The 60,948-nt window shown below is 42.1% G+C and overlaps 2 protein-coding genes across 8 annotated transcripts; one reads left to right on the top strand and one right to left on the bottom strand.

Annotated features, from left to right (window-relative positions):
* Positions 1-328: 328 nt before the first annotated feature.
* Positions 329-35,918, top strand: LOC139376036 (ATP-dependent 6-phosphofructokinase, platelet type-like). Of its 7 annotated transcripts, none has more exons than XM_071118128.1 (23): positions 363-618; positions 9,378-9,451; positions 11,305-11,382; positions 12,120-12,309; positions 12,531-12,696; positions 12,857-12,901; positions 13,161-13,269; positions 13,803-13,898; positions 14,951-15,043; positions 15,384-15,509; positions 15,819-15,883; positions 16,124-16,193; positions 17,995-18,018; positions 20,636-20,782; positions 23,834-23,904; positions 24,036-24,123; positions 24,845-24,997; positions 32,379-32,543; positions 33,881-33,942; positions 34,249-34,360; positions 34,534-34,633; positions 34,842-34,947; positions 35,138-35,918. In XM_071118128.1, the coding sequence occupies exons 1-23, from the start codon at positions 525-527 to the stop codon at positions 35,277-35,279; spliced, it is 2,376 nt and encodes a 791-aa protein (XP_070974229.1). In that variant the 5' UTR covers positions 363-524; the 3' UTR covers positions 35,280-35,918. The 7 variants fall into 7 exon arrangements, with proteins under 7 accessions (XP_070974230.1, XP_070974229.1, XP_070974228.1 ...); XM_071118127.1 differs by lacking the exons at positions 13,803-13,898; positions 24,845-24,997 and adding exons at positions 13,454-13,549; positions 31,373-31,525; XM_071118126.1 differs by lacking the exon at positions 13,803-13,898 and adding an exon at positions 13,454-13,549.
* A 158-nt stretch (positions 35,919-36,076) lies between these two features.
* LOC139376035 (presequence protease, mitochondrial-like) lies at positions 36,077-54,670 on the bottom strand. The gene is made up of 27 exons (XM_071118124.1): positions 54,432-54,670; positions 51,265-51,370; positions 50,993-51,099; positions 50,622-50,773; positions 50,420-50,534; positions 50,237-50,333; positions 49,924-50,084; positions 49,561-49,687; positions 49,176-49,264; positions 48,854-48,982; positions 48,536-48,649; positions 48,356-48,452; positions 47,096-47,230; positions 46,710-46,848; positions 43,963-44,079; positions 42,577-42,706; positions 42,133-42,253; positions 39,872-39,948; positions 39,537-39,702; positions 39,285-39,385; positions 39,059-39,179; positions 38,782-38,838; positions 38,398-38,510; positions 37,898-38,020; positions 37,384-37,529; positions 36,867-36,969; positions 36,077-36,679 (listed from the first exon to the last, which is right to left on the bottom strand). The coding sequence occupies exons 1-27, from the start codon at positions 54,476-54,478 to the stop codon at positions 36,586-36,588; spliced, it is 3,084 nt and encodes a 1,027-aa protein (XP_070974225.1). The 5' UTR covers positions 54,479-54,670; the 3' UTR covers positions 36,077-36,585.
* Positions 54,671-60,948: the final 6,278 nt, after the last annotated feature.

Below are 60,948 nucleotides of genomic sequence, written 5' to 3'. Positions count from 1 at the left end.
CCTTATCGTTGTCGCGCTAGTAATTTCTACCGGCCCAATTGGTCAGAATAGTTGGAGGAATATACGTGATGCAGCATTCTATTGGATGACACCACTGTCAATTAATTACAGGATGATTGCTTTATAGGCTCTCCGCTGGGTTTTGACTAGATGGGATACAGTTTATATCATAATTTAACAGATTTTGTTTAAGCAGCACGTTAAGATAATTAACTTATCAGGTTATGATAATTAGATTAAGGTTATGAAAAGGTTTAGGGTTAGCTACCCCACCCCCCCAAAAAAAATATACTTTAGACGTTAATTTGACACAAACTGTATCCCATCTAGCCGTGACCTCACTGTTGCCATCGGTGACTGTCAGAAGCGAGTCAGCGAAGCAGGGAAAGGAAGGGGGCGTCAACCACTGCATTAATTTACAGTCGGTCTCTCAAATACCGACACCTATTTATTTTCAAAACCTACATACCAACAAAAAATAAGACTTTTCGTATATAATCTTGTGAAGGGTAGAAGAGGGAGCCATGGCGAAGCGGCAGGACACCAAGAAATTATTTGAGAATCTTTCCGGTGCTGGAAAATCCATCGGCGTTCTGACAAGCGGAGGAGATGCTCAAGGTATCAGTTACTGTTAGGCTACAAGTGGATTAGAGTGATACTGTAATAAACGCTGGAATTGTGTAATCATTACGATACTAAAAGGGAAACAAAGTGTCGAGTTAATATCAGTATTACAAGTGCTGTCATTGTGTTTAGCCTAAAGGAACTTAGTATTTTGTTCTCATATGTTTGACTTAATTATTCAAAAGATAATGTAGGCTAGTTGAGTATTGACCAAAAAAAGCTGTTCAACATTAAATAAAATTCATAATAACATTATTTGTGGAGTATGTAGGCATGTGGTAGGCTATTTTTGGTTAGAATTGTCACACCATTGGAAAAGGGAGATGATGCATTATTGCAATCAACAAAAACACGGAGCAAAAAAGTGTATCATACTGAAGGGTCGGTGCTATCCGGCAAGGGATATTTATGGTTAAGGTTAGAGTTAGGGTAAGAGTGTGGACGTCCCAAGAATCCCGGATAGCACTATCCGACACTGAAGCCTGCATTGCGGAATTCCATTCGTTGATAACCTATGGCGCAGATATGTCATCACGTCTGCAGGCGCACGCCCTGGATGTTAAACTCAACATGCCAATTGCAGAGAGCTAAGCATATGTGCATAGTAGCAGTTGCGATTTTAGCATGTAAATCTTGGTGGGGCAAACTCAACAAAAACAAAAAATTGGGATCCATGCCAGCAAAGCCACTACACAACACAATACATTAGTTGCATTATAACCGTGACAAACAGTGCCCACAAACTGTTAGGGCCTACATAAAGCTGTCCCAAGAGCAGAGCTTTCTTTTCAGCACCATGGAGTGAATTCTTACCACTGCTACACCTGGCTATCAGAGGAGCCTTGTCTGGCAGCTAAACAGTTAATTCAGCCTCATTTACTGCCTTAAAAAAACAGCTGATATAGCTGACTTGCTTAAACAAATGTGGTTTCTACTAACAATTGAGATGTACAAACTATAGCATAAGGGGACGACAATCGGATAAGAGGCTATTTGTCATTTTGATTAAGACATTAATGAGCGAGCTTAGACGGACGTAGACGGACGTAGTCAACTATTTGTTCAGCACTTTTGAAATGTGCATTAATAGAATTAAGTTAATGGGCCATTCTTACAGTATTTTCCCTGTACACCAAGATAGAACCGTGGGATAAATGAAGGGGGCATATAAGCAGACAATGAAAGCTCTTAAAATATTAAATGATTACATTTCTCTCAAACAGGCAATAGGCTACATGTGCACCACCAAGTAAGAACAGTAGGCTAGGTTATGAGGGGGAAAGGGACCAAATTTAATAGGGTGCGCCACATGGGCTACTAATAGCTTATTACACAACATACACTTAGTATTGCTTTCTTAGCTACAGTATACATATCTCCCTGGCATATTACAGAATTTATGCAGTAGCATACAATATATTTTATGCTGTGCTTACTTGAACAGGAAGGTGGCACGGCGGTCCTTCTTGTGGGCAAATTTAGTCATCAAAGTCTGGCATTTTCTGGATTTATGGTGCTTTCAAGACAACTGGGAACTCAGAAAAAAACAAGGCCGATTCATGACGTCAGTGATCTTCAGGTCGGAGCTCTAGAAAGAAGCCCAAGTTCCCGACATCCGAGTTGGATAATCGTTCAAAATGTATTTTCCAAGTCCGAGCTAGTTTTTGTCAGCGTTCCCATTTCTCTTGAACTCACTGAAGTCTGTTGCATGTGAATTTGTATTCTTTTAAGCTTGGAAAAGAGACCCTTAATCCCAGACTTGGACAACACACCCACTCCACTGAATAGCAGGCTAGTGATTGCTTAGCAATGCTTGCAGTTAGCCACTGATTCCTTCGAAGCTTCTCATTGTTGAATTTCCATCTTGTTGTGTAATGTTTATGTTCAATGGCCGATGAGCACCGATACGTTTTATCTATAATTTATCTTCATATGAAAAGGATTTGCCAGTAGATTGTCGACTTGATTCATGAGGATGACTGCTTGTCTAGCTTGCTAGCTAAAATTTTGAAAGTTTGAGGTTGACATGATCAGTCCAACCTAAGCTACAGTAGATATATGTGATTTGATGTCATTTTATCTGTGGTCAATGACCTTGAGCCTTTGATGGGCACTTCTAATGTAACTGTATGTCAGCACCAAAGGGCCTAGAATTTTCGAGTTCTCTCCGTAGATTTTGCGATGACGTAGTGTCCCCGTGAGTGACAGAACACTTAGCCAATCACGGCGCAACAAGAGAACATTACCAACCGCTACGCTCCGTATTTTCCACTGGCTGCCCCACCACCACAGAAAGCACTGAGCTAGGCTGAAACACCTTAATTTTAGAGCTGCCTTACTCAAGAAAGCAAAAAACAGACCATGTTTGTGTGCGGCTTTATTAACTCAATGATATTTAATTTTTTACATTGTTTGCAAACTGATATTAGCACGTGTTAATGCAAAACAGGCACTTTTTTCAGCTCTGCCTCACCTGTCCTGAATGATGGGTTGTCACTGCATACGAGCCTATCAATATTGTAATGTATTTAATTTTATATCAGCCTATTTCAATGTGACTATCATTATAAAGTTCCCTGTGCATTAAAACATCTGAGGATTAACATTTGTGCCAGCCTGGCAGGAAGTGGCAGGGGGCTGTATCCCAAATTACCAATTCAGCGTACTACTTTTGACCAGGTGTACTTTACAGGGAATATGGTGCCATTTGGGACACAACCACAGTGCACCTTATCATGGGACACAGAGGTGGCTGCCAATTAAAACACATCTTGACTATTGTAGCGCGCATGGCATTACTAATGGGCAGACAAGCACTTAAAGAGGAGGATGGGGATGAGAATAGGGTAGACCTACGTGAGGCGCTGCAAGTAGTGGAGTTGTCCCCTGGGTTTCTCAACTCCGAAATGTAGCCTACCTCTCACAGAGTTTAGAAATTTGGCTACCTCTATGCGTCACTATAATGTGGAAACACAACTGACATCTCAGTAAAGGACTGTGGTAGTAATAAGTGTGACTCAGCCATTCATTGTTCCATGCCTGGCCCTGGCTGTCATTCACTAATAATATTGTACTCTCTTTACATGGACTATCTTATTGGCAGACTACAGCAGGCTGAGATTTCTACTGAATTTATGATACTGTAGTACATTTGCAACAATAGTCTACTGTATCTGTCATTAAAGTGTGACATAGTGGGGAGTAGAGTAGTAGGCTACTCCCTTTCTCATCAGAGTACTAGTTCTAAAAAGCCTACACGTGTAACCATGTAATGACGCTTTATCTCTTCACAGCTTTAAAGATTGTTACTGGCATGGCCCAAATATTGTCACCTTGCTCAAAGCCTTCAAACACAATGTTGTGTCGCTTTGTTTCATTGGCCTGCTGTTCTTTACTTTGCTTGATCCTATCTTGAAGGGTCAGTAGTGCTGGAAGGAAGAGGTTGTATGCATATGTCTGTGTTGAGAAATACACTGCATCCTGTTACTATAGAGCAGGGATCATCAACTAGATTCAGCCGCGTCCAAATACATTTTTTTGAGTGGCTGGTCAGTGGGCCGGAACATAATAACACTTTTTTTTTTTTTACTGCAAATTGACCACAAGAAGACCATAATATTTGACTAAAACATAATTTCAAACCTTGCTTACAGTTGTATACAATATCTCTATTATGTGTGGGAATACATGGGAACAGATGACCAAAATTAAAATCACTAGGGCCGATTTCCTGGTGTTGTTATTGTCTTCTATGTCCAACAATGAAAATGCATAAAAAGAAACTTGGGTGGGCCAAATAAACTACCAGTTGGGGAACCCTGCTGTCAGTTGAGTGAGTGGGTAAAATCACTGGAGAAGCCAAGCACCCCCCCCCCCCAGCAACCTCCTGGCGCACCTAGGGCTGTGGCGGTCACGACAATAACTGTCGTCTCACGGTAATTGGCCGTTAATTAACATAAACACATTTACCATCTTCTGGCTTTCACTGATGCTGACCTTCTGAACATCTACATTTTAAAAAGTCTAATAAATACATGTAATATAGCCTACACAATAAAGAACAGAATAGCATACTCTGAGTTGTCCTTATGTTAGGTCCTGATCTGGCTAAGCCAAATGGCTGTGGGCTACAAAAGTGAATTTAGCAGACAAGATTTGCTTAGAATTCCATGGCATTATTTTATAGTATGAAGAATACAACTGAACAAAGCTGAATAAAATAGAAACTATCAGGAATCAAGGTAAGACCCAAGTGCAGACTGTGTGAAGTAACAATGTTTATTGTAACAACAGGGGCAGGCAAACGACAGGTCAAGACAGGCAGGGGGCGATAATCCAGAGTAGGAGCAAAGGTACAATACGGCAGGCAGCCTCGGGGTCAGGGACAGGCAGAGTTCAGCAATCCAGAGGTGGAGCAAAGGCACAGGACGGCAGGCAGGCTCAGGGACAGGCAGAGTGATCAGGGGGGTGGGTACTTGGTCAGGACAGGCAAGGGTCAAAAACCAGGAGGACGAGAAAAAGAGAGACTAGGGAAAAACAGGAGCTGAGACAAAACGTTGGTAGGCTTGAACAAACAAGACGAACTGGCAACAGACAAACAGAGAACACAGGTATAAATACACAGGGGATAAGGGGGAAGATGGACGACACCTGGAGGGGGGTGGAGACAATCACAAAGACAGGTGAAACAAATCAGGGTGTGACAGAAATAATATTTTCTCCAAACGATTTGAGGGAGTGCGCACATGCAGCTATTCTGTGTTATGCGGTTAACAAAGAAATAGGTATTATTATATGCTTAATTTAGAGTTATTAATGTAACTTTAGTTGTTCTACAAATGTACGTTCATCTCTAGGAGACAGAACGCGTATCCTTCCTGAGCGGTATGACGGATGTTTTGATTTTTAAATTTTTAAGGCTGCATGATGCGACTCTAATGATGATTTGAAAAAAGTTGCTTGAAAGGCATGATCTCTGCTTTGTTTTTTGCCTAGGCTGTACACACTACATCAATCACTCATTCACAATTTGACAAGCACTTGAACATGTCTAGAATTTTATGGCGGCATCCCCTTTGTGTGGCCGTAATGCACCCTAAAAGAATCCATGCCTTTTGTGGCCAGTGAGTGCTGCACACTCAATCATGTGATCAGGTCTTTCTCACAGGCTACAAGTGAAGACAGACAAATCAGGGACACAACTGCGCACGTCTTTATCCAATTCCGAGGTGAACTTTGAAGATATTGGAAGAACTGTCCACATTTACTTTTGTCAGCCAACAAGATGAGTAGGTTGAAGTCGGAAGTTTACATACACCTTAGAAAAATGCATTTAAACTCAGTTTTTCACAATTCCTGACATTTAATCCTAGTAAAAATTCCCTGTCTTAGGTCAGTTAGGATCACCACTTTATTTTAGGAATGTGTAATGTCAGAATAATAGTAGAGAGAATGATTTATTTCAGCTTTTATTTATTTTCTCACATTCTCAGTGGGTCAAAAGTTTACATACAATTAGTATTTGGTAGCATTGCCTTTTAAATTGTTTAACTTGGGTCAAACGTTTCAGGTAGCCTTCCACAAGCTTCCCACAATAAGTTGGGTGAATTTTGGCCCATTCCTCCTGACAGAGCTGGTGTAACTGAGTCAGGTTTGTAGGCCTCCTTGCTCACACACACTTTTTCAGTTCCGTCTTCTATAAGATTGAGGTCAGGGCTTTGTGATGACCACTCCAATACCTTGACTTTGTTGTCCTTAAGCCATTTTGCCATAACTTTGGAAGTATGCTTGGGGTCATTGTCCATTTGGAAGACCCATTTGCGACCAAGCTTTAACTTCCTGACTGATGTTTTGAGATGTTGCTTCAATATATCCACATCATTTTGCTCACTCATGATGCCATCTATTTTGTGAAGTGCACCAGTCCCTCCTGCAGCAAAGCACCCCCACAACATGATGCTGCCACCCCCGTTCTTGGGATGGTGTACTTCGGCTTGCAAGCCTCCCCCTTTTTCCTCCAAACATAACAATGGTCATTATGGCCAAACAGTTCTATTTTTGTTTCATCAGACCAGAGGACATTTCTCCAAAAAGTACGATCTCTGTCCCCATGTGCAGTCGCAAACCGTAGTCTGGCTTTTTCATGGCAGTTTTGGAGCAGTGGCTTCTTCCTTGCTGAGCGGCCTTTCAGGTTATGTCGATATAGGACTCGTTTTTACTGTGGCTATAGATACTTTTGTACCTGTTTCCTCCAGCATATTCACAAGGCCCTTTGCTGCTGTTCTGGGACTGATTTGCACTTTCGCACCAAAGTATGTTCATCTCTAGGAGACAGAACATGTATCCTTCCTGAGCGGTATGAAGGATGCATGGTCCCATGGTGTTTATACTTGCGTACTATTGTTTGTACAGATGAACGTGGTACCTTCAGGCGTTTGGAAATTGCTCCCAAGGATGAACCAGACATGTGGAGGTCTACAATTAGTTTTTTTTTATGTCTTTGCTGATTTCTTTAGATTTTCCCATGATGTCAAGCAAAGAGGCACTGAGTTTGAAGGTAGGCCTTGAAATACATCCACAGATACACCTCAAATTGACTCAAATGATGTCAGAAGCTTCTATCAGAAGCTTCTAAAGCCATGACATAATTTTCTGGAATTTTCCAAGCTGTTTAAAGGCACAGTTATCTTAGTGTATGTAAACTTCTGACCTACTGGATTGTGATACAGTGAATTATAATTGAAATAATCTGTCTGTAAACAATTGTTGGAAAAAATACTTGTGTCATGCACAAAGTAGATCCTAACTGACTTGCCAAAACTATATTTTGTTAACAAGAAACTTGTTGAGTGGTTGAAAAATGAGTTTTCTTGACTCCAACCTAAGTGTATGTAAACTTCCGACTTCAACTGTAGATGGTTGTCACGTAGAGACAGAGGAGCACTGTTTTGATCACTCGGATGCTTTCTCCTGTGAGAAAATTATGAAACAGAGAGATGAAAGATACATTATTTTATGTGTTTTTATTTTTTTCTTGATACGTTTTTGGGGGAAGCCTGGTTTCCCTTGGTATTCATGAATACACACCACTACCTGCTGTAGAGAAATCAAACATAACTAAACATACCTAATCCATCATCTCTACGAACACTACTTGGCCGTCGTAAAGATACATTTGTCCCTCGCTATCAAATAAACACCCGAATCAAACTTTTGTCACATTCACACTACATTCCTGCTGTGTCAACAGTGGGCTACCATTAGACCAAGCACTTTGTACGAGACTACCTACCATGAAATCTACCATTGTCTACACAGCAGGAATATAGTGCAAAAGTCCCGTCAGAATCCAGCTGTGGTCGAAGCTAGAAAGCATCCTGTAGCCTACCCTGAAGACTAGAACATTCACATGATGTAAGTAAAAACCACTAAGACTTCTGGCAGTCTTATCTGCCAGAAAATATCAGTTGGTTCTGTATATAGGGTGATTCCTAAAATTAATTACAGAACCATTGGCCATGCTTCAGGAAATCTTCCAGTGGGATTCAGTGTTTATCATTGTTAACCTACATTGGCTAATATATGCACAATTTTCTGTGTACACACAGGTCTCCTTTATCTTATATTGTTACTGGTCTCCTAGCAACAGTGACTGGCACCAGCCAACCCACAGTACCAGAATCAGTGCTCGTTAGCATCGACCCAGACAACAGACCCTTAATATCTGTGCCAGACCAACCATGCACTCTGGTCTCGCTACTGTCTGTTTACTGTGAAGACATGCTGATTCTGAAATGAAACCCTATATCATATATAGTGTACCCTATGTGGGCCCTGGTCAAAGTAAGTGCACTATATAAGGAATAGGGGTAAAAACTAGTGCACTATAGGGAATAGGGTCCCATTTCAGATACACGTGAGTTCATTGTTGTGGGCCTAAGAAGCTCTTGGAGGCTGACACTAACAATAATGACATCCAAGGCAGCGCCTGCTCCCGCCCACACTCAGAGTGCTCTGGGAAGCCAGTGAATAGCAGCCTTGTTGTGTGGTGTGGGAGAAGTGGAAGGACATCAGCATAGAGCAGTCTTGGCACCACAGGGCTGCCCTACTGTTCTTGGCTGCGTGTACAGACTAATGAGAATGTAGCTGTAAGCAGTAAGTGCTACACTCTTAGAAAAAAAGGATTCTAAAAGGGTTCTTTGGCTGTCCCCATAGGATAACCCTTTTTGGTTCCAGGTAGAACCCCTTTGGGTTCTATGTAGAGCCCTCTGTGGAAGGGGAATTAAAAAGGAACCAAAAGGGTTCTTACCTGGAACCAAAAATGGTTCCTTAAAGGGTTCTCCTATGGGGACAGCCAGATAACCCTTTTACTGTAGGTACTAGATTAGAGTGTATTGTCTTGTCCGTAATAAGTTAACCAAAGATACCGCATTCAAAATTATTCCCACACTTGTATAACAATATTAACGTAGTTTTGGTGCAACTAAGATGCAAGTCTTTGTAATCATTATGACCAATTTCCACACTGTCAATGGAAAATGTACTAGATACTGAATCAAGGTCAATGCCTATGCAAGTATCTTTCTCTGCTGGACGGAGCACACCATGTTAACTTGATTTACATGATTCATCCCATCTCCCTGATTTGTATTTTCAGCCTGTAGCCTACCAAATATAACATGCATTGTCATATAATGAATGTATTTTTCATTCTCTCTGACTCTCTCTGCCTCTGTGTTGTTGTTGTTGTGCAGGTATGAATGCTGCTGTACGGGCTGTGGTCCGCATGGGTATTTATGTGGGAGCTAAAGTCTACTTCGTCCATGAGGTGAGATCATGATAGACACTCCCGCGGGCTTGTACTGTTCTACCACTGACACTGAGACAAATCAACACCGACAAGCTCTGTGCTCATAGGGCAAAGCTTTTTCTTTGAGCAGTAGTGGTTTGGATAAACAAAATGTTACAGAATGAAATAGAACACTAAATTAAATTGGTGATTAAAAGGATCTCTATGCAGAATGTGTAATGTTTAAATAAAACAGAGGAGGAGCGATTCTTCGGCATAAATGTTCAACGAGATGACTTTTATTTTATTTAAGGGTCATGGAAATGAGAAGTATTTGAATTGGAAACTTGTGAACTCATGGTGTTGGTAGCGGGAGCAGTTTCCCATACATAAGCAGCTAATTAATTTGCTGAGGAAATCATACTCTGGAGGTTATCTAATAATGTTCCTGTCCACTGGGGTCAAATCAAATTGTATTTGTCACATGCTTCATAAACAGGTGTAGACTAGAGTGAAATGCTTGCTTACAGGCCCTTCCCAACAATGGGGTCAAATAAAATAATTTCAGGGCTTAAGAATGAACTTAGGTGTGATTCTGTCTCTACAGATTCTGTCTCTACTTTCACTTAATGCTTTTATAAGGATGACGTAACGCCTGGTCATAAGAGGTCATGATGGAATACTGTATGAGAATATCAAATCAAACTGTATTTGTTACATGCTTCGTAAACAACAGGTGTGGACTAACAGTGAAATGCTTACTTACGGGTGCTTCCCAACAACGCAGAGAAATAATCGAAAAATAATAACACAAGGAATAAATACACGAGTAATGATAACTTTGCTACTGTATATACACGGGGTACCGGCATACATAGACAACTCGAGGTAAGATCAATTTGGCCCAAACATGAAAATTAGATGAACCATCCCTTTAACACTAGCACAAATGATGCCCACTTATTAAAGGTACACTGATGTATCTCACAGCATGCTGTTGTTTATTCAGACTCATGGCGATGGCACTACAGGGACGTCTGAAGCTTCCTGTAATCCAATTATTTAGACATTGACACCAGAGCTCTTATCCTCCCGTCTCCATTGAGTCAGACAGAGTAGATAACAACATGTTACAGTTAGCCTCTTGCAGAGCGTATGTCCCAAATTCCAACCTATTCCGTATAGTGCACTACTTTTGGTGTGCATAGGGCTCTGGTAAAAAGCTGTGCACTATATAAGGACTAGTGTGCCATTTGAGACACAGACAGTGAGTGTGCTGTGAGCCTGCTCAATGGAATACCTTTCATCAGTCATCAAACACTGGAGTCTCTAACAATAGACGACACTTAAGCAAAGACTCCAGCCACCCAAGTCAAAGGGTTCTCTCTACTAGCACACAGCAAGCACTACCGATGCAAGTATGGAACCAACAGGACCACGAACAGCTTCGACCCCCAAGCCATAAGACTGCTAAATAAATAGTTAAAATAGTTAACTAATTAGCTACCTGCATTGGCCCTTTTTGCACTAACTCTTTTGTCTCATCACAAACTGCTGTTACTGTTTATCATCTATCCTGTAGCCTAGTGACTTCATCCCTACCTATATGTAAATATCTACCTCAATTACCCCTGCACATCGACTTGGTACTGAGAGACAGCATCCATGATAATCTGTTGTTTACTTTTGCTACAGGTAGCAGTTAGCATGATTTAGCATTGTCCTCTCAAAATGAATGTAAGTCAATATCCCTGATGTTATCAAAGATGCGTTGCAGAGTCAACGACTGTTACTATGTAACAACATTGTAATTCATGAATATGTTCATATTACTATTAGGAAATATAGGCCTATGCTGTGAGATAATGTTAATATGTATTTTATATATGCAGGGTTACCAGGGTATGGTAGATGGTGGGGATAACATTGAAGAGGCATCATGGGAAAGTGTCTCCAGCATGCTGCAAGTGGTAAGTAGTGCAATGAATGCCTTTAGGCAAAATACTATGGATTTGTTTAACATTATCATCACAGTCACAGGCTATATATATAGTATACATAGTGGTTAATTAATATTTTGTCCAGAGGCTACAGTATACTATACAGTATATGGTGGTTAATGGTTTGAATATATCAGTGGTCCCAGAATTTACAAATTGCATGTGACAGATGAGCGCAGCTGCATTTCTGGCCGATGCTAAACAGAGTGGAAGGTGGATTCTGCATGAACCTGATAGTTAATGACAACAAAACACACCACACAACACAACACTAAAACAATATGTGAGATGTTGAATTAATGACACCTATCAATGCAGCAGTGCTCAATTGTGTCAGATAATATCATCCATTGGTTTGCTCTAGAGCTGTTTTGTTTCATTCATCCTACCTTCATCCATCCATCCATCCATCCATCCATCCATCCATCCATCCATCCACATTCATCCGTCTATCCTTCTAACATTAATTAATTCAGTCATCCATCCATCCCTCCATCTATCCTTCACCCATCCATCCAATCTTCATTCATCTATCCACCAACCTCAACCTATCCATCCATCAATTCAGTTGTCATCCATTCATAAATTCAGTTGTCATCCATCAATTCAGTTGTCATCCATCCATCAATTCAGTTGTCATCCATCCATCAATCCATCTTTCCAACTGTCATTCATCTGAATTCTTGACTGTTGTGTTTTCCTGTCAGGGTGGCACGGTCATTGGCAGTGCCCGCTGCAAGGAGTTCCGCAGCCACGAGGGGCGTCTGAAGGCTGCCCACCACCTGGTGCAGCGTGACATCACCAACCTGTGTGTGATCGGAGGGGACGGCAGCCTCACTGGGGCCAACCTCTTCAGAGAGGAGTGGAGCGGACTACTGGAGGAACTGGTCCAGCAGGGTATCTCAATGTTATAGTCAATGGAGTGGACCAAATGTTCACAGTAATCTACTCCATCATTCATTTCTACACAAATGTTTTTATTTATATGCCTGACATGTTGTAGTAAAACATGTATTACTATGTATTACCAAAGCCTGTATACAGCCATTCCATCTATGAGTGTACACTACTCAGTAGTGAAGCCAGTGGGTTCATGTTGCGTTGCATTGTGAATAAAGGTCTGATTGATGAGAAGGCTGCCCAGAACAATTCAGAGCTGCACATCGTGGGAATGGTGGGCTCCATCGACAACGACTTCTGTGGCACTGACATGACAATCGGGACAGACTCTGCCCTACACAGAATCATAGAGGTGGTGGACGCAATCATGACTACAGCCCAGAGGTACTGACATAGAGGATTGTTGTTGAATGGTACATTTCTTAACTTTTAGATGAGCCAACATTTACACAGACAGAGGTACTGACAGATACAGTGCCATATTTAGCTCAGTGGTGTTGTTTGTACACATACAACATTTACAGACTTATCTCCTTTCTCTCAGCCACCAGAGGACGTTTGTGCTGGAGGTCATGGGAAGACATTGTGGGTATGGAATGGCATTTCATTTCTGCTTTCATTTCCTGCTTTATTCTTGTACTTGCTACAATTTAGCAATGGACTCTCAGCAGTCCTGCTTTGAAAATGTTTGTACATAATACATACAAATGGGTTTGTATTGCATGTATTTATATTTTATTGTATACTAAATGTAGTGTGTGTGTGTGTGTGTGTGTGTGTGTGTGTGTGTGTGTGTGTGTGTGTGTGTGTGTGTGTGTGTGTGTGTGTGTGTGTGTGTGTGTGTGTAGGTACCTGGCCCTAGTAAGTGCTCTGGCCTGCGGGGCTGACTGGGTGCTGATCCCTGAGATGCCCCCTGAGGACGGGTGGGAGGAACAGATGTGTCAGAAACTGTCTGAGGTAACCACACACACACACACACACACACAAAGGTAACATCCGACATCTGCAGATCTAACAAATACATTTCAATCTATACCTCACATTGAATAGAATTTACTGCTTAGTGATAACACTGTAGTGTATTGTATTTCCTTCAACCATAGCAAAAGCAGCAGTGTTCATTGTGTTTCTTAATGTCCAGAGCCGATCCAGGGGTTCAAGGCTGAATATAATCATTGTCGCTGAAGGAGCCATTGACAGACAAGGAAAGGCTATTACTGTTAATAATGTCAAGGATGTGAGTACCTGAATATGCAACGTAGGGGGAACCAAAAGGAGGTCCTACAGATGTGTGAACAGCTCCATGCTTTACAGATGAAAGGACTCTGTTAAGTGAGAGATGGACAGAGGTAGTAGGCAGATCTGTTCTTTCTCTCTCTCTGGTAGGCATGCAGCTGTTTCAGCATAAACCGGGTCCAGCTTTTGAAAAGCCAAATGCAAAAATGTTCTGTCATGTACTGTATATTTGTGCTTTGTTTGTATTCTTATAGAATCGTGCAGATAAGAAACGGCTCAATATCATTATTGTAGCAGAGGGGGCGATAGATTCTCACAACAAGCCTATCACTACAGACCATATTAAGGAAGTAAGTACTCAGCTGTCCTGTACTGGTGGAGTACTCCTCTACAGACCTGGGTTCAAATCCTATTTGAAATCTTTTTGCGACTTTTCTATTGGTTTAATTGCGCCAGACAAGCTCAATCAAGCCCACATTAAGTATTTGAAATGATTTCATATTGTATTTGAACCCAGATCTGGTACAGTACTTCTGTGTGCCGTGGTTACTTCTGGCTGCACATCGTCATCTCTCCATCTCTCTGTCCCATTAACAACATGCTGTCCATGTTTTAACTCTTCATATAAGTATTTTATTGGATCTTTCTTAGTGATGTGAACTTCTGTGAATTATTCTTCGTCCTGTTTGTGCCTTTGCAACCTTGTTCTTCATCAGCGTACCTAACCTGGTCAGCATAGAAATCCATATAGAACTTATAGGATCTTTGTTCTGGTAAGAGTCTTATACAGTACAGTTTACCTGGCAGAACAAAATAACAAGGTCTGAGTCCAAAATGGCACCCTATTCTCTATAATATACTGTACTAGTTTTGACCAGCTCTGGTTTAAAGTAGTGCACTATATAGGGAATAGGGTGCCATTTGGAACACACAGGTGTAAGTGTTGGAGACTCACTTACAGTGTACATGACAGGAACTGTTTTGCATGGGTGTACAGTGCTTGTGCTTTCCCCTACTGTCTTTCTTCCTAAGGTATAGCATGCCATTGTCATTCTCTTTCTACCATACAATACAAATAGACAATTGTTGCATTCCAAATGGCAACCTATTCTCTATATCATGGTCCTGGGGACCCAAAAGGGTGCACATTTTGTTTTTTGCCTTAGCACTACACAGCTGATTCAGCTCATCATCAAATCTTTGATTAGTGGAATCAGATGTGCACTCCTTTGGGTCCCCAGGACCAGGATTAAGAAACACTGATCTATATAATGCATTACTTTTGTAGTAGTGCACTATATAGGGAATAGGGTGCCATTTGGGACGTAAGTGTTATTTGATTACTCTGCTAATTTGAGGAAACGTACATTGCTCAATACCTGGCCTTCCTCTCCTACTATAGTTGGTTGTTAGCTGTCTGGGCTTTGACACCCGAGTCACCATCCTGGGTCACGTCCAGAGAGGAGGAACCCCCTCTGCCTTTGACCGGATCCTGGTGAGTGTTACCCACATACTCACATACAATGGAAAGGCCCTTATAGACTGGGTTGCTCCTATTCCCTATAAATGCACTACTTTTCAGTTAGAGGCACAGCCATTTGTGCTGCCGTCTGTCTAATAGCTGAATAATATCCCTGGTTTGTTTGTTTTGGTTAGTAACCATGAGGAAGTTTCAGTATGGTAATCATCATTTAAAGAGCATGCCATTTCATACTGTTATGCAATTTCTAACTTGAACTTGAAGTTATTTTCCCAGTGTCCCAAATCACCATGAATTCTAAGTTGACCCCAGTTTAAATATTATTTGACCTTTTCCCTCCACCCTGTCTGTCCAGGCCAGTCGTATGGGAGTGGAGGCGGTCCTGGCCCTGTTGGAGGCGTCAGCCAGCACACCGGCCTGCGTAGTGTCTCTGTGTGGGAACCAGGCTGTCCGTCTGCCCCTCATGGAGTGTGTTCAGATGGTACACTTACACTGTGTGTTCACATGCTATACAGGCCCTGCTGGGACCCTGGATTAGTATTCTGTACAGGGTACAGATGGGGATGGCCGCCAGCCAAGATAGTGGGTGTGAGATTGCTTTACTCAACAGTAATGAACACGTATGAAGTAATAGCCTACCCCTTTGTGATGTTTTCAGGTTCTACACCATTCACAGAATGCATCAAGTACTTCTACCTACTGTATACATTATATATCTATTATGAATAAAGACGATTGATAGGCTGTTGATTCCAGACACATTAACCACTCGTATTTATGTTCTCAATAGACACAAGACGTCCAGAAAGCCATGGACGAGAAGAATTTTGAGGAAGCTGTGAGACTGCGTGGCAGGTACATTATCTGACTCTTTTACCAATTCTACATTCTTTGATAAAATAAAGTGATATCTCTGTATTTCTAAGATGCATATCTTTATTTGGCCAGCAGTCTAGTCTAGCAGGACCATTACCGCGTTACAGGATTCAGATTCATTTTCCTCTTGCCTTTAAAAGTTTATGCAACTTAGTAATGGAGGTTTCTGGACAAAAGGTAGATGGATGAATAACAGTATGTTTCATTCATATTTTGCAGGAGTTTCGAAAACAACCTGAACACCTACAAACTCCTGTCTTACCGGAAAGCAGACTCTGAACTCCCAAATGTAAGTATCCTCAGATAACCCAAGGCAAACATTTACAGTGGGGCAAAAAAGTATTTAGTCAGCCACCAATTGTGCAAGTTCTCCCACTTAAAAATATGAGAGAGGGATGTAATTTTCATCATAGGTACACTTCAACTATGACAGACAAAATGAGAAAAAAATCCAGTAAATCACATTGTAGGATTTTTAATGAATTTATTTGCAAATTATGGTGGAAAATAAGTATTTGGTCTCCTACAAACAAGCAAGATTTCTGGCTCTCACAGACCTGTAACTTCTTCTTTAAGAGGCTCCTCTGTCCTCCACTCGTTACCTGTATTAATGGCACCTGTTTGAACTTGTTATCAGTATAAAAGACACCAGTCCACAACCTCAAACAGTCACACTCCAAACTCCACTATGGCCAAGACCAAGGAGCTGTCAAAGGACACCAGAAACAAAATTGTAGATCTGCACCAGGCTGGGAAGACTGAATCTGCAATAGGTAAGCAGCTTGGTTTGAAGAAATCAACTGTGGAAGCAATTATTAGGAAATGGAAGACATACAAGACCACTGATAATCTCCCTCGATCTGGGGCTTCACGCAAGATCTCACCCCGTGGGGTGAAAATGATAACAAGACCGGTGAGCAAAAATCCCAGAACCACACGGGGGTCCTAGTGAATGACCTGCAGAGAGCTGGGACCAAAGTAACAAAGCCTACCATCAGTAACACACTACGTCGCCAGGGACTCAAATCCTGCGGTGCCAGACGTGTCCCCCTGCTTAAGCCAGTACATGTCCAGGCCCGTCTGAAGTTTGCTAGAGAGCATTTGGATGATCCAGAAGAAGATTGGGAGAATGTCATATGGTCAGATGAAACCAAAATATAACTTTTTGGTAAAAACTCAACTCGTCGTGTTTGGAGGACAAAGAATGCTGAGTTGCATCCAAAGAACACCATACCTACTGTGAAGCATGGGGGTGGAAACATCATGCTTTGGGGCTGTTTTTCTGCAAAGGGACCAGGACGACTGATCCGTGTAAAGGAAAGAATGAATGGGGCCATGTATCGTGAGATTTTGAGTGAAAACCTCATTCCATCAGCAAGGGCATTGAAGATGAAACGTGGCTGGGTCTTTCAGCATGACAATGATCCCAAACACACCGCCCGGGCATCAAAGGAGTGGCTTCGTAATAAGCATTTCAAGGTCCTGGAGTGGCCCAGCCAGTCTCCAGATCTCAACCCCATAGAAATTCTTTGGAGGGAGTTGAAAGTCCGTGTTGCCCAGCAACAGCCCCAAAACATCACTGCTCTAGAGGAGATCTGCATGGAGGAATGGGCCAAAATACCAGCAACAGTGTGTGAAAACCTTGTGAATACCCAACAAAGGGTATATAACAAAGTATTGAGATAAACTTTTGTTATTGACCAAATACTTATTTTCCACCATAATTTGCAAATAAATTCATTAAAAATCCTACAACTTGATTTTCAGGATTTTTTTTCTCATTTTGTCTGTCATAGTTGAAGTGTACCTATGATGAAAATTACAGGCCCCTCTCATCTTTTTAAGTGGGAGAACTTGCACAATTGGTGGCTGACTAAATACTTTTTTGCCCCACTGTATATTGTACATTGACAAAGTTACTGTGACATTCACATGTGTTTTCCCTAACGTTTGTGTCTTTCCAGCGTTTCTCAGATTTGTGCGTTAGGATCAGGTACTTCCTGTTGAGGTGCATTGTGGCTCATACTGAGGTCTTTTTGTGACACTAACAGAGTGTGTTTGTTAAATTGTTTTCTGTCTTGAGGGGATAGGAAGAGGATGAGCTCCCATATAATGTACGTACTGTACTGTAACCTACTATAATATACCAGCTTTAGATCAGTGCTAAGTTCTCCTATATGTATACCGTTTGTGCTAACATGCCAACTCTCCGTGTTTGGCTTGACAATGACAGCAATGGAGTTGGCAAGAGCACAAACAGATCTGGGACCAGGCTTCGTTTGAAATACTAATTTGCTGCATCAATGGTCCTGTAGAATAGAACAACAAGTAGCTTTTACAGTGCCTTGCGAAAGTATTCGGCCCCCTTGAACTTTGCGACCTTTTTCCACATTTCAGGCTTCAAACATAATTATATAAAACTGTATTTGTTTGTGAAGAATCAACAACAAGTGGGACACAATCATGAAGTGGAACGACATTTATTGGATATTTCAAACTTTTTTAACAAATCAAAAACTGAAGAATTGGGTGTGCAAAATTATTCAGCCCCTTTACTTTCAGTGCAGCAAACTCTCTCCAGAAGTTCAGTGAGGATCTCTGAATGATCCAATGTTGACCTAAATGACTAATGATGATAAATACAATCCACCTGTGTAATCAAGTCTCCGTATAAATGCACCTGCACTGTGATAGTCTCAGAGGTCCGTTAAAAGCGCAGAGAGCATCATGAAGAACAAGGAACACACCAGGCAGGTCCGAGATACTGTTGTCAAGAAGTTTAAAGCCGGATTTGGATACAAAAATATTTCCCAAGCTTTAAACATCCCAAGGAGCACTGTGCAAGCGATAATATTGAAATGGAAGGAGTATCAGACCACTGCAAATCTACCAAGACCGTCCCTCTAAACTTTCAGCTCATACAAGGAGAAGACTGATCAGAGATGCAGCCAAGAGGCCCATGATCACTCTGGATGAACTGCAGAGATCTACAGCTGAGGTGGGAGACTCTGTCCATAGGACAACAATCAGTCGTATATTGCACAAATCTGGCCTTTATGGAAGAGTGGCAAGAAGAAAGCCATTTCTTAAAGATATCCATAAAAAGTGTCGTTTAAAGTTTGCCACAAGCCACCTGGGAGACACACCAAACATGTGGAAGAAGGTGCTCTGTTCAGATGAAACCAAAATTGAACTTTTTGGCAACAATGCAAGACGCTATGTTTGGCGTAAAAGCAACACAGCTCATCACCCTGAACACACCATCCCCACTGTCAAACATGGTGGTGGCAGCATCATGGTTTGGGCCTGCTTTTCTTCAGCAGGGACAGGGAAGATGGTTAAAATTGATGGGAAGATGGATGGAGCCAAATACAGGACCATTCTGGAAGAAAACCTGATGGAGTCAAAAGACCTGAGACTGGGACGGAGATTTGTCTTCCAACAAGACAATGATCCAAAACATAAAGCAAAATCTACAATGGAATGGTTCAAAAATAAACATATCCAGGTGTTAGAATGGCCAAGTCAAAGTCCAGACCTGAATCCAATCGAGAATCTGTGGAAAGAACTGAAAACTGCTGTTCACAAATGCTCTCCATCTAACCTCACTGAGCTCGAGCTGTTTTGCAAGGAGGAATGGGAAAAAATGTCAGTCTCTCGATGTGCAAAACTGATAGAGACATACCCCAAGCGACTTACAGCTGTAATCGCAGCAAAAGGTGGCGCTACAAAGTATTAACTTAAGGGGGCTGAATAATTTTGCACGCCCAATTCTTCAGTTTTTGATTTGTTAAAAAAGTTTGAAATATCCAATAAATGTCGTTCCACTTCATGATTGTGTCCCACTTGTTGATTCTTCACAAAAAAATACAGTTTTATATCTTTATGTTTGAAGCCTGAAATGTGGCAAAAGGTCGCAAAGTTCAAGGGGGTCGAATACTTTCGCAATGCACTGTAGGTTACATTTTCTCTAACAACATATTTATTTGAATAGAATAATACCTCCATAGGGCCATGATTGAACTAGACAGCTTCTGACGCAGTACATGTTGGATTAGACCATTAGACCATGAACATAAATAGTGCCACAAAACGACAGATGTCTGTTGCTGTAGCCTCATTGCTTATTTCTTCATGACTCTGCTTAGTAGAAGCACAGTAGATCTGTGTTCTAAGAAGTGCCCTGTTTCTGCACTTTCAGTATGCTTGCTGTTGTCATCGTAGCCTACTAACTAGTTCTGCTGCATAGAAGTATCAATCAGACACATGCTTGTGATCTGCTCAAAGTAAGAGATTACTTTGAGATTACCACGCCTATGAGGGCACTCATATACGTGGGGTCTATCTGTCCATGAGCACGCTGTGATCATGTGATTGAGCTCAGAGCCAGTGGTCTATGTGAAGTACAACAACAGCCTATACAGATGCAGCATTTTGGGGCCGTAGCATGAGGCCTTGCTAGGCTTGTCTCTGCATGCTGCTACATTCTCCACGGAGACAACAGCTTTGCCAGGCTTGTAGAGCATCTCTACCCAGTATCAACCACTATGAGCAGGTGTATGTATACAGAGGGGTTTGGTGATATGGGTATCAATGAGCATTTTGAATTTACTGAATAGAAATTGAAATGACCCCAACTGGTTTAAAATGTGTATGTATTTTTGTGTGTGTTTTTGTGTGTGTGTGTATTTCTAAATGTGTGTGTGTGACGACTGTGCTGTTGATCCTCAGAGCTCCTTCAACGTGGCGGTGCTGAACGTGGGTGCCCCTGCTGCGGGCATGAACGCAGCTGTCCGCTCGGCCGTCAGGGTGGGCATCACCGAGGGGCACAAGATGTTCGCTGTTAACGACGGATTCGAGGGATTCTACAAGGGACAGGTACTGGAGTTAAGACACATGATTATAGTCATTGTATTCTTGCCCAATGAGAATGATGGTCTCACTGCCACATGATCAACAGGTTGTTTTCTCACTGTTAAGCACATTTGATCATATTTGTCCCCTAGTATTGTTTACACCATTAACCTTGAAATGCAGTCTACACCATATTTTGAAAGCCATTAGAATAACAAGAACATATTTAAAATGATTAATATAAACATGACAGCGAAGCCAGGTAATCTAAAGGTTATAGTGACCTTGTTGACTGGCTTTACAGAGTAGAAAAGTAGCTGCCCTCTGTAAGTCACCTTTACTCTTGTGTCCCCTGCCACAGACACTGATGGTGTTTTTCAGATAAGACTTGTGTGGGGAGATAAACAGGAGTGCTTACAATTGTATTGTCAATTTTGTTTTGTATTTTGTATTTAAACGTGTACATGACACTGCAACAAAATGATCCCCATGGGGACAATAAAGTCAGTAAGTAAGTCAGTAAGTAAGCCAATTACTCTCACCTCCACTCTACTTTACCCAGGCCAGGCCTCTCAATCTACCCCTGTCCTTTATCCAGAACAGGCCTCTCACTCACCCCCTGTCCTTTATCCAGGCCAGGCCTCTCACTCACCCCCTGTCCTTTATCCAGGCCAGGCCTCTCACTCACCCCCTGTCCTTTATCCAGGCCAGGCCTCTCACTCACCCCCTGCCCTTTATCCAGGCCTCTCACTCACCCCCTGTCCTTTATCCAGGCCTCTCACTCACCCCCTGTCCTTTCTGCAGGCCTCTCACTCACCCCCTGTCCTTTATCCAGGCCAGGCCTCCCACTCAACCCCTGTCCTTTATCCAGGCCAGGCCTCTCACTCAACCCCTGTCCTTTATCCAGGCCAGGCCTCTCACTCACCCCCTGTCATTTATCCAGGCCAGGCCTCTCACTCACCCCCTGTCCTTTATCCAGGCCTCTCACTCACCCCTCTCTCCTTGATGCAAGCCTCTCACTCACCCTCTCTCCTTGATGCAAGCCTCTCACTTACCCCTCTCTCCTTTATGCAGAAGAGGCCTCTCACTCACCTCCTCTCCTTTATCCAGGCCAGGCCTCTCACTCACCCCCTTTACTTTATGCAGAAGAGGCCTCTCACTCACCCCCTCTACTTTATGCAGAAGAGGCCTCTCACTCAACCCCTCTACTTTATGCAGAATAGGCCTCTCACCCCCCCTCTACTTTATGCATGCCAGGCCTCTCACTCACCCCCTCTACTTTATGCAGAAGAGGCCTCTCACTCACCCCCTCTACTTTATGCAGAAGAGGCCTCTCACCCCCCCTCTCTCCTTTATGCAGGCCTCTCACTCACCCCCTCTACTTTATGCAGAAGAGGCCTCTCACTCACCCCCTCTACTTTATGCAGAAGAGGCCTCTCACCCCCCTCTACTTTATGCATGCCAGGCCTCTCACTCACCCCCTCTACTTTATGCAGAAGAGGCCTCTCACTCACCCCCTCTACTTTATGCAGAAGAGGCCTCTCACCCCCCTCTCTCCTTTATGCAGGCCTCTCACTCACCCCCTCTACTTTATGCAGAAGAGGCCTCTCACTCACCCCCTCTACTTTATGCAGAAGAGGCCTTTCACCCCCTATACTTTATGCAGGCCAGGCCTCTCACTCACCCCCTCTACTTTATGCAGAAGAGGCCTCTCTCTCACCCCCTGTCCTTTATGCAGAAGAGGCCTTTCACCCCCCCCCCCTCTACTTTATGCAGGCCAGGCCTCTCACTCACCCCCTCTACTTTATGCAGAAGAGGCCTCTCTCTCACCCCCTGTCCTTTATGCAGAAGAGGCCTTTCACCCCCCTCTACTTTATGCAGGCCAGGCCTCTCTCTCACCCCCTCTCCTTTATGCAGGCCTCTCTCTCACCCCCTCTCCTTTATACAGAAGAGGCCTCTCACTCACCCCCTCTCCTTTATGCAGAAGAGGCCTCTCACTCACCCCCTCTCCTTTATACAGAAGAGGCCTCTCACTCACCCCCTCTCTACTTTATGCAGAAGAGGCCTCTCACTCACCCCCTCTCCTTTATGCAGAAGAGGTCTCTCACTCACCCCCTCTCCTTTATAGAGAAGAGGCCTCTCACTCACCCCCTCTCTACTTTATGCAGAAGAGGCCTCTCACTCACCCCCTCTCCTTTATACAGAAGAGGCCTCTCACTCACCCCCTCTCCTTTACACAGGCCTCTCTCTCACCCCCTCTCCTTTACACAGGCCTCTCTCTCACCCCCTCTCCTTTATGCAGGCCTCTCTCTCACCTCCTCACCTTTACACAGGCCTCTCTCTCACCTCCACTCTCACCCACCCTCTCCTTTACACAGGCCTCTCTCTCACCCCTTCTCCTTTATGCAGGCCTCTCTCTCACTTCCACTCTCATCCACATTTCCTAGGCCTCTAACCCCTACGTTCTCACCCTCACACCCACTCCCTTTCTCTGTCACTCCCTCTTTCTGTCACCCACTCTCTCTGTCACCCACTCTCTCTGTCACTCCCTCTCTCTGTCACTCCCTCTCTCTGTCACCCACTCTCTCTGTCACCCACTCTCTCTGTCACCAGACCTCAAACAACACTGCCTAGGTCAGTCTTTGTTTCAAGGGCCCTGGGCACTCAGCTGGAGGAAAGCATGAAGGCAGGGATAAGTGATTGAAAATAATGGCGTGCTTCTTCGTCCATGGTCAAATGCTACTTTACCTTGCCCAACACTGAGGGATGAGTGAGACCTTGGTAGAGTACTGTTGGTAGATTAGAGCCTGTGTGCTTCAATGAGCAATAATACAGTACAATCAAGCTATCATACAAAGCAGGATAGATGTTATATGTCTATATCATTGACTGCAAATCTGATGTGCGTGATTGTTTTTTAGAATGTCATTCCTTCTTTTAGCATGTTTTGTGTCCCATTGAAATGAATGTAATGAATGAGGATGTTAGCAATTAGGAGAGCTTTATGGAGACTACTCAGAACACATTTGAAACCTCAATCTCAAATGCAGTTTTGTTGTGTTTGTGTCCACACAGATAAAGGAGATTAAATGGGGAGATGTAGGTGGTTGGACTGGACAAGGGGGGTCCATACTGGGAACAAAGAGGTAGGCCAATGAACAGAGCCCATAGAGTGCCATTTGGGACACAACAAGTGTTTCAAAAGGTGCAGCATGGAAAGTCAACACTGACATATCGGGTACTGTAGATTAACACAGATTTTCATTCCTTATTTCAGAACCCTTCCAGCGAAGCATCTTGATAAGATAGCTGAACAAATCAGGATACATAACATCAATGCTTTGCTTGTTATCGGTGGATTTGAGGTATGTACAGCTCATCACAGAATCAAATGCATTGGACATTGAAATAGCAGTTTAATATTATTACAGTATTATATCACTACTATGCATTACCAAATTGTATATTGTACTTTTTATAAATGTGAAAAGTTTTTAGCATAGTCTAGTAATCCTCAAATACTTGAAGTACTTGGTTAAATGCATTGTCCGGCACACTGAAAAGATCTTACATTAGAATCCTATATTTTGAGTAAAATTAGAATTTTAGTAATAGTAATACACTCTAATAGTAATACTAATAATAATCTTTGAGAAATACACTGGAATATACTCCTGTCTCATATATTTTTCTACGTTTGTCACACTGTTGTATTCATTCATTTCACAATCTAAAGTGACAAAATATTCTCCATTATTCCCTCCTATGATTATTAAGAACATATTTCTCCACAATTCCTAGCACCCTTCAGGCTCTCCTCCCTGTGTCCCCCATATATGTGTCAGTTACACTGTGTGGTGCTTCCTATGTCACACTGTCCGTTTTGATAGGCCCGGCTCCCTCACACTGGCTCCGCCCACCTTGTCCTGTCTTTATTGCTGTGTCCTAAATGGCACCCTATACACTGCACTACTTTTGACCAGCCCTGGTCAAAAGTAGTGTACTATATAGGGAATAGGGTGCCATTTTGGGATGCTACCCAATTAACTCTCCGCTCTAAAGCCCTGGATCTGCCCTGTACTGTAGGCCTTCCTGGGAGTCATGGAACTGTCCGCTGCCCGGGAGAAATATAATGAGTTCTGTGTCCCCATGGTTATGGTCCCTGCCACGGTCTCCAACAATATACCGGGCTCTGACCTCAGCATTGGCGCAGACACAGCTTTGAATGCTATTACTGATGTAAGTCTGGCTGGGGGTCAGAGGTCGCAAGTTTACGTGTTTTAAGAACACCCTCCAGCCAATCAGAATTGGGGGCTTCACTGATCGCAGCTCGGGCGTGACATTTACCAGCATCACAACTGGCTGAATGTAACTGAGCGTTACCTAAAGGCACCAAACTGATTTGTGTTGACCGAGGTATGCATGTGCTACTTTATCATCTGAAAGGAAATAGTTAGGTAGAGTTTAAAAAGCCACAGTAAACACTAAGTGAAATAGTTAGGTAGAGTTTAAAAAGCCACAGTAAACACTAAGTGAAAGAGTTAGATATAGTATGACAACTTATCCTCTGATCAGTTGCAAGAGACTCTATTGTACAAACAGCAAGAAGTTAACAGTGATTTCATTAAAGTTCAACCCATGTAAAGAGGTGGAGTAGTATATGATTAGTAGTGGTAGGAGTAGGATTAGGGATATTAGGGGTAGGGGTGTAATTTGGGTTAGGTATATTAGGGGTAGGGGTAGTATTAGGAGTAGGTACAGTGTCTTCACAAAGTATCCATACCTCTTGACTTATTCCACTTTTGTTGTGTTGCAGCCTAAGTTCAAAGTTCAACATTGATTACATTTTGGGGGGGTTCTCTCACCAATCTACACACAATACCCCATAATGACAAAGTGAAAACCTGTTTTTTAGAAACTTTTGCAGTTTTATTGTAAATTGAATACAGAAATATCTAATAAGTAGTCACACCCCTGAGTCAATAATTTGTAGAAGCATCTTTGGCAGCCATTACAGCTGTGAGTCTTTCTGGGTAAGTCTCTAAGAGATTTACACACCTGGATTTTGCAACATTTGCCTATTATTCTTTTCAAAATTCTTCAAGCTCTGTCAAATTGCTTGTAGATCACTGCTAAACAACCATTGTCAGGTCTTTCCATAGATTTTCATGTAGATTTAAGTCAAAACTAACTCAGCCACTCAGGAACATTCACTGTCATCTTGGTAAGCAACTCCAATGTAGAGTTGGCCTTGTGTTTTAGGTTATTGTCCCGCTGAAACAATCCTGGTGTCTGTTGGAAAGCTGACAATGTTTTTCTCTAAGATTTTGCCTGTACTTAGCTCCATTCCATGTAGTTTTTTATCCTGAAAAACTCCCCAGTCCTTAACGATTACAAGCATACCCATAACATGATGCAGCCACCACTATGCTTGAAAGTTTTGAAAGTGAGGGCCTCCTGGGTGGCGCAGTGGTTAAGGGCGCTGTACTGCAGCGCCAGCTGTGCCATCAGAGTCCTGGGTTCGCGCCCAGGCTCTGTCGTAACCGGCCGCGACCGGGAGGTCCGTGGGGCGACGCAAAATTGGCCTAGCGTCGCCCGGGTTAGGGAGGGCTTGGTCGGTAGGGGTGTCCTTGTCTCATCGCGCACCAGCGACTCCTGTGGCGGGCTGGGCGCAGTGTACGCTAGCCAAGGTGGCCAGGTGCACAGTGTTTCCTCCGGCGCATTGGTGCGGCTGGCTTCCGGGTTGGATGTGCGCTGTGTTAAGAAGCAGCGGCTTGGTTGGTTGTGTATCGGAGGACGCATGACTTTCAACCTTCGTCTCTCCCGAGCCTGTACGGGAGTTGTAGCGATGAGACAAGATCTACTCTAGAGCTACTACAACAATTGGATACTACGAAATTGGGGAGAAAAAGGGGTAAAATTCAAAAAAAAAAAAAGAAAGTATTGAAAGTGGTACTCAGTAATGTGACGTGGTAAGGTTGGACCCAGGTGCAGAGAAGAGACCAGACGAGGAATCAGTGGTTAAGGATAAACATAATACTTCACTGAGAAACAGTAGCCGCAGGACCACAGTACACTTGAAAAAAAAATAAAATAAATAAACACTAAGTCTCAAAAACTCACTCAGGAAACAACCACACACAGTAAACAATTCAAGCTTCTGCAAAGGACCACAGAAAAAAAAGAATAAGACATACCGGAGTCCAATAAAAGTCTCTAGGGCGGTCTCTGCCACCCTCTGTCAGGAGGAACCATGACAAGTAATGTGTTATATTGATTTGCCACAAACATAACATTTTGTATTCAGGACTCAAAGTGAATTGCGCCCAGGCTCAGGTTTTTTGCAGTATTTCTTTAGTGCCTTGTTGCAAATATGATTCCTTTTATTACTCTGTCAATTAAGTTAGCATTGTGGAGTAATTCCAAATGTTGTTAATCAAACCTCAGCTTTCTCTTATCACAACCATTAAACTATGTAACTGTTGGCCTCGTAGTGAAATCTGAGCTTCCTATCTGAGTTAGGATGTATATTTGTAGTGACTGGGTGTATTGATACATCATCCAAAGTGTAATTAATAACTTCACCATGCTCAAAGGGATATTCAATGTCATATTTTTTTTACCCTTCTACCAATAGGTGCCCTTCTTTGCGAGGCATTGGAAAACCTTGCTGGTCTTTGTGGTCAAATCTGTTGAAAATCACTGCTTGACATGGGACTTTAGGTACAGAGACGAGGACGTCATTCAAAAATCATGTTAAACACTGTTATTGCACACAAAGTGAGACCATGCAATTATTATGTGACTTGTTAAGCATTTTACTTATTTAGGTTTACCATAACAAAGGGTTTGAATACTTATTGACTCAAGACATTTCAGATTTTCATTTTTGTATTAATTTGTAAAACATAATTCCACTTTGACATGATGGGGTATTGGGTGTAGGCCAGTGACAAACACATCTACAATTAATCCATTTTAAATTCAGTCTGGAACACAACAACATGTGAATACTTTCTGAAGGCACTGTATATTAGGGGTTGGAGTAGTATTAGGGGTAGGTAATTAAGGGTCGCGGTAGGATTAGTTTTAGGGTTAGGTATGTTAGGGGTTGGAGTAGTATTAGGGGAGGTATATTTGGGGTATGAGTAGTATTAGGGGGAGGTATATTAAGGGTAGATATATTAGTGACAGGGGTAGTATTAGGTGAGTAGTACTATATTATGGGTAGGGGTAGTATTAGGGATAGGTATATTAGGGGTAAGGTTGTATTAGGGATAGGTATATTAGGGGTAGTATTACGTGTAGGTGTATTAGGGGTAGGTAATTTATGGGTATTGAGGGTATTAGGGGTAGGTGTGTTAGGGGTAGGGGTAATATTAGGGGTAGGGGTAGGTGATTAGGGGTAGGATTGGTTTTAGGGGTAGGTAATTAGGGGTAGGATTAGTTTTAGGGGTAGGTATATTAGGGATAGGTATATTAGGGGTATTATTAGGGGTAGGTAGATTAGGGGTATGATTAGTATTAGGGGTAGGTATATTAGGGGGAGGTAGATTAGGGGTAGGGGTAGTATTAGGGGTAGGAGTAGTATTAGGGGTAGGAGTAGTATTAGGGGAGGTATATTAGGGGGAGGTAGATTAGGGGTAGGGGTAGTATTAGGGGGAGGTATATTAGGGTTAGGGGTCGTATTAGGGGAGTAGTACTATATTATGGGTAGGGATAGTATTAGGGGTAGGTATATTGGAGGTAGGGGTAGTATTAGTGGTATTGTATTTATATAGCCCTTCTTACATCAGCTGATATATCAAAGTGCTGTACAGAAACCCAGCCTAAAACCCCAAACAGCAAGCAATGCAGGTGTAGAAGCACGTGGCTAGGTTAGTTATATTACGTTAGGTATATTAGGGGTAGGGGTAGTATTAGGGGTAGATATACTATTAGGGGAGGTGTATTAGGGGTAGGGGTAGTATTAGGGGTAGATGTAGTATTAGGGGTAGATGTAGTATTAGGGGTAGGTCATTTTGGGGTAGGATTAGGGGTAGTATTAGGGGTTTGATAGAATTAGGGGTAGGTATATTAGAGGTAGGATTGGATTAGGGCTAGGTTGGTTAGGGGTAGTATTAGGGGTAGGGTTGGATTAGCGGTAGGTATTTTAGGGGTGGTATTAAGGGTAAGGTTAGATTAGGGGTAGGTATATTAGCGGTAGTATTAAGGGTAGGTATATTAGGAGTAGTATTAGGGGTCGGGTTAGTATTATGGGTAGGTATATTAGGGGTAGGGCATTTTTCCTATTTTGTTGCCGTACAACCTGGAATTAAAATAGATTTTTCAGGGGTTTGTATAATTTGATTTACACAACAAGCCTACCACTTTGAAGATGAAAAACATATTTTTTCTTCTGAAACAAACACTCTTCTGTAAAGCCCAGCCCTGTGTAGTGTACGGCTTAAAGTGGTCCTATGGATAGATACTCCAATCTCTGCTGTGGAGCTTTGCAGCTCCTTCAGGGTTATCTTTGGTCTCTTTGTTGCCTCTCTGATTAATGCCCTCCTTGCCCGGTCCGTGAGCTTTGGTGGGCGGCCCTCTCTTGGCAGGTTTGTTGTGGTGCCATATTCTTTCCATTTTTTAATAATGGATTTAATGGTGCTCCGTGGGATGTTCAAAGTTTCTGATATTTTTTATAACCCAACACTGATCTGTACTTCTCCACAACTTTGTCCCTGACCTGTTTGGAGACCTCCTTGGTCTTCATAGTGCCGCTTGCTTGGTGGTGCCCCTTGCCTCGTGGTGTTGCAGACTCTGGGGCCTTTCAGAACAGGTGTATATATACTGAGATCATGTGACAGATCATTTGACACTTTGATTGCACACAGGTAGACTTTATTTAACTATTTATGTGACTTCTGAAGGTAATTGGTTGCACCAGATCTTATTTAGGGGCTTCATAGCAAAGGGATGAATACATATGTACGCACCACTTTTCCATGTTTTATTTTTTAGAATTTTTTGAAACAAGTTATTTTTTTCATTTCACTTCACCAATTTGGACTATTTTGTGTATGTCCATTACATGAAATCCAAATAAAATATTTTTAAATTACAGGTTGTAATGCAACAAAATAGGAAAAACACCAAGGGGGTGAATAATTTTGCAAGGCACTGTATATTAATGGTAGGGGTAGTATTAGGGGTTGGGGTAATATTAGGAGTGTAGTACTATATTAGGGCTAGTTCTTTCAGTCTGAGGCCTCTGATGTCTGTTGTTTTTGCTGGTAAATGTCATAGTGGAGCTCTCAGTTAGGTCCCAGGTAAGTGGTAGATAGGGGCATGCACTAGTGACGTGGCATGTTTTGCACCCTGCCACTTCCATTGTTCTCCCTGCACCTTGTTTACTAAACATGATGAGATGTCTGGTCCCTGGTCTGGTTAAATACAACCCGTAGCTCTACAACACTGCTATCCTGCTATCCAAATGGCTACAAGCCAGGTGGAGGAGGTGGATGAGGTGGAGGTTTGGAAGAGAAGGGTATGAATGAAGTAGAAGTAGTAGTTGTACTAACATTTAGATGTTTTCTCTAACCAATCATTTTACTTAACCCATTTAGTTGATTTTATTTCTATTATCAACAAAAGCTAGATTCTCACGAAGCATCTGAAACAAATATACACTATACTCTATTGGAGAAAGAAGTTAATTCACTTTAATAACTTTAATAAAGGGAGATTAAATGATTCATAGAACAGTAATAGCCTATCTAATTGTTGTCTTCAACCAGGACAGACCACCATTTTGTTTTGAACATGATTGTCTGCATGGGTAGTGGACCTGATGGATAACGACCAGCATTTTGTTTTGAACACGATTGTCTGCATGGGTAGTGGACCTGATGGATAATGACCAGCATTTTGTTTTGAACACGATTGTCTGCATGGGTAGTGGACCTGATGGATAATGACCAGCATTTTGTTTTGAACACGATTGTCTGCATGGGTAGTGGACCTGATGGATAACGACCAGCATTTTGTTTTGAACACGATTGTCTGCATGGGTAGTGGACCTGATGGATAATGACCAGCATTTTGTTTTGAACACGATTGTCTGCATGGGTAGTGGACCTGATGGATAACGACCAGCATTTTGCCACTTGCGTACAAAAGTTCCCTCTCGTTGTGAGGTCAAGTGCAGTATCGCCAGGCTGCATTGTGACTGACTGAGTCTACTGTAGTTTCCACGACAACACTTCTGTCTGTCTGCCAGCTAGGGTGACCAACCAACCCCGCCCCTCTTCGGTCTCCTCTTTGCCAATGGGATACCAAGCCAACTCCTCTCTTGCACGGAAAGAGCCTTACACACACAGATACTACATGGGGTAGGGTGTAGATCAGGCCTTAATAGGGTAACATATAGTATGATCTGCCTCCCAAATGAGAGCCTATTCCCTTTATACTGTACTACTTTTGACCAGAGCCCTATGGGCTATATATTGCACTACATAGGGAATAGGGTGCCATTTGGGACACAACCCATACTAGGGTACCGTGTAGTAGGGTCTCTCTGAGTATGAGATGCTCCACCTAGTGGTGTAACGCGTTTGTGCCGCACCACTTCACCAGGCGTTTGAGTGTCTGCTGCAGCTCTATGAGGCCCGGACCAGCCATGAGGACTTTTGCATCCCGATGTGTGTGCTGCCTGCCACCATTAGTAACAATGTACCTGGTACTGATCTGAGTATCGGGGCAGACACTTCCCTCAATGCCATCGTGGAGGTAAGGTAGAACTCACATAGCCTGGTCCCAGATCTGTTTATGGTTTTGCCAACTCCATTGGTGTCATTGTCAAGCCAAGCACGACAAGGAGTGGCAATGAGTTGGCATGATAGCACAAACAGACTGGCACTCAGGCTAGAACACAGCTTTTAACAGGGTTGAAATGATACTGTACCATTTGAAGTTATCAGTGATCACTAGATTTGTATTATTATGTGGTCTGCTTTCCTAGAGATCTACAAGTCATAATTATTTGCTCAAAAACTAGTTCACTTATTGGACCGATGTCTGACCCTAGTTGACATTGTGAAACTATTGTGGGAATATAGACCGACAACAGACAGATATTTCCCATGATTTCTCTTCCACATTCACACGCACACAATGTAAACAACCCCATTTGTGTACACTTAGAACATACATGCTTTACTAGTTAGAATTAGACTTCCTGTTCCTTTACTAACTGGTTTCTGGTTTGATGTTATGGAAGAATTCTTTGAGACTAGAGCTGCATCCTGGTAAATCTTGAAATGCTGTTTGTATTTTATGATCGTATTATATTGTGACATGGAGCATGTTTTGGGTAATTGTGTGAGCATGTTTGATACCAATACAGAGCATTTTGTATGTACAGTAGCTATTACCTAACAAAACAACATTGTCTGTATGCTATTGATAATCGTAACATTGGTTTGTGTCACAAATGCCACCCTATTCCCTTATAGTAAAAAACTTTTGACCAGAGCCTTATTCGCCCTGGTCAAAAGTAATGCACTAAAAAGGGAATAGGGTGCCATTATGGACACAACCTGTGTGCCTATTCGATCTGACTATGAGCATCTGTGTGTGTCAGACATGTGACCGCATCAAGCAGTCTGCCAGTGGGACTAAGCGGCGTGTGTTCATCATTGAGACCATGGGGGGGTACTGTGGGTACCTGGCCAGTGTCGGGGGGCTGGCTGCGGGGGCTGACGCTGTCTACATCTATGAGGAACCTTTCGACATCAGAGACCTCCAGGTGAGGGACATTGTTTTACATAAGGTAGAACAATTCTAGTAACTTTCCAGAAATTCCCAGGTTTTACAGAAATTCTGGTTGGAAGATTCCTGGCATCAGGAGGGAATATGCAGGATAAGACTGCTAAATAGCTACCCGGACTATCTGCATTGACCCTTTTTTCACTAGCTCTTTTGACTCATCACATACGCTGCTGTTACTGTTTATTATCTATCTGTTGCCTAGTGACTTCATCCCTACCTATATGTACATACAGTATCTACCTCAATTACCTCGTACCCCTGACAGTAGCAAAGTTATCATTACTCGTGTATTTATTCCTTGTGTTATTATTTTTCTATTATTTCTCTGCGTTGTTGGGAAGGACCCGTAAGTAAGCATTTCACTGTTAGTCCACACCTGTTGTTTACAAAGCATGTGACAAATACAATTTGATTTGGAATCCTCCAGCCAGGAATTATAGAAAACCTGGCAATTGTGGAATCTCAGTTTTATACAGTATACACTGTTATAAACCTAAATATTTACAAAGTTAATTCCTCATTGGAATCCATAGTAACTGATGTACATATAATCACTCTCTCCTCCCTCAGTGCAACAGGGCCTCTATTTTAGGAGTGCTCAAGTGACCCAGATTACAGTACATTACAGTACGTAGCTATGATGGTTATTAATAGGTAGAACGCATCATCATTCCAGGAGTGTTAAGCTCTGATCAAGACAGATCTCATTGTTATGGTTTGAGGAGGCCTACTCAACAGCACTAGAGTGTTGTTGTCGTGCTAGTTGTTATTGTCTGAGAGCCATTCTGCTGTTGTCAGGTACACAAATGTAGAGCCCTTCAGATCATGGATAAAATATGCAGTCTCCTAAGACCTGGTCCAATATCAGATGAAATCATTTGTATTATTTAATGCAATGAATATTATATATATGCTACATTATTATTTAATGTAACAAATGTTATATATATGCTCCATTGTGGAACAAGGTGATGTCGATATTTACCCATGTGTTGCAAAGTGCACACACTCATTATAAACAAAAGATAAGGTTGAGTGTAATTCAGTGTTCTAGCATATGTTCCATCGGCATGCTGTATACTGTAGCCTACTTTAATTGGAGTGAATGGCGACAACTCATCCAAGTAGGGGACAGAACAGCAGTAATAAGTGTGCCACCTCATGGTCACCAGAGCACTCTGCAGAACTGTCCCTGAGACACAGCAGAGAAATTAGCTTTGTTCTGCAGCTCACGTAGGTTACAGATGGAGGTGGAAAACTCTAGAATACTTCAGACTTATCACAGATAATGTGAGGCTTTTCTCTCTGCTTCAGTCCAACGTCGAGCATTTGACAGAGAAGATGAAGACGGGCATCCAGAGGGGCTTGGTGCTGAGGTAAGGAAGAGCTCATGTCTGGCATGATCACCTCTTTACAAATGTACAGTATGTTAACAATAAAGGCACACATGTACGTAGCCAGCTATGTATGATAGTAAGACTATATTTATGCCACACTGTGTAGGCTACTAATACAAATTATTTGTATGTTAAAATACTCTACCTTTTGTGATGGTCTATCGAGGCTCTATAGAGACCACTCAATATTTCTCAGTATTACTGAACACAATAGGAAGAATCACCCTGTAACGCAGCAGCAGGACAAATGGGACCTTGACATTGTGTGTGTGTGTGACGTTACAGGAATGAGAACTCCAATGAGAACTTCACCACAGATTTCATCTACCAGCTGTACTCTGAGGAGGGGAAAGGAGTGTTCGACTGCAGGAAGAATGTCCTTGGACATATGCAGCAGGTGTGGTTACAGACACACACTGTAGCCCGATTGCAACTGATACCACTCAGATGTGAATTGAATGATAGCATACTGTATATTGATCATGTTACTGTGTAATCCACATATTACCTTAGTTTATTATGACATGAACCTGACCTGAGTAAAACAGATTATTTATTATATTTCCAAAGGGAGGTGCTCCTTCCCCATTCGACAGGAACTTTGGAACGAAGATTGCAGCCAAAGCGATTCAATGGATTTCAAGAAAGCTCAAGGAGTCATATAAAGAAGGTAGAGTACATGTTCTGAATTTAATACCAAAAATACTACCAAAAAAATACAAAAATGCCTTTTTAGTTTGCATATTGGTTAATATACATCCTAAATGGCACCATATCAACTATATAGTGCACTACTTTTGACCATGGTCCATAGGGGGAATAGGGTGTAATTTGGACTCAAATAAGTGTGCCTGGCTGTATTTGTTCTCCTTGTGCAGGGAAGGTGTTTGCTAACACAGAGGACACTGCCTGTTTGCTGGGGATGCGTCGCAGGGCCATGGTCTTCCAACCAGTGGTGCAGCTCAAAGACCAAACAGACTTTGTGTAAGGCAACTTTTACATGTTGTGTAGACCATGGTAGCACAAGGTTAAAACATTCTTCCTTCAGTTTAACTGACAATGTCCACCCGTATAAAACAAAGTGCCAAATTGAGTGCATTAACTAAAGCTTCAAACTGTTTTATTTTATGTCATCATGGTCTCGTGTGTGTTTTGTCCTATTCTACCCTATCAGCCACAGGATCCCTAAGGAACAGTGGTGGTTGAAGCTCCGCCCCCTGATGAAGATCCTGGCTAAATACAAGACCAGCTACGACGTGTCTGACTCTGGCCAGCTGGAGCATGTGACCCGGGTCAGGCCCAAGAAGGTGGACTGAACTGACCAGCACCTAGTCTGGGTAGGCTAGACCAGCACAGTCTGGATAGGCTAGTCTTTAGATAGAGCAGACTGGCCCTGAGCTGATCCATTCAGTGTAACTTAGCTCCAATCATGGTAACTCTTACCAGCACTTTCACTCCGTCCCATACTCATGTCCTCTCAGAAGCTACTTAGGGCTCAATTGTCCACCCTTCTTCTGAAGTATGCACTTGCACACTTTCTCATATGGATTTTACACTGGTAGAAACTGCTTCCAGCCAATGCTTACACCAATCCTATGCTTTTAAATTCATGATGGGCAGTGTGCAAGTGCACACTTTTGGAAAAGGGTGGAGAACCAGGATGTAGCCCTAGTCTACTCCCATAGGTGCTTCTTCCCTCTCCGTCTTCTTCTAAAGGGAGAGCTGTTCATCCCGCCACCTACTGTAGGTCTACTCCATTGTTACGTTGTGTTGTCACTCCATACTTGCACTTTGTATCAATCCTGGGTTGGCATCTAAGAGTAGGTCATGTTAGTTCTGCTGCTGTATTGTGTGGCTTAGCTGAGGATCTGTTTGTGAAACCCATTTGAATGTTAACTCACTGTGTGATCCGAGTGTTTTCTCCAAGTATTAAAGAATATTTATTGTGATGACAATTGTGAAACCTCAATGAAGTTCACGTCACCTCTCCTCACCACACTATTCAACATTTGAGGTCAGAGGATGGGCATGGAAATCTCACAGGATAAAGCTGCATGTAGCATTGTGTCTGGTATGGAAGGTATAAGTTCAGGATTAGATAATAACACATTGATTACAACATCATGATAATTTAATGGTCATATTTTTGTATACACATGTACTCTATAGAAATACAATATTTCAGTAAACAGGAGCCATCGCTGTACATACTTGTACACATTCTGAAGCCAGAGGTAGGGTTCTATGCCATAAAGAAATTCTGATGTTTTGAATGAAATGTACGTTGTCATATTTGATACATTATGAATATGGTATTCAGGTGAGGTTAGACGTGATATTATCTATGAAATTATCTGTTTTCTGTTGTGCGCATTCAGTTTGCCTACAAAATAGCTTTACACACATACCTCAATGGAATATTAAACTTTGTAACACAGCGCCGTAACAACATCAAAAACCAAAGCAACTGTCTGGTTAATTCAATAATAAATGTATATTATAACACTGTAGCAACAGTCCAGTTTTTTAGGACAATCAAGTACCACTGATCACTTACCATCAAACACAGTGCATCTGAAGTCTCTTAATTGGAGAAGATACATGTGGATCATTTCCCTGATGTTATTTTACCACCCATGAGGGGTCTTTCTTGATGATGTCATTCTCAGGACCAAGAATAGCAACTCCACATGTCCTCTGTCCAATGCCAAGGTACCTGTGTAAAACATGGATATAAACTATGAAAATGGCCATTCTCTTCATATTCACTTTCATTCAAAGTCCAAAAATAGGGCATGCTCAATAAACTTCCAAAAAGGACTGATTCATGGTAAACAGGAGTTGGAGCACAAAAAACAGATTCAACAACACCTGAAATAATATTAAACCAAAAACCACATTACCTGCCAGCCACATCGACCAGGCTCTTGTCTGTGACAGCGAAGAGTCTCTCTCTGTGGGCCTGTTTCAACTCATCTGTGATTCCACTCAGGAAACGGCCCATACCTGCGACATGATAATGTGATATCACATGTCAAGACAAGGTTTGACACTTGGTCTTTTTCATCTCTTATCATGGTCCATTTATAACATGTCATTTAGAAGACAGTCATGTTTCTTTCCAAAGTGAGACCCAGGTAAGGGACAACCTCTAAGTAAATGCCTCTCTGTAGAGCTGTCCTCATGTTATACGTGTTGTAATAACAAGTTACTACAGTAAAACTTAACAGGACATAAAATAACAGAATGTTAAATGTCAGGTGAAGAGGTTTAGAGCTGGCATTTGGGCTCTGGTAGCATCCCAAATGGCACCCTATTCCCTATATAGTGCACTACCTTTAACCAGGGCCTGAAGGGCTCCGCTCAAAAGTAGCACTATATAGGGAATAGGGTGCCATTTGGGACACATCATCTGTTCACCTTTATTGGAGGGGGCGACGGGGGAATCCACGGCTGAGAACACGGACAGCTTGGCCTCGTCGATGTCCTGCTGGGTAAACTGTCCTGATCTGACCCAGTCCACACTCTTACGGAAGGTTGACAGAGTCTGCACCGAGTTGGGGTCTCTGAAATCAACACAGGGACATGGAACAATGGGTTAAAGCTAATGAAATATGCCAAGAAGTGATCTAATACATGTATTCAAACAGTACAGTACATTAATTAAAAATGTTTAACTCCCCTTAATGTACTCTGAACATTTCATGACTCTAGGATCAAGAAAATATATTCAAAATAGCTTGTCATGTTTTGTGATTGTGTGTTCAATGGTAAAATATGGCAGTTTCTTCAATTTCCTGAAAAGTTAGTTTGAGATTTTCCGCAACATGTCTTTCTGCAGCTTTGCCAGGTCTTAATCTCTATGACTACTGTTAAAACCTGTTTAGTTACAGTATAATCCTGTTGTATTACAGTACATTAATACACTACACACCTGTATGAATAGAAGGTGAATAGTCCTCCTCCCACCCTGGCCCCTCCACCATAGGCCCCACCCTTCTCTCTGATCTCTCTGTGCAGGTACTTAGCAGTCATCATCCGGGACAGGATATTCAGGCTGAGGGAGAGAGAGGGGAACGAGCATGGGTAAATATGGGGTTACAACATTTGTAACTTTCAGAAATATCCTACATTTTCCAGAAATCTTGGTTTGAGGATTCTGGATTTTGTGCTTATTCCCTCCTGATTCCAGGAATATCCAAACCAGATTTCTGGAACATCAGGGAATTTGGGGAAAGTACATTTTTTGCAACCCTAGTAAATATGAACATGGATCTAGAGAAACAGCTAGCATTTGTGCTAATGCTAGTTAGCAACTTCCTTCAAACTGAACGCAGAGACATAACAATGGTATCCATGAGTTCATCTGACTCTAGGAAAGTAGATAAAGGGTTTCATTGCCAAAATCCCAAATTATCCCTTTAAGACAGTCACCTCGCATAGTCCTCATGGGTGAAGGGCACGGTGCGGATACACTCGCTGACAAAGTTGATTGGGAAGGGCATTGGGAAAAATGTCTTCATCTGGCAGGGCTTGAAGTTGGGCTCCTGTGGGGTGATGATCAAACACACTTACATTAGCTCAATGGTAGATTAAGAAGGTCAGAAACCAATGATAAAAGTGTTACTCAACAATAATGAAAGGAAGACCAAACTAATGTTCAGAGGCCGTATGGATCAAGTGTCTCAAGAGTAGGAGTGCTGATCTAGGATCAGGTCCCCCCTGTCCAACATGTAATCTTATTCATGATCCTCAATCAGTATTCCTACTGAGATGCTTGACACATAGGTCTAGTTTAAAAGTGGAGGCGGTACGCACAGTGATTAGTTTTCTACTTGGGCCAGATCCAGGAGCTGCCAGTGGGTCAAGAGGTCTCTGTTAGGATTAAAAGAACACCTGTCAACTCACAGCAAGATTCAGGTTTTGTCCCAAATGGGACCTTATTCCCTGTATAGTGCACTTCATATGAGCCATGGTCAAAAGTAGTGCACTTTGTAGAGAATAGGCTGCCATTGGGGACATATCCCAAGTATTTATTTCACTTTGTTACAGTGCAGTCTCAGTACAGTACTAAGATAGTTTGAAAAATTCATACCTCAGTGATATCGGAGCGGACGGGTTTGCGATCCTTCTTATTGGAAGCAACGTTAGACATGAAGTTATCCAACTGTCCAGCGGCATCAGACATCTTCTGAGGAGTTGAGTTGACTGCACATCTGTCCGAACAACGAGAAGTTGTAATATACTTTACCCTCAAGTCAAAAATAGAGAAATTATAGTAAAATCTTGAAGTAGCTGTCACGTGTAAAGACTATACCCACCTCATGTTCAGTGGGTTGAGAATGTGTCTCTTTATTCTAGGAAGTGTCCGTAGAACTTGGGTGAGGTCTGGCATCTCCGCAATCCTTTTCATGAACTTGACCTGATATTCAAGATACACAAGAAAACAGATGTATTTCATTTGAGGGTACAGAAGTGCATTATATTCTCATTCAGATGTTACAATAACCCTTTTCCTTCATCATACAGCTTTTTCTTTGCTTCCAAACCCTCATTGTCCTCCCCCTTCGCACCTGCTCCATCCCTCCGAAGGTCTCCTGTAATTCTCCTGTTGGGGTCAGGCTGCGAGCCGCCCTCGTCATGGCGTACATGTGACCAGAGTAAGAGATCCCATTGGCAAGTTCCTGAGCCGACATCATGACCAGCACACGCAGACGCTCCTCATCATCAAAGTGCGGGCTGTAGGTCAAGTTAAAGGTTCAAAGGTCAGAGCACAGAGAGAGAAGGGCTTAAATAATATCAATCAAATGAGTCATTAAAAAACTATGGACATGTGGTTTATTAGTGACCATACGACCATAGATGGATTACGTGCCATGGCATTATTCTGATGGACATGCGACCCTACCTGTTGAATATGTCACTCCACAGGTGAAACATATCAGGAAGATTCCTCTCCAGACAGGAAGATGAGAGGAGGACTCCCTGTGAATCAGACTGTGAATGAACAATGCTCTTTCTTATAGCGAATTGTGTTATACTTACGTAAAGGTATACATTAGACTTCATTATAACTGACTGACTGGCTGGCTGGGGACTGAGCTAGAGCTGGGCGATATGGCCTAAATATCATATCTCGATTTTTTAAAAACTTATGGGCGAGTCACAATATACAGTATATCAGAAAAAAAAACGTTCTCTCTAAATAAGCATTGTTGTAAAATTAAAGGTCAAATACACAGCATTTCAAACAGTCAGCAATAATCGAATGAATTCAGGGCTTGTGAATTTATACCTAGGCTAAATATAAGCCTTCCACAACAAGACCCACTAATAATTTCATTATTCTATCAAAATACACTGAAAATAATATAAACGCAACATATAAATGGTTGTTCCCATGTTTCATGAGCTTAAATACAAAATCCCAGAAATGTTCCATACCTACAAAAAGCTTCTCTCAAAGTTTGTGCACAAATTTGTTTACACCACTTTTAGTGAGCATTTCTCCTTTGCCAAGATAATCCATCCATTCCAAGTGTGGAATATCAAGAAGCTGATTAAACAGCATGATCATTACACAGAAACCTTGTGCTTGGGACAATATAAGGCCACTTTAAAATGTGCAGTTCTGTCACACAACATAATGCCACAGATGTCTCAAGTTTTGAGGGATCGTGAGATTGGCAAACTGACTGCAGGAATTTCCACCAGAGCTGTTACAAGAACATTTAATGTTAATTTCTCTACCAACAATAGGCTGCCCCTAATTTCGTTTTAGAGAATTTGGCAGTACGTCCAACCGGCCTCACAACCGCAGCTCACGTGTAACCACGCCAGCCCAGGACCTCTACATCTGGCTTTTTCACCTGCGGGGAAAACTCATTTGGATTGGCTGGGCCTAGCTCCCGAGTGGGTGGGCCTGGCTTCCAAGTGGGTGGGCCTGTACCCTCCAAGGCCCACCCATGGCTGCACTCCTGCCCAGTCATGGGAAATCCATAGATTAGGGCCTAATACATTTATTTCAATTGACTGATTTCCTTATATGAACTGTAACTCAGTAACATCTTTGAAGTTGTTGCATGTTGCATTTAGATTTTTGTTCAGTGTAGTTTAACCTGCTTTTTTTTTTTTTGCAATATTCACTGATCTGTCTTGCAAGTCGGTCTATGAAAATGCCCTTTTTGTTACAAATGTAACAATAACCATGCATAATGCACATTCACTAATAATGACTAAACTCTTGTAGCAGGCATTAGGCTACAGAAAATGAACACAGGTCTCATCAACAATCTCTCAAGCCCATGAGCTAGTAAATAACAAGGTTGAACAGTTGAATTGCTATGAACACACCCTTCTGTCTGCCTCCAACTGTTTGAACAGCATGTTGGCCTGTCCACTTTGTTCAGATGTTGAAATCAATTGGCCTACCTTATTTCTCAGAATTAGAACGAGTTGGCCAATTATTCATATAATTGAATTTAATACTTAGTGCACATTTATAAAACACAGACTAGAAAGCTAGTATAACAGTCTTAAGCTAAAATGCTGCTCGCAGTACGTGGTACCCCAATGCCGCGCTCGACAAACTGCGCATTCATTTGACAGAATCAATGTTCATTGATATTCTCGTTTTAGTAGTGTCTGCGATGCACAATTTGAGTAGTTGAGACATAAAAAGGGTATCGTTAGAAATGTTTAAATAATGTGTTTTGGTGTCCATATGACCGATTATGTTGGAAAACCTCAAATGGAAAAGCGAGTTAAAACCGCATGTCAGAGAGGACAATGTGATCTCTCAACTTTGTTGCCGTGAGCGGCAGGGGCTTGGTGTGTAAACCATAGAAAAGGAGAAGCAATAGGTTTCACTCTCAATAAAATCTGTCCAAAGTAAGGCCAATGCATTTGTATGGGCATATTTTGGACCTAAACTTGTAGCTTGCCTTCCCGCCTTTGGGACAACGTCTCCCATTGTTAGGGCGGAGACGTACATCTCGTCATTATATACAGATCTCTGGTGTAAATGGGAAGTTGCACACAGCACAGAAGGAGACGCTCATAAAAATGAAAAATATCAAAACCTTGATTCTTGTGATACAGGCATTTGGAATATCACGCAAAAACATACATTTGAATGAATACAACATACCGCCCAGCCCTAGGACTGACCTGTTCATACATGTCCATGTTAGAGTAGTCAGGGTTGACTGATGTGGAGATGGACATGCCTCCAGTCTTCAGCTCCATCTGCTGGGCCTGCTGCCTGTAGTCCAGCCCTCCACAGCCCATCCTGGTAACAACACACTCCCATTAGCATGTCTCATCTCACAGCCTGGACCAACACATACTCCTTATCAAATCACACCCCATCCTAAAATAACACACCATTACCTGATCACAATTCACACGGATCATTAACGGATCACAAATACTACCTACCGGTAGCTCAACCTGGACCGACGCAGCACGCCTTCTCACAATCACCTCAGTAACCCAGTCAGACACACATTCTCAAGACAAAAACTCAATACTCATCACAATTGCAACTAACTCCATTACCTTCAACACATGTTTATGAAATGATTGGTCATATTATATGGGGTCTGGACTCACTTGGTGATGACACTGCAGAAGAGGGGCACATATAGTTTGAGGTCTTCAGGGAGGGTGTTGAGACTACACATAGCCCTGAAGTAGACCATCCCATTGGTTGGCTGCTCACAGTACTGCACAGGGACACCTCCTAGTGGGGTGAAGAGAGTAGAACAGGACAAATGTCAGAGGGAGACAAAACCATGACTCCAAGAATTTCTGTCTTGACATGTGGACCAGTTTATTTGCCAGTCTACCAATACTTGGAAATTGTACATCAAAACATATCTACATTTTGTCAAGTTACAGTCTTATTCTAAAATGTATTAAATTACATTTTCTCCTCACAATAATCCTAATGACAAAGTGAACTGATTTTTAGAATTTTTTTCAAATTCATTAAAAATAAACAGAAATACCTTATTTACATAAGTATTTAGACCCTCTGCTATGAGACTCGAAATTGCGCTCAGGTGCCTCCTGTTTCCATTGATCATCCTTGAGATGTTTCTACAACTTGATTGGAGTCCACCTGTGGTCAATTTAATTGATTGGACATGATTTGGAAAAGGCACAAACCTGTCTATATAAGGTCCCACAGTTGATAGTGTACGTCAGAGCAAAAATCAAGCTATGAGGTATAAATAATTGTCCGTTCTGAGACAGGATTGTGTTGAGGCACAGATCTGGGGAAGGGTACCGAAACATTTCTGCAGCATTGAAGGTCCCCAAGAACACAGTGGTGGCTTCCATCATTCTTAAAAGGAAGAAGTTTGGAACCACCAAGACTCTTCCTAGAGCTGTCCGCTCGGCCAAACTGAGCAATTGGGGAAGAAGGGACTTGGTCAGGGAAGTGACCAAGAACCCAATGGTCAACCTGACAGAGCTCCTCTGTGGAGATGGGAGAACCTTCGATAAGGACAACCATCTCTGAAGCACTCCACCAATCAGGCCTTTATGGTAGAGTGGCCAGACGGAAGCCACTCTTCTGTAAAAGGCACATGACAGCCTGTTTGAAGTTTGCCAAAAGGTACCTAAAGGACTCTCAGAACATGAGAAACAAGATTCTCTGGTCTGATGAAACCAAGATTGGCCTGAATTTGTTTTTTAACCTTTTATTTAACGGCAAGTCAGTAGTGTCTGGGGAACAGGAGGAGATGTGGTGTCTGGGGAACTGGAGGACAGGAGGAGATGTGGTGTCTGGGGAACTGGAGGACAGGAGGAGATGTGGTGTCTGGGGAACTGGAGGACAGGAGGAGATGTGGTGTCTGGGGAACTGGAGGACAGGAGGAGATGTGGTGTCTGGGGTACTGGAGGACTGGAAATGGGAAACACTATTAGAGTGTTATCTCAGAGCCTAGAGTAACTAGAGTGTAGCGTCTGCGTGTACTACAGGTAGTACTGTACCTGCAGTGCCCATCTCTACAGGTGTGACTGCTATCGTTGGCTCAATGTCAGACACTTTCAGGGCAGGGAGACATGAGGCATCCTGGATCTTGCTCTGAACCGATAGCAGCTCAAGACCTGAATAAAAAGTCATAAATTAGTACAAAAATACTGATAAAACGTTATGATCATGAATGATTTATAAAGTTTTGATAATGAAGTGAATGAGTATTCTCCATTTTCCTCAAAAGACAGGTGGGTTGTTAAGCAACAAAACCAATGAGTGGCCAACTTTGGGGCAAAACAAGGATTATTGAAAAAGTGAATTATAATTGATCTCCAAATGTGTATTGAAAACATAAATACATTTGCACAATGAGCACTTGGTGTCTCTCAAATACATCATTACAGATATTGGTTAGCTAGCTAGCATATTTATTAGCATAGATATGACATCAGTCAAAACACCTCAAAACAAGACCTACACTATATATACAAAAGTATGTGGACACCCCTTCAAATTAGTGCATTCAGCTATTTCAGCCACACCCGTTGCTGACAGGTGTATAAAATTGAGCACACCGCCATGCAATTTCCATGACAAACATTGACAGTAAAACGGCATTAATGAAGAGGTCAGTGACTTACAATGTGGCAACGTCATAGGATGCCACCTTTAAAATTTCTGCTCTGCAAGAGCTGTCCCGGTCAACTGTAAGTGCTGTTATTGTGAAATGGAAACGTCTAGGAGCAACAACGGCTCAGCCGCAAAGTGGTAGGCCACACATGCTCACAGAACGGGACCGCAGAGTGCTGAAGCGTGTAAAAATCATCTGTCCTCGGTTGCAACACTCACTACTGAGTTCCAACCTGCCTCTGGAAGCAATGTCAGCACAAGAACTGTTCGTCGGGAGCTTCATGAAATGTGTTTCCATGGCCGAGCAGCCGCACACAAGCCTAAGATCAACATGCACAATGCCAAGCATCGGCTGGAGTGGTGTAAAGCTCGCCGCCATTGGACTCTGGGGCAGGGGAAACGCGTTCTCTGTAGTGTAGTGATGAATCATGCTTCACCATCAGGCAGTCCGACAGATTAATCTGGGTTTGGTGGATGCCAGAAAAACACTACCTGCCCGAATAAATAGTGGCAACTGTAAAGTTTAGTGGTGGAGGAATAATGGCCTGGGGCTGTTTTTCATGGTTCGGGCTAGGCCCCTTAATTCCAGTGAAGGGAAATCTTAATGCTGCAGCATACAATGACATTCTAGACAATTCTGTGCTTCCAACTTTGTAGCAACAGTTTGGAGAAAGCCCTTTCCTGTTTCAACATGACAATGCCCCTGTGCACAAAGCGAGGTACATACAGAAATGGTTTGTTGAGATCGGTGTGGAAGAACTTGACTGGCACCTGACCACATGACTGAACCGTAGTCAACAAAACAAAGGAGATGTTTGTGGACTTCAGAAAACAGCAGAGGGAGCATCCCCCATCCACGGCACAGTAGTGGAGAAGATGGAACGTTTTAAGTTCCTCGACGTACACATCACGGACAAACTGAAATGGTCCACTCACACAGACAGCGTGGTGAAGAAGGCACAACAGCACCTCTTCAACCTCAGGAGGCTGAAGAAATGTGGCTTGTCACCTAAAAGCCTCAAACTTTTACAGATGCACAATTGAGAGCATCCTGTCGGGCTGTATCACCGCCTGGTACGGCAACTGCTCCACCCACAACCGCAAGGCCCTCCAGAGGGTGGTGTGGTCTGCACAACGCATCACCAGGGGCAAACTACCTGCCCTCCAGGACACCTACAGCACCCGATATCACAGGAAGGATCTTCAAGGATAACAACCACCTGGGCCACTGCCTGTTCACCCCACTAACATCCAGAAGGCGGGGTCAGTACAGATGCATCAAAGCTGGGACAGAGAGACTGAATAACAGCTTCTATCTCGGCCATCAGACTGTTAAACAGCCATCACTTACACAGAGAGGCTGCTGCCAACATACAGACTTGAAATCATTGGCCACTTTAATTAATGGATCACTAGTCACTTTAATAATGCTACTTTAATGTTACCAGATCTTGCATCACTCATCTCATATGTATATACTGTATTTTATACCATCTATTGCATCTTGCCTATGCCACTCTGTCATTTACATTCTTATTCCATTCCTTTACTTAGATTTGTGTGTATTAGGGAGTTGTGTGGAATAGTTAGACTACATGTTAGATATTACTGCACTGTCAGAACTAGAAGCACAAGCACTTCGCTGCATTCGCAGTAACATCTGCTAAGCATGTGTATGTGACCAATACAATTCGATTTGATCCCCATCGAACACCTTCGGGATAAATTGGAACATTGACTGTAAAACCAGGCCTAATTGCACAACATCAGTGTCTGACCTCACTAATGCTCGTGGCTGAATGGAAGCAAGTCCCCGCATCAATGTTCCAACATCTAGTGGAAAAGTGGAGGCTTTTACAGCAGCAAAGGGGGACCAACTCCATATTAATGCCTATGATTTTGGAATGAGATGCTCGACGAGCAGGTGTCCACATACTTTTGGTCATGTAGTGTAGTACCAAGAACAAGATACAACTAGCTGAAACAAGCCACATGGTAGCTTCTTGTCATTGTTGCTTGCTATCTGACTGTTCAGGTTCATAACACACAACCTTCTGCCCCATCGATGAGAACGCATCTTTTTCGTGATGTTGTCAGGCAACCCGTCTATAGCTGTTGGCGTATAACTTACCTTTCTCATAGATGTCTTTCTTGTCACTTTCAGACAGAGCCTGTACCTTCTTCTGGAGTTTCTCCTCCTCTGCTTTGACTTGTTTCTCCAGGTACGCCTCATCGGGACTCATAGACAGAGTCAGCCTGTGAGTGTTGTCCTGCATGGGCACCAACAAGATGCTAATGTGACATGACATTACCATAACACTAAAGTCAGTGACATGATTAAACTGATGTAATTTCCTTCTTTCAACAACCCCCTGGTCTATGACCCCTGCATGACGACATCAACTTTCTTGATTAGACTGCTTTATCCCATTACAATTTACTGTTACATAGGCTATTCAGATTTAGATGCCATGTATACTGAAAGAAACGCAACATATTTCTCCTGTCTGGTCTCACCTTGAAGTAGTGTAGGACTTTCTCCTGGAGGAAGCGAGGGTTGTCCTTCAGGGCTTCTCTGAACTGGGTCACACTGTCACTGATCTTCAGCAGCTGGACCGGGTCTCCATCATGGTTCCAACAGGAAGCTATGTACTGTTAGCAGAGAGACAACACACAGGGTAAAAGGTCATACTCATTTAATGAGCAGCACCTAGGTGTGTATATTTCCATTGTAGTTCCAGCAGGAAGCTACTGTATGTTCTGCAGAGACAAGTATAAAGCATGAGTTGACAACACGCACCCAAAATATACTGAACAAAAATACAACAATTTTACTTAGTTACATTTCATATAAGGAAATCAGTCAATTGAAATAAATTAATTAGATCCTAATCTATGGATTTCACATGACTGGGCAGGGCTACAGCCCACCCACTGGGGAGCCCAGCCAATCAGAATGAGTTTTTCCCCGCAAAAGGGCTTTATTACAGACTGAAATACTTCAAGTTTCATCAGCTGTCCAGGTAGCTGGTCTCAGACAATCCGCAGGTGAAGAAGCCAGATGTGAATGTCCTGGGGTGGAGTGGTTACATGTGGTCTGTGGTTGTGAGGCCGGTTGGATATACTGCCATACTGAGAAATGGACATTCAATTCTCTGGCAACAGCTCTGGTGGACACTCCTGCAGTCAGCATGCCAAATGCACACTCCCTCAAAACTTGACATTTGTGGCATTGTGTTTTGTGACAAAACTGCACATTTTAGAGTGGCCTTTTATTGTCCCCAGTACAAATTACACCTGTGTAATGATCATGCTGTTTAATCAGCTTCTTGAAATGCATACCTGTCAGGTGGATGGATTATCTTGGCAAAAGGTGAATGCTCTCTAACAGGGATGTAAACTAATTTGGCCACAACATTTTACAAAAAGCTTATTTTTCTGCATTTGGAACATTTCTAGGATCTTTTATTTCAACTCATGAAACATCGGACCAACACTTTACATGTTGCGTTTATATTTTTGTTCAGTGTAGTTAGAGAGGTGCTGACTAATGGAATAGTAAACTTACTAGAGGGTTAATATGGTCATACTGTATACAGGAGATGCAGCTGCCAGGACAATCACTATGGTATGTTTATATTTGTGAGTCTGTCTTTATATACATTTCAATTCCCTTCACATTTCACCTCTGTTTAGAGTGTGTATAGAAAACAATAAAATGTTCATGGTTAAAACATCACAGTGGAGACACCAGACAAGCTGTGGCCTTGTACTCACTGAGGCCAGTGACAACCCGAAGCTGGTAGACTGATGTTTCATCTGGATTTCAATCTTATGAAGCAGGGCTTCTATCCTCTCCTCCTCAAATCCATTGCTGCATCGTTAGGAGAGAAGTACAGTTAGATTACATTATTGTGATGACTGTTACTGTACATAACACATCAGCAGTATACTTACGCAATGATCTCATCAATGGTTTGGACAATGATTTGCTTGACTTTCTCAGTGTCTTCTTCAGCCATTCCTTGCAAGCCTATGCTGAATGATGCCTCTTTGGTGCTCCCATCGTATCTGGAAAATAACAAGATACTGGTAAATAAAGAATTTTACTGTTCAGTATATATCAACATTTCAAAGAGCTATGCCAATGTGCACCTCACAAGTTCTTTAACTTCGTTGAGATAAAGTGCCTGTATTCTGGGACTGTATGTCTTTTTAACGTGTTTTATCAATGTTCATTGGCTTCTAAATCCATCTCCAAAGAGGTTAACCCACCCTACGACAGAGGAGAAGTTTGTTCCTATCTTGGGTTCTATGAGGGTCTTGTAGAAGGGAGAGTTGGGTCCAGAGATCATCAGAGAGGACAGCAGGCTCAGGGTGAAACCCTCAAATGTATCTGTGATGCTGCAGAGAGAAGGACACCTGAATGAGACCACTACTGCGTCGCTTACTTATTTTAAATGACCAAAATGCATACGTAAATCTCGACATGCAACAATTGAGGTTAAAGTCACTTTAAAACAAATCAATGTATACTATCCCAGAAACAAGTTTAGAAAAACAACTGATAGTGTTGCAGTAGCTCAGTATTACGTACTCTCCTAGCAGGTAGCTCATACACAGCGTGTTCTGTTTGGCTGCATCAGGAGCCATAGCATCGGGACTGCAGGTCACATGGTCCTCTCTCTGTGGAAAAGTCCATTACAATTAGAAACACTTCTGTCCACACAAATGTGGAAATGTCTTTGGCGTCAGACATAAAAAAAAAACTGACATTAAAACATCATCAAACAGGATCTTATCAAGATCATTCAAATAAGCATTAAGCATGAAATTAATTCAAACTTCCAAACCATAGACCTTGCCAAAGTAGCTCAAGTGGAGTGTATAGAATTGTAATATGTGGGAGCTGATGATGAATAAAGTAATATCTGACAGCAGGTACTGAAAGAGCTACAGTGATACTGGATGGGCAGACGCACAGGCCTGTCCCAGTGGGGTTGGTTAGGGACAGCAGTGTCAGGCTCAGTGCGCTCAAACTTGGACAGAGCCTCCTCCTGGATCTGTTTCAAGTGCTGCTCTAAGGGCAGATCCCCGTAGGTGAAGAACCTGAGGAGCAGAAAAGGGGAAACCCTGTTACTGCCAAGGCCCAACAGAGTTGTGAGACACAGTGCTACTGTGCCGAGTATATAATATTGGGGTGTGTGACAGTGTGTTGTGCCGTGCATTGCTAAGTGGTAATGTGTGACAGTGTACTGTACAGGTCATGGCGTATCACAATGAGCAGTAGCTCATGTTGAAGCATGGTGGTGGTGGTGTATTGTGCATGTCATAGTGTACTGTACCTTGCATTGCTGGGGTGGTAGTGTGTAGCGTGGAAGTGCTTCAGTTGTTCCCAGGAGAGGTCAGGGATGGCCAGGGGTTCCCCTCCAGACACCACACCGTATGTGTGGTCAGGATACAGCTTGTTCTGCAGGTGCTGGGCATATACCCTCTCATTGTCTGACTGAAATCACATATAGAGAGGAAATGTAAGATTCCAATGTGACTTCTATTTGTCCATCTCCTGACCAAATTATTCTGTAATTCTCACAAATTAATCACAATAAATCTAAATAACAAATCTCTAAATAAATAACTTGGAACGAAGTAACTCACAAAAGCGCCCTTCATTTCATTGAAGACAACTCCTTTGAAGACCAAAGGGGAAGTAGGATCTGTAGGTTTTTCATTCTCCAGTCTCCATCCCTCCTGCCTTTAACAAAACACAAGGATATGAATGCAGACTTCTGATGTCAATGATTTTGATTAAAGAGGCAGCTATTTAAAAACCACACTTACCAAAAATCAAGTTCTCGTAGACAAGGGAAAAACACTGCATCCAGATACACGGAGAGGAGATTCTGGAAGTCTTTCCCGTTTTGTGTGGAGAATGGATACATAGTGAAATCACTAGCTGTGGGGGAAAAAAACAATGACGTTTCAGACACCATGCGTGTACACACACACACACACACACACACACACACACACACACACACACCTGTGAATGCGTTCATGAAGGTGGAGAGGGATCTGTTGAGCATCTTGAAAAAGGGGTCTCTGCAGGGGTACTTCTCTGAGCCACACAACACTGTGTGTTCCAGGATGTGTGGGACCCCTGTGTTGTCCATTGGGGTCGTCCTGAGCTGAACACTGCAGAGGTGTTACGACAAGAGATGGAAACACTGTCGTTAGAAAAAGCACTGGCTTAGAATAAGTATTTTATTACTAAACTAGAACATTTAATTTGATCTAATCTCTTCAACCAGCCGGCTCTCTATCAGGGAAGCAATTGAGTCTGGGGACAAGGTTCCATTTTAACATACAAACTTAGCCAAATAAAGTATACTTCCACAAATGTGGGATTATTACCTAAAGAGATTGTTCTTGTCATCTCTAGCTGCGTGTAGATACTGGGCGCCTGTGTTGTCATGGGTCAGTTTGACAGCTGTAAGGAACAGGTCAGGAACAGTAACCACCTGCAGAAACACAGGAGGATAAGATCACATTTATCCTGACTTTATGCTAAACCTTGACTAGAAGTGTATGTGAATTTATCAGAATTTTACTCTTGTTGTGGGTCAGTGTTTTCCAATCCTATTGACCCAAAGGGATTGACATTAGTTTTTGGCCCGGCATTTTACCTCCTTAACTGTGAATCCATGGATCTTCTGTCCTGCCTGGTACTGCAATGCCCTCTCTGTTGCTGAGGTGCTCCTGAACCTCCATGAAGGATTCTGCCACTGGAAACTGGATTTGCCAAGAGAGAGATCATTGCTGGCTTGCATCAGATGATACCATTTGAAAGGAAACACTTTGAAGTTTGTGGAAAAGTTAAATTCATGTAGGAGAATAAAACACATTAGATCTGGTAAAATATTTTTTTAAAGATTATTTTTGTACCATCATCTTTGAAATGCAAGAAAAAGGCCATCATGTATTATGCCAGCCCAAGCGCATTTAGATTTTGGCCACTAGATGGCAGCAGTGTTTGTGCAAAGTTTTAGACTGATCCAATGAACTATTGTGTTTCTGTTCAAAATGTTGTATCAAGTCTGCCCAAATGTGCCTAACTGGTTTATTAATACATTTAAGTTCACAACTGTGCACTCTCCTCAAACAATAGCATGGCATTCTTTTACTGTAATAGCTACTGTAAATTGGACAGTGCAGTTGGATTAACAAGAATTTAAGCTTCTGCCAATATCAGATATGTCTATGTCCTGGGAAATGTTCTTGTTACTTACAACCTCATGCTAATCACATTAGCCTACTTTAGCTCAACCGTCCCGCGGGGGACCCACCAATTCTGTAGAGGTTAGATAACTACATGATTCCATAGCTGTTATTTCGTAGTTTTGATGTCTTCACTATTATTCTACAATGTAGAACATAGTAAAAATAAAGAAAAACCCTTGGGTGTGTCCAAATTTTTGACAAGTACTGTAGTTTACAATAAATACATAAAACACACTTTTTTTCTAAATTATACCACAAATTAAAGAAATCGTAGACTGCTTGGAAATGACTGACAAAAATATTCTCTACACAAGTAATATTTACCTAGATATTTCTTCAACATTTGGACAACTGCCCACTGCAGCCATTTTCCATGGTAGCTAAATTAACATGCTCTTCACAAAACTATATTAATGAGGAACTTGCCCTCAGTGGTGTAAATTACACCATTACCAAAGGACAGGTATATTTTGTGTAAATAACAATATAAAGGGCATACTCACAATAAATATTGATATAGATTTTATTTAATTGACTCTTTCTCTAGTAGATAACATTATATGAGTAATTATTAATGTTCTCTCATAGAAAAACATAGTAGAAGCTCAAAAATCTGGGTCAGGGACAAGGTCAAAACAGTGAAATGTAGGTGGAAAAAATGCAACTGAAAAGTAGATAAAATACTTGATGTGTTAAAACATACGGGGTGATTGTAGTATGAATTTAACATATATTTTTTTCGAAATTGACCCCGAGGACATAGAAGTGCCCGTAGTTGTAGAATCACTCATATACACAGTTGAAGTCGGAAGTTTACATACACTTAGGTTGGAGTCATTAAAACTCGTTTTTCAACCACGCCACAAAATTCTTGTCAACAAACTATAGTTTTGGCAAGTCAGTTAGGACATCTACTTTGCGCATGACACAAGTAATTTCTCCAACAATTGTTTACAGACAGATTGTTTCACTTTTAATTCACTGTATCACAATTCCAGTGGGTCAGAAGTTTACATACACTAAGTTGACTGTGCCTTTAAACAGCTTGGAAAATTCCAGAAAATTATTGTCATGGCTTCAGAAGCTTCTGATAGGCTAGACATAATTTGAGTCAATTGGAGGTGTACCTGTGGATGTATTTCAAGGCCTACCTTCAAACTCAGTGCCTCTTTGCGTGACATCATGGGAAAACCAAAATAAATCAGCCAAGACCTCAGAAAAGAAATTGTAAACGCCTGAAGGTACCATGTTCATCTGTACAAACAATAGTACGCAAGTATAAACACCATGGAACCACACAGCCGTCATACCGCTCAGGAAGGAGACGTGTTCTGTCTCCTAGAGATGAACATACTTTGGTGCGAAAAGTGCAAACCAATCCCAAAACAACAGCAAAGGACCTTGTGAAGATGCTGGAGGAAACAGGTACAAAAGTATCTATATCCACAGTAAAACGAGTCCTATATCGACATGACCTGAAAGGCCGCTCAGCAAGGAGAAGCCACTGCTCCAAAACCGCCATTAAGCCAGACTATGGTTTGCAACTGCACATGGGGACAAAGATTGTATTTTTTGGAGAAATGTCCTCTGGTCTGATTAAACAAAAATAGAACTGTTTGGCCATAATGAAAATTGTTATGTTTAGAGGAAAAAGGGCGAGGCTTGCAAGCCGAAGAACACCATCCCAACTGCGAAGAACGGGGGTGGCAGCATCATGTTGTGGGGGTGCTTTGCTGGGACTGGTGCACTTCACAAAATAGATGGCATCATGACAAAATAAAATTATGTGGATATATTATAGCAACATATTAAGACATCAGTTAAAGCTTGGTCGCAAATGGGTCTTCCAAATTGACAATGACCTCAAGCATACTTCCAAAGTTGTAGAAAAATGGCTTAAGGACAACAAAGTTAAGGTATTGGAGTGGCCATCACAAAGCCCTGACCTCAATCCTATAGAATATTTGTGGGCAGAACTGAAAAAGTGTGTGCGAGCAAGGAGGCCTACAAACCTGACTCAGTTCCACCAGCTCTGTCAGGAGGAATGGGCCAAAATTCACAACTTATTATGGGAAGCTTGTGGAAGGCTACCCAAAACGTTTGACCCAAGTTAAACTATTTAAAGGCAATGCTACCAATTAATAATTGAGTGTGTGTAAACTTCTGACCCACTGGGAATGTGACAAATAGGCTGAAATAAATAAATAATTATTTATCCTATTATTCTGACATTTCACTTAAAATAAAGTGGTGATCCTAACTGACCTAAGACAGGACATTTTTACTATGATTAAATGTCAGGAATTGTGAAAAACTGAGTTTAAATGTATTTGGCTAAGGTGTACGTAAACTTCCGACTTCAACTGTACATTTTTCCCCCCACCAGGTTATAGCCTATATCCACATAAAATGTCCCGTAAAAAAACATCCCCCTATGAAAATCAAATGCCCGTTCAACGGGTTTGTTCTGGTGCCGGACGTGAGATTTACTCATAAAGATCCTACGGTTATGTGTAATGTGATGTAACTGAGTCATGGTCCAGGGCTAGCTGGCTAGCTAATATATACTCACCGTAGATTTCGAAGTTTCTGGAGAACTGTTTTACTCTGCCTAAACATTATTTCCTTAATTTAGTGACAATATATCTAATTGGTATTTATCAAAGAACGTGCATATCCGAATAGTATACGCTGAACAGCTTTACTATCATAACGTCAGCACAATTTGGTTAGCTGCACATCCATATCCTCTCATGCTGTCAGTAGGTGACACACTGAAATTGAAGTGGACATGTTAACGTGGCATCTGCGCATATTACAGACAAACCAATACATGCAATGGGGCAAGTCACACACTCTTATAGGTATGAGTGGGTTCATGCTGTTTATAGATCTACACAAGCTGCGGTTTGCTATTTAGAGCTAGTGGGCTATTCCTTTTAGTGTTGTACAATCAAATGTTTTATTGGCTAAACTGGTAATAACACCAAATATGATTGGGTAAACGTGGTATGACGATTATGACACATCCAATACGTCTGGAAGTTTTCAAAGGGCAAAACATGGACCAAGATGGCGTCGTTGTGAAGCGGGAGTGTTTAATTGTGGAGTTTGTGATTAATTCTCGCAAATTTGATGACTGTTCTTATTATTTCACCCGTTTTAATTTGTTGCAACAAAATGTGATTAAGACGAGTTGGTCGCAGTTTTCATGGGCACAACAAATAATATGCGCGCAACACAGGAACACCTTCCTAAAATGAATTAGATGGTTAGACAAAGATTGTGTATGTCCTCTCCACCCAAACTATAGGTAGTCGTTATCCACTCGGCATAGTTTCTAGATCCCGTCTATTCTTTCTCTGGATTGGTGGATATATATCTCAATATTTTTATATATATTTGAATATTCGATGAGAGTTGTTGACGTCAGCAACCTGTTTTCAAAGTAGACAGAGGGACTTTGATTACTAGCCTCATTCATAGCCGTCTCAAGACAACTCCGATATAAAGTGTTTTTTTCTCAAAGTTGTGATGTCACACTCGTAACAACCTAAGCATTACGAAACTTCGATTCAATCAAATAAACCTCATTTAGCAAATAAGACATTATGTTGTTGTTGACCAAATTCGACATTCCAAACAACAAGTCCTTGCTTGATGGGTCTGAGGGAGTCACATGCAAAGGGGTCGTCACTAGTTACCACAGCCACAAAGTAAGAAACCTCGCCTATTTATACAATTCCTCTTCTTCTATCTGATTTTAGAGCTTTGGTTAACCATACTGCTAACCTCATGCCTAACCTTAAATTAAGACAAAAAAGCAACATTTTGTTTTCATAAAATCTTATGATATAGCCAATTGTGACTTTGTGTTTGTGGTAACTAGTGGAAACTCAATGCACAGGTTAGAGATGTAATTGAAGGGTACAGTGACATTCTTGAGAAGTTAATTAAATAATAATACATATTTACAACTGTAACAATAATGAAATGACCATTGTTGGGAGGGGGGCTCGCCGTGTCTATTCAGCAGCCTGATGGTCTGGGGGTAGAAGCTATTGGCCAGTCTGACAGTTTTGCAATGATACTCCTATACTGCCTGCGTCTGAGTGATGAAATCAGGAAGAACAGGCCATGGCTTGGGTGGCTGAGGTCATTGATGATTGTTCTTGGCCTTTCTACGACACCTGGTGGTCTCTGTGTCCTGGAGGGCAGGCAGTGTGTGCACCCAATGGTATGTTAGGCTGAGCGTACCACCCTCTGTAGAGCCTTGCGGTCAGCGACAGTAAAGTTGCCGTATCAGGCTTTTAAATATCTCTGCGAGCACAGATGAATACAAATGTAAAGTCACTGTATTCAATCGATCAATACTAAGTCAATACTTAGCCTATCTTTCTATTTTTCTGTGTTAATTTTGTGCACACTTTCCAGTCATGTTCCCAGCAGAGAAAGAAGCTAGATAAACAGTCTTCTTTTCCCATTTCTCAGTCTGGCTGTAAGTTCCTCTTTCTACCAGCAGATGAAGGCACAGGGTCATGTCTGTAAATTCGTGTGACTCTGCAATGTAGCAATTTCAGTCAATTTCTGTATTATGAAGTATGCAGAACATGTTACTTTGTAGCCCATGCTCAGTTGTTGCTTTACTGTTTACAATATCTCTGCAGTATGTCATGTTGAAGTGTGTGTCTTTATGCAAATGCAGGTCACAAACTAGGCTATTTGCTCATACACTACAAATATGTCAGTTTATTTCTTGGAGAAAATAAAGTACTCTTCATCACAGCCCCTAATGATATAATACCCTACTGTATTCACTAGGTCTGAATGTAATGCATAGACATGATGGATGCATTCAGGGCTATTCAGTGCGTTTCCATTGACAGCAAACTGAAGTTATTCCACCATCAGCATGAGGAGACCTTGAGCTGGTGGCATGGAGCCACTGCCAGGAGCCGAGTGGACACCTGTGAGTAGTATACCTTATCATACAAGGACCTCTGACACACAAGACATCTACTACACATGAGCTATCCCATTGAAATACCACAGTATCAGTACAACAGAGGTTGTATGTAGAGGAATCAGATTGTATATTTTGAATCTTGACAAATTAAGCTCAACTTGTTCAGAAAAGTGGGCCTTTAAAGATTATGTAGAAGCAGGGGCGCCCCCCACATTCTGAAATAGCATTTCCCCCCTTCGAGTTTTATCATTTGAATGTCATGGAATGTGAATGAGGTAACGGTGTGCTTTAGGACCATGTGGACGCCTCAGAGCGGTCGGGGAGGCTGTTTGGAGTGTTTTGGATTAAAAAACAAAAAATGAATAGTTATGTACCCCCCCATTTCTAAAACCAAAGTTGGCCCCCTATGTAGAAGCGTACATAGTAGTGCATCACATTCAGTGTCTGTAGTGCAGCATTTTCGAGCACAACCCTAGAGCCCAATAATTATTGGTGTGCTTAACAGTGTGCTCTCTAGGCTAGCACAGTCTGCTTTTATGGCCAGTGCTATGCAGGACAGACCTGTCTAGACACCCAAGATCTTAATTCAGGCATCTGCGCAGTATAGTACATTGATCAGAATTCTGATATTGTCTTCCTTTGAGCTATAGCTGTTTGTGCCACATCTAGCGCGCCCGCAACTATATAAATGAAGAGAATCAACCATTTTAGGTTATCAAGTATGCACTTACTTGCACTGTGCACACACAAGCCGAACGCATCTCTCTCGCGCGCTCTCTCTATATGATGTGTTTGGTTTGAAATATTATAGTTGATCTCAGTGTGACATTTATCAGGACAGATATCCTCCCGCAGCCACTCAACACATATGGACCTCAGATGGCTTCTCTCTCTGACGAATGGCCCTGGGTCCTGTTCTCTTTCATTTGGACGCAGTAAAAACCATACTGTGGCACTATATAGAAATCTGACAGATTGTAAGAGCACAATGAATAGTAGCTTGTGAGATTGAGATTTAATGGAGAGAGCAGAGAGGTCAATAGCATGTGAAGTAACTCAGTTCGACTCCAACACCATCATTAAATTTGCCGATGACACAACAAGACAGCCTATAGGGAGGAGGTCAGAGACCTGGCTGTGTGGTGCCAGGACAACAACCTCTCCCTCAATGTGATCAAGACAAAGGAGATGATTGTGGACTACAGGAAAAAGAGGACCGAGCACGCCCCATTCTCATCGACGGGGCTGCAGTAGAGCAGGTTGAGAGCTTCAAGTTCCTTGGTGTCCACATCACCAACAAACTAACATGGTCCGAGTATACCATGACAGTCGTGAAGCAGGCACGACAAAACCTATTCCCCCTCAGTAGACTGAAAAGATTTGCCATGGTTCCTCAGATCCTCAAAAGGTTCCACAGCTGCACCATCGAGAGCATCCTGGTTGCATCACTGCCTGGTATGGCAACTACTCGGCCTCCGACCGAAAGGCACTACAGAGGGTAGTGCGAATGGCCCAGTACATCACTGCGGCCAAGCTTCCTGCCATCCAGGACCTCTATACTAGGCGGTGTCAGAGGAAGGCCCTGAAAATTGTCAAAGACTCCAGCGACCCTAGTCATAGACTGTTCTCTCTACTACCACACGGCAATCGGTACTGGAGCGCCAAGTCTAGGTCCAAGAGGTTTCTAAACAGCTTCTACCTCCAAGACATAAGACTCCTGAACATCTAGTCAAATGGCTACCCAGACTATTCACATTGCCCCCCCTCCCCTCTCCACACCACTCCCGCTCTCGGTTGTCATCTATGCATAGTCACTTTAATTAACTCTACCTACATGTACGTACTACCTCAACTAACCGGTGCCTCCGCGCATTGACTGTGTACCGGCATCCCCCTGTATATATTGTAATGTTTTACTGCTCCTCTTTAATTACTTGTTACTTTTATCTCTTATTCTTATCTGTATTTTTTGAAACTGCACTGTTGGTTAGGGGCTCGTAAGTAAGCATTTCACTGTAAGGTGAAATACCTGTTGTATTCGGCGCATGTGACTAATACAATTTGATTTGATTTGATTTGCGTTCAAACCTATTAGGGTTTTGAACTGCGTAACCCAAAAATATTTTTGGCTTCTCAGGTTGTTCAGTTTGTTGAGGCAATTCTCACATGTAAACTTCATTGGGAGGAAGGATGTTTGACATGCTTTTTACATTTGTATCACAAACCATTTTTGAGAAAAAGGAAAGTGGCAATTTTAGGTCCTTTTTAGACTGATACCTGCCTCCTGTAAGATCCTATGATCTGTGAACTGTACATGATACAGACAACATCTTTGTGTCGTTATACTCTTTATATTGTGCTCTAAAATATGAAGTATGTCTAGACTCTGAAATAAAAATGTTCACATTAATTTATCCAAAATAAAAAATATGAATAGTACCCTTTTTGATTTAGCTTGTTTTTATACATTATTGTTTGTAACAATATACTCTAGTGGGCTCTCTGGTGTACATTATAGGTTATTAACCAATCACAACACTCGTTTAGGATTGTACATGTAGCAAATCACCAGGAGAACAATATGACATACCAAAAATATTTTTTGCCCAGTAATCAGTAATCAAGTCGTTTTTTGGAGCATATCTGTACTTTACTATTTATATCTTTAACAACTTTTACTTTTACTTCACTACATTCCTAAAGAAAATAAGGTACTTTTTATTGGCACCCAAAAGTACTCATTACATTTTGATTGCTTAGCAGGACAGGGAAATGGTCTAACTCACACACCTATCAAAAGAACATCCCTGATAATCCATACTGTTTGTGATCTGGCGGACTCACTAAACTTCCTTTGTAAATTATGTCTGAGTGTTCCCCAAGCTATCCGTAAGTTAAAAAAACAAGAAAATTGTGCTGTCTGGTTTGTTTAAAGGAATTTGAAATGATTTAGACTTTTACTTTTTATACTTAAGTATATTTAAAACCAAATAAAACCAAATACTTTAGTGATAATGGCGCCGGAGGTGATGGCTGCCGTTTTACAGTCTCCTAACCAATTGTTCTATTGTGTGTGTTATTTTTGTACAAAATGTTTCTGGCACCGTCTCTTATGACCGAAAAGAGCTTCTAGATATCAGGACAGTGATTACTCACCTCGTACTGGATGAAGATTTACTTCAGACACCCGACAAGTACCAAATCCCTGTGATTCACATGAGAAAGAGACCGAGATATCGAGGACGTAGGTCGGGGTGCCTTGTAAGGATCTGAAGGCGAGTGAGTAATCTGCCTCTACCATCAATCCTATTAGCCAACGTACAATCATTGGATAACAAAATAGATGAGCTACGATCACGAATATCCTACAGACGGGACAATAAAAACTGTAATATCTTGTGTTTCACAGAGTCGTGGCTGAACGACAACATTAATAAAATACAGCTGGCGGGGTTTAGGCTGCATCAGCAAGATAGAATAGCCTTCTCTGGTAAGACAAGGGGTGGTGGTCTGTCTATTTTTGTAAACAACAGCTGGTGCATGAAATCTAATATTAAGGAGGTCTCAAGGTTTTGCTCGCCTGAGGTAGAGTATAATGATAAGCTGTAGACCACAATATTTACCAAGAGAGTTTTCATCCATATTTGTTGTAGCTGTATACTTACCACCACAAACCGATGCTGGCACTAAAACCTCACTCAATGAGCTGTATAAGGCCATAAGCAAACAGGAAATCGCTCATCCAGAGTCGATGCTCCTAGTGGCTGGGGACTTTAATGCAGGGAAACTTAAATGTATTTTACTACATTTCTACCAGCATGTTAAATGTGCAACCAGAGGAAAAAAACTCTCGAGCACCTTTACTCCACACACAGAGACTTGTACGAAGCTCTCGTTCGCCCTCCATTTGGAAAATCGGACCATATTTCTATCCTCCTGATTCCAGCTTACAAGCAAAAACTAAAGGAAGAAGAAGTGGTCAGATGACGCAGATGATAAGTTTCAGGACTGTTTTGCTAGCACAGACTGGAATATGTTCCTGGATTCTTCCGTTTGGCATTGAGGAGATCACCACATCATTTACTGACTTCATCAATAAGTGCATCGATGACGTCGTCCCCAC

This window comes from Oncorhynchus clarkii, chromosome 20 (assembly GCF_045791955.1).
Source record: "Oncorhynchus clarkii lewisi isolate Uvic-CL-2024 chromosome 20, UVic_Ocla_1.0, whole genome shotgun sequence".
Taxonomy (NCBI): Eukaryota; Metazoa; Chordata; class Actinopteri; order Salmoniformes; family Salmonidae; genus Oncorhynchus; species Oncorhynchus clarkii.
The sequence above is the reverse complement of the archived record's forward strand: the minus strand, read 5'-3'. Positions and strand labels throughout refer to the sequence as shown.

Excerpts from the sequence above, each read along its gene's own strand:
- LOC139376036 (XM_071118128.1), top strand. The coding sequence starts at position 525 with ATGGCGAAGCGGCAGGACACCAAGAAATTATTTGAGAATCTTTCCGGT. Across the intron at positions 13,270-13,802 it reads TGTGTCAGAAACTGTCTGAG|AATCGTGCAGATAAGAAACG; the intron begins GTAACCACACAC and ends GTATTCTTATAG. Across the intron at positions 13,899-14,950 it reads CTACAGACCATATTAAGGAA|TTGGTTGTTAGCTGTCTGGG; the intron begins GTAAGTACTCAG and ends CTCCTACTATAG.
- LOC139376035 (XM_071118124.1), bottom strand. The coding sequence starts at position 54,478 with ATGTTTAGGCAGAGTAAAACAGTTCTCCAGAAACTTCGAAATCTACG. Across the intron at positions 50,334-50,419 it reads CTACGAGAACTTGATTTTTG|GCAGGAGGGATGGAGACTGG; the intron begins GTAAGTGTGGTT and ends GTTTTGTTAAAG. Across the intron at positions 47,231-48,355 it reads TCGGGTTGTCACTGGCCTCA|TACATAGCTTCCTGTTGGAA; the intron begins GTGAGTACAAGG and ends CTCTGCTAACAG.